This window comes from Leptopilina boulardi, unplaced genomic scaffold (genome assembly GCF_019393585.1).
Source record: "Leptopilina boulardi isolate dan_hultmark-lab unplaced genomic scaffold, ZJU_Lbou_2.1 LbouV2_46, whole genome shotgun sequence".
Taxonomy (NCBI): domain Eukaryota; kingdom Metazoa; phylum Arthropoda; class Insecta; order Hymenoptera; family Figitidae; genus Leptopilina; species Leptopilina boulardi.
Genome location: NW_026137990.1, coordinates 351970 through 424058, shown reverse-complemented (window position 1 = coordinate 424058; position 72089 = coordinate 351970). Strand labels below are relative to the sequence as shown.

General features: G+C 29.0%; 2 protein-coding genes across 4 annotated transcripts; both read right to left on the bottom strand.

Annotated features, from left to right (window-relative positions):
- Window positions 1-19435: 19435 nt before the first annotated feature.
- On the bottom strand, window positions 19436-19895 carry LOC127289554 (N-lysine methyltransferase KMT5A-like; the record flags this gene model as incomplete). Its single annotated transcript, XM_051317545.1, has 1 exon — window positions 19436-19895. A coding segment is annotated over exon 1 (460 nt), but the record flags the coding sequence as incomplete, so codon positions are not given.
- A 24540-nt stretch (window positions 19896-44435) lies between these two features.
- LOC127289550 (uncharacterized) lies at window positions 44436-57925 on the bottom strand. 3 transcript variants are annotated; one of them, XM_051317538.1, is made up of 8 exons: window positions 57803-57925; window positions 55903-56043; window positions 52496-52576; window positions 52351-52425; window positions 50100-50174; window positions 46794-47084; window positions 44715-44919; window positions 44436-44611 (listed from the first exon to the last, which is right to left on the bottom strand). In XM_051317538.1, exons 1-8 carry the CDS (start codon window positions 57881-57883, stop codon window positions 44490-44492), a joined length of 1071 nt encoding a protein of 356 aa, XP_051173495.1. In that variant the 5' UTR covers window positions 57884-57925; the 3' UTR covers window positions 44436-44489. The 3 variants fall into 3 exon arrangements, with proteins under 3 accessions (XP_051173495.1, XP_051173496.1, XP_051173497.1); XM_051317539.1 differs by having other exon boundaries at window positions 52496-52573; XM_051317540.1 differs by lacking the exon at window positions 52351-52425.
- Between the last annotated feature and the right edge of the window lie 14164 nt (window positions 57926-72089).

Sequence of the window (72089 nt, the reverse complement as noted above, 5' to 3'; positions counted from 1 at the left end):
CACGAAAAAGTGTGAAAATGCACTACTGCGCACGATTAGACGTACTTTATTCAGTTACTATATAGACAAGTTGAATTATCGTAATTTATTTAACAACACATTCTTGTATTTAAATGTAAATATGCCTTTCGATGTTTTGAAATGATACAATTACAAAAAAATCATAATACGACTTACCTGTTTTTATAGTGATTAACTTTATTCACTACGACTGAAAATAGTTTGTATTAGAGGAAGAAAATCTCAAGAACGAATTTTATCAAAAAAAAAAAATTTTTGTTTTAAAAATTTTTAAAAAAAATTTAAAAAAAAAAAATTTAAAAAAAAAAAAAAAAAAAAATTTATTGCAAAAAAATTTTTTTTGGAATTCAAAAAAAAAAAAAAAAAAAAAAATTGTGTCCAAATGACACCCACCCGTGTAACTCGCACTTATCCGATTTTTTTATTTAAAACGCAGCACAGTGGCCGATTTCCCGAAAAACCTGGCCAAAAGTCAAAAAAATTTTTTTAGAAATTTATACTTTTTATTGTTGAATATTATAAAGGAGGGTTCACTGCATAATTTTGCGAAAAAAAATTTCACTTTTTTTATCACCAATTTATTATGTGAACAAGTAAAAGTGATCTTTGCCAGAGATTTACTCAGAACGTTTCATAACTATAAATTTTCGTCACAGTTAAAATAGTGAAAATATACTAATATACAGCAGATTTTTGAATATCTTTTTTTGGGAATTATTAACAAAGGTGTATGAAATATGTTGAATGTATTTATAATCACATTTAAAACGTACAGTTTTTAAAAAATGACATTAAACATCGCTATTCATGGCGACGATTTTTGTATTGTTTTATCAACGTAAATCATGAAAATAGTTGTGAAATCCACCGATATCCGCGCTCTACCTGGTATTATCATAAACTAGAATATATTTTTAATTCATTTTAATTGAAATCAGTTGCCCCAAGCTGCCCCTGCAGTTTTGGTATCACTTTTTATTTCACTAAGCGCGGTTTACCGACAGCGCGTTGCACCGGCCGGCGGTGCAACTGAACGTGAAAGACTGACTTTTTCTTCATTCGCATTCGCTTTAAACTAAAATTTAAGCATTGCTGTCTTGAGGATTGAAAATTTTTCTTAAAGAATTTGGCTAAAAACCGATCTTTAAAAATATGTTTAAACTTATTACGTTACTTATTACGTTATTTTTTAATTTCAGAATAAATGAAAATGAAGTTTACAGATGAAAATTAACATATACAGGTATATGTTCATATTGAAATGTATCTACATAAATTTGCGGTATTCAAATTTTTAAAAATTTATTAAATATAACTTTAATAATAATTTAATTTTTAATAATGTAATATTTTAAACAATTTAAAAACAGGGTTGGCGCTCGGGAGGACAAAGACTCTCTAGTATATATGTATATATATATATGGGCGATTTCACATGAGATTTCCATCGACCCTTTAAATTCGGCCAAATAAATTTTTTTCTTTTTCTGTAGTGAAAAAAAGAGATACGTACACTGGAAACTCCCAAGAGCGTACGGCATTAGTCTTAGTCCGCTCTACTGAATAATGTCCTTGACATGGAATACTATAAACACTCAGGGCCGTATAATGAATTACCAGTGCTTTTAGCAAAATACATTCTACATAATATTATAACTGATTATAAATATAAATACATTTTGTTGTTATAGTAAAGTATTGTAAGTTGTCATTTTATAATTAATATTTTTTTTCAAAATTTAGTAATTAAGAAGCCAAAAAAACTGCTTGCAGAGTAACGGTACACTCAAAGCAGACGCTCCTGCTTTCTGTTTTTTGCTTCTGATTCCGCCCATCTCTTTCCTCCTCACTCTTTACCACCCCGCGTTGATAGTTCGTCCGCTCTCGGGAAGACCGCTCTTAGGAGTTTCCAGTGTATTTTTTTTCTGAAAAATTTTCGAGTTCTGAATTTTCAAAATTTCAGTTTTTTAAATGTAGACCTATTTTCAATGGCTGATAACTCGAATAATATGGATTTTTTCAATTTTTGCTAAGAGAAGAAAAGTTTCAGTTTTTTTTACTTTTTAATAATGTTAATAAAATTTTTTTTTTAAATTTTTTATTAAAAAATTAACAATTTTTTATCAAAAAATTAACAATTTTTTATCAACAAATTAAGTTTTTTAATTTAATTTTTTCAAAAACATACCTGGAAATACTAAGAAGATTTTGCAAAAAAATTTAGAGTGGGCCGATAATTTTTAAAGGTTTAAATAAACATTTAAACACCGCGCGCAGCATTTTGCGTATTTTTGAAAATTAAAAAAAATTGTTAAAAATTATTTTTTTTTCATTTTCCATAGTGAAATATGATTACAGGTTCCAAAAAAAATGAAAAAAATAATTTTTAACAATTTTTTGTAATTTTCAGAAATGTGCAAAGTTAGTCATTCTTGCTATTGACATTTTGAATTTTTATTATTGAGCGAAGCTCAGATCATGCCTTATTATAACGATTATCTCACCGATTATCAACTTTAAATTTATGATTACTACGGAGTCTACCCATTGACACTCCCAATACTGTTCTGCGTCGCATTCCAAAAAAAATTGTTTCAATTGAGCTACCCAGTTATACTCAAGACGTGAAATACCATAAGCTTCTAATTGTCTTAATCGATTTAAACAAATTTTTGGTAATCTGTCCTCAGGCATTTTCAATATTTTCTCCAAAAAGGAGAGTGCTATTTTATATACCGAGTATGACAGTGGTACTTTTTCCGTCTCAATCCTAACTGCGTATCCCGGGGTTGTCGTTGGGAGACCCAAAACTCTTTTACAAAACTGTACCTGAACTTTTTCTAGATCGTCACAATATCTCAATCCCCAAATACCTATCCCATAACATAACACTCCAAGAGTAGTACTCGAAAATAGTTTGTCTTTTGCAAACCAAGAATTTAATCTAGTTGCTGACAGTGTAATAAAAACAGTACTTGCGGCCATGTCACATGCCTTTAAAATTTCCTCTGAATTTTCACGAAAAATCCCCGAATTTGAAAAATAACATCCGAAATATTTGAACTTTTTAACAACTTCAATATTTCTACTTTCGTAGTTAAAAGAAGGGCCTTTTCTCGGGCCACCTTTTTCAAATATTATAATTTTAGTTTTTTCTTCATTGACAATCAGGTCGTTTTCTTTACAATATAAATGTAAAATTCGTAATTTTTGTTGTAAATCTACAGAAGATTCTGCAAAAATTACTAAATTTTGGCATATGCTAATATCATCAGTTCACATTTATGATTTATAGAGACCCCTCTAGCTCCATATCTTACAAAAAATTCTTCTATATCGGAAATGAATATGGAGAAAAGAAAAGGGCTCAATATATCGCCCTGCAATACACCTTAGGTAATATTAACAGGATTAGAAGATCCACGCGGGGTTCGTACACCCATTGACGCTTTCTCGTAAATGTTTTTAATTATTCTGATTATTTTTGCGCTCTTTGGTGATGAAGCTCACATTTGTAATAAGGATAAAATTTTTGAACAATCTGATCGTGTTTATCGTGGTCAAAGAGAAAGAAATAATCAAGATAAGTTGGAACGGGGAATTATGGGTTATTTTCAGTCGTTACAAATTACCGTGTTATTACCGAAATTCGATAAGATAAAAAAGAATCCGGTAAAGTTCATAAAGGAATTGGAAAAATATTTTAAGAAAAAAAAAATATAGCTGAATAGGTAAAATTATTAATTGTTGAAGATGCGTTGATAGGTCGCGCAAAAATGTGGTATGAAGCAAGGGCATTTCCGTTTTTTGATTATAAAAATTTCAAGGATATATTTTATTCAATTGAAGATAGGATAATGGAGAAATCGGATTAAAAGAGTTGGCGTTTTCAATCGAGTGACATTTCACTTCAGAATTATTATATAGAGCAACTTCGTGAAGCTAAATATTGCTTAACATCCGTTAAGAAATACGAAATAAATTATCTTATCGTTAAGCAATTGACTCAGCGAGCTAGGGAAGTGTTAACTACGATACATTATTTTGATACGGCAAAAATTATGCAGGTGTTAGCGCGATTGGACAAGAGAACGAGATAAGATATTGAAAGGGGTCTGCTGCAACACTTTTGAGTTTCCATTTTTGGTGATGCCAGGATTGTCAACGATTGTTCTCGTAGGAATCGACTGGTTGTCGCATTTCAATTGCATTATTGATATTGGTTCTCAAAACATTAACATAGGTCAAAAGAAATTAACGGATGAGTGTATTACATTTCGAATGCCTCGTGAAACAAAACTCTCTTGTCGCTTGATTCAGACTTGTGGATTATGGTGGTATGATGAAAAATTTTCGAATTATAGAATAGGGGACGTTACTAGGAATATAGAAGAAAGAGTGGGAGAACTGGAGGATGAAGTTAGAAATGTGTTCCAGAGCAGTGTCGGTGATGAGTCATGTGGTGATCAAGTTGATTCTATGTCGGGGGAGGTTTTTGGTCATGAGATAGATGATTATGTTGCTGGTTTAAATGCATTAAATGATTGCCAACGAGAAAAAGTAAAACAATTGTTATATAAATACCGAAAAGTGTTCTCGTATAAACATGGTTGTACAAATGTTTATAAACACTCAATCATTTTAAATAGAGCTAAGGCAATTGTGCGAAAGTCATATCATGTGGCATTGAATCAGAGGTCAACGGTATCGAAAGAGATTTCTCGATTGATGGATTTAAAGGTGTTACGAAGATCAAATAGCCAGCATTGTAATCCTTTACGTATTGTGTTAAAGAAAACGGGGGAAGTTAGGCTGTGTTTGGATGCAAGATTTGTGAATGCGCATCAAAAGTTTGAAGGGGCTAAATTTCTGTCCACAACACATCTTGTAATAAGATATTGGCAGGTACCATTGGAAAAGGATGCGTGCCAATTTACCGCTTTCTTGCATGAAGGTCATCTTTATGAATTTACTCGTGTACCGTTCGGGTTGAAAACCGCAGGTAGTGGATTTATACGTACGTTAAACCTGGCATTGTGCCAAGAGTTGGCCGAATTTGTCTCTAGCCATGTCGATGACATTCTGATTGCTTCAAAAACTTTTAAGGATCATTTGGCGAGATTGTATGAGAAACTGATTAGTGCTGGATTCACATTAGGTTTTAAAAAATCATTTTTTTTAGGGACGAAGTTTTGTTTTTAGGGTTTCAGTTGTCGGCAGATAGAATTCGTCCTGATCCGAATAAGTTGATGGAAATTGAAAATTTTCTGAATCCAAAAGACAGAAAGCAGCTGCAGGCGTTCCTAGGTGTGTGCGGATACTATAGGCGTTTTAGTGTTTGAGGTAAAGCTCTAGAACAAAGAGAGTTAAAAAAAAATACGTCGCGTAGGAATAATGTGCCGTATATTAAATTCAATAAAGAATAAATATGGGAACTTCGAAATTTGCCGGAATTGCAAAATGAAGACACTAATATATTGAGTTTGAGGGAAAATCCTGAGGATAGATATAAATTGCTAGAAGATAATGGTGTGTGGTATATAAAAAATGGTGGAGGTTAATGATTCCAAGATGCTTAATTAAATCGATTTTAAATTCTGTACACATTTGCTTTGGTCTTGTTCAAATATTTACGTCGTGATATAAGGAATTTTTTAAGAAAATGCGATACATGTCAACGCACAAAATATTTAAATTGTAGTGCAGAAGGTATATTTCAATATATTAGAGCAGATGAGCCAAATTATTTGGTAGCAGTAGATTTCAACGGGACGTTACCGAGATCAAGAGCGGGGGTAATGTATATTTTTGTTACACAGGATATATTTACAAAATTACTCACGTTGTATACCCTATAAAAAGTGCTAACACTTACAAGTAAACTTACCCAAGTGTTACACTCCGATTTGGATGAAACATAGGCACGTTTTTAGATTATTTATTATTATTTTGAAGAAGTTGGGAAACCGACGCAAATACTTTCGCATCACGGAACCCAGTTTACATCTCCGGTGTGGAAGGCGGAATTGGAACAGATGGGAGTTAAGGTAATATTTTCCTGAATTCAACACCCTTAATCCAATCCAGTTGAGCGGACCATGCGTGAACTAGGCCGATTTTTTAGTGCATATTGTGCTCATAAACATACGAGTTGGGCGAAATATGTACCTATGATTCAGGAATGCCTTAATTTGACGTTTGACCATACTACAAATGCTATACCACACGTCTTGCATTTTAGAATGAACTTGCGCGATCGCTTGGTTCAAATGTTTCCTATGTTGAAGAAAGCGTTAAATACTTGTGAGATACAATTGCAATTGGCAATTCTGAGGGTTCCACATTTGTCAGATAAAGCTGAGCAAGTCACATCAATGTTTTTTTTATTTGTTTGAAGGTCCGTATAATATGAAAAAAAATTTGAGTCATAATGCCTTTGTTTAGATAGATCCTAATAATGGAAAATTGTTAATGGGAACTTATAATTGCATCCACTTTCGACGATACTATGGTAAAGAGGATGTGTAATTGACATAAGTGTTGGAAGTGGTCCTTTTTTATTCGTCTTGGGGGTCGCTGATAATCTGAGTAATTGTGAAGGACTCTAATGAATGTGCAAGTTATAGAATTTGATGTCGTCGTTATACGCCATAAAATGGGGGATGATTGTAACGTATAGTCCTTCATAATTTTTTAATCTTGCGTAAAGAGCAATAGAAAATTATCGGCGAGATTAAATTTTATATATGCATAGATATAATAGCGATGTCGTCTGAATATCATAAATTGGCGCGAGTTAGACTTTGGGAACGAAACTACGAGAGGTGAGAGAGATATGCGAAGAATGCGTAGAAATATAGAATCAGTATAATACCGGGTCACAATCACGTTAAGGTGTTATGGGGACTGTGAAATATATATCTATCTAATAAAATATACAATATTTGCTGCAGAAAAGTATATCGCCTGCTCGATTGGGGTAAGTTGTAAAAAAATATATATGTGTGTTAATTGATTAAAGCAAATGGGATAGAAAATCGTTAATTTTAATTTTGTCAATTTATTCAAATAGCGGTTGGTGTAAAATAGACAAACACCGCGTGTTCTATATGCGGAAGTATTGAGTGAGTTTCACTATCGACATCTTGAAATTTATTATTTTGCGAAGCTCAGATCAAGCCTTATTATAACGATTATCTCACCGATTATCAAATGTAAATTTATTATTTTTACGAAGTCTTCCCATTGACTATTTTCGAAGCATAATTATTAGATAAATTTGGATTGATCAAAAAGTGGCCAAAAGTATAAAACAATTTTTTAGTACAACAAAACTAGGGTATTTTATAGTTTTTGCGGTTGCTGATTACGAATCCGATGTCAGTTTTTCAAAATTTAAAATGGCGGATCACAAATGACGGACGACAATTTAAAAAATCAATTGAATTGATCGAAACTTGTTTCTCGGTAGTTTTTGGGGTCGCTGATTATGAATCCGATGTCAGTTTTTCAAAATTCAAAATGGCGGATCCAAAATGGCGGACTACTTTTTTTAAAATTAATTAAAACTCTCCAATCTTGTTATTTGGGGTTTGATGATTACGAATTCACTATCATGTATTTTTAATATTAAATTAATGTACCTATTATTAGCCTACATATATAATTTAAAAATGTAGTTAACATAACAAAAACATAGCAATCAATCGAGAAATTTAGTTAGCTCTTGTAAAATATTTCCTTAAAGTTTTTGCTTATGTTAATCGAATTATTATTGGTTCTCGGAACCAAACGGTTTGATTGCTTAATTGCGCATGCTCTGTTCTCGTAAATGTTTCTGGTTACGGATGTCATACGTTAACAAATTATTTAGCTGTCCAAACAAAAAAATTTAGTCGACCGATCAAAACGAATAAAAAAAATTTGTACTTAAAACTATTTAAACAAATATTTTGTCAGTTTTCGGAAATTTCAAAAGTTTCGGTAATTATTGATAATTTTCAATTTTAATTATATCTTTATATTACTTGTTCAAGGGTAAGTTATTATTCAATGTATTCTGTTAAAAGTATTGAAACAAAAATAATGCAGGACTAAAATTCCCGTTTTAATTTTTTACATTGTCTAACATGTACTTAACATAAGTAAAAAAACATCGCCACAAGTTTTTAAGAATTGAAATCTAAAACTTTCACTTTTGTATAGTAATGTTTATGCAGAAATTTTTTGAGATTTTCAAGTTTTGGCGTTAGTTATTTTTGTAATATGAGTCCTTAATTCTTGGCATTTCGTATGTAGAAGCTTTAAGGTATCAGAATTGAAAAAAATGTTTTTGAACCCTTACAGAAAAATGAAAATTCCGAAATTACGGTGAGTGAGGCATTTGTCCATTTTATATTTTAGTACATAATTTACATACATAAATATTCACCCGGTATTAGAATCGAATTTGTTCTTATATGTATTTTTTCTCACACATCGATTGTAGACGAAGTTATACGAATAATTCGCATTATTCTAAATTAACCTTCCTCTTGCTTCCTCATGGAGGAAGCTTTGTAGTTCTTTCGTTTATAAAAATTTTTAAGCTGGCGGGAACAAATTTTTCTCTATATAGAAACATGTTTTATAAGATCCTGATCAATTGTCCGGATGTATGTTTGTGTGTGTGTGTGTGGATCCCTTTTTTGTTCAGACGATAACTTTAACAGGTTTTAATGGATTTAGATAAAAATTGGTAGGCTTATTTATCATATTAATATCTTAAAACTGACCAAAGGATTTTAAAAAATACCAAAAAAAAAAAATTTTATCTTTTTTTTCCAAAAATTTTTTTTAATAGAAAAATTTTTTAAATAGAAAAATTTAAGGTTATATATAATAAAATGGTATTCCTTACGTCAAGACAAATCGATTGGTATATATAAAGTATAGTTTGAATTTAAATTTAAAGAATTAATGAAAGTTAAAAAATCAAAAATTCACATTTTGGCTATAAAATTTTGTGATTATTTAAATTCAAGTTTAAATATAAAATAATTGTGTTTCTTGCATTGAAACGAACCGATATAATTGTAAATAATTATAAATTATATATTATTTTTCATTAATTTTTATAAATTTCAGCTAAAATGTTAATTTTTGATTTTTTAACTTCCATTAATTCTTTAAATTTTACTCAAATGTATACTCAAATGTGTATATTATTATATTATTTATGTATGTTTATTTCAATGTTAATGCTTTCTCCACGAGGAAGCAAATTTTTTTGCTGATCGTAAAGAGAAAGCAAAATGTTCATGTCATCTGAATTTACAACTTGTTTCTATTGTTTCCAAAAATATTATATATTGAAAATAGCGTTAAAATATATATTGTATCAAAAAATTGTATAAGAGTGTGTGTGGTATCATTTCAATCTTATAGGCAATATTGTGATTTTATATTAGTAGAAACTTGAATTTATGTGGAGTGATAATTTTATTTGGCGTATTTATTATTTTTTTGTAATTAATTATATAATGCATTTTTTTATCATTACTATATTATAAAAAGATATCGCCGATACCACTACCGCTGATTTAAGATTAAACGCTAGGCGAGAACTTCAACGCTACGCGGAAGCTCAAAGTACTCGCCTACCATTCAACTCACAAAGCATTCAGACTCGCGTACCGTTCAGAATTTGTCTCAAATGAACACTAGGCGAAAATTTCGGCACTACGCGGGAATTCGCTGTATTAGTTTACCATTCAGCTCGCGAAGCATTCAAATTCGCCTAACGTTCAGAATTTGTCTCGAAAATTTCAGAGATTGTACTATCTATATTAAAAACATAAGTTAAAAATTAAGATAACATCAATGATCAAGGTCAAACGACAAAATCATAGATTAAAACGAACATAACCTCAAAAATTAAAGTTTTTGAAGGAGTTGAGATAAAAATAACCTTGAAATTAGCATTAGAAGTCAAGAGATGTTCATATTAAAATATAAATAAATTTCTGTTATTCAAATGTAAAAATGTTTGACTAAATATAAATTTAATCAAAATAATATTTAATATTTTTAGTGAATTTAAATAAGGGGTTGGCGGATGAAACGCACAGAGAGGCGAAGCCCCCCTAATATATATATATGTTCCAAGTGGAACATTCACGAAGATTTTTAATATTGGCCTAAATGAAATCTTAAATCGTACTCTGTAAGACTTTATGCGCAAGATGAAATTTTTTGAAAAACATTGGAGTAAAGACCCTTAAAAATATTTATTTCAGAAATTTCAGTATTTTTTTCATAACCGGACGTACTAGAGACTTTTATATAGACTTAAAATCTTTTATAAAACTTGTTAACTGTAAAGTTACAAAAAATGTATTATTGTATAAGTCAATATTAGTACTACTTTTTAATTTATTCGAAAATATATATGTAATTTTCGTTTTCTTAATTCATAATGACCAAAATTCTTATACACGGAAAAAATTGTGGTCTCATTTACAATTATGTCTTTCAGTAAAGCTAATTTTAACATTTTTGGAGGTAAACATAATACTTTAAAACTAACAGAAGGTATTACTAATTGCTATTAATGTAACACTTGCAAATTAGACGAGAAATATGACTCATAAACGACAACCAGAAAATAATGGAAATATTATTTGTAATAAACATCAAGTATAATAAAATGTCAAGTGATTCAAATCCAAAATGTAAACATAATTTACACATGTAAATTTTACACTGACCTTAAAAGAAAGCTTATATCTTCAAATTTAATCTCCAAAAGCTAAAACCTGTGTGACAATATTAGATAATTGTGGGGGACAACTTTTCATCTTGTGCGCACAAGAATTTCTATGTGGAGAACGAATTTTTAAAAAATTTATGCATTTTCTTTAAATTTTGTATTTAGTGGTTTTCGAGGCAGATTGGATCCGCCATTCTGAACTTTTAAAAACTGACTTCAGATTCGTAAACTGCGGCCTCAAGAACCACTAGATACAAAATTTAAAGAAAATCCATAAATTTAAAAAAAAAATTGTTCTCCAAGTTGAAATTGCTGTACACAAAAGGCGAAATGTTATCCCCTAAAATTTTTTAATATTGCCACACAAGTTTTTTTTCCGTGAAAGTCTCTGTTTCCACTATGTTAATCAAATTTGCGAAAATTTTCACCAATGATTTTCTGCCACGAGTTGCGAGTCACCATTTGAAGTTATGTCCCTGTTTTTTATATTTTTCCTCAAACCCAATATTGTCCCATTATTATATTTGCGTGATTCACCACGAAGCGTACAATTCCATATTTCTTGTGTTTTTTTAAGAAATAAATTGTACAAATTTTTATGACTCCAGTGTGATAAAATAACTTTAGTATTTATAAACAAAAGCTACTATAATTAATAAAATTAAATATTATTTTTAAAATGCAATTAAAATTAAAAAACTAAATCTTCATGCGGAAGCCTTTTTCATTAAAACGCGTGTGCTCGCTATATTTTTCCTGTAATCTACACGCGAAAATACGCATGCATAACAAATATGAACTGGTTTGGTCAAATAGTGTAAAGCGCTAGGGAGATTAGACGCTTTTTTCGAATTTTTTTTTCCTTGACAAAACTATGTAAATGGATCCGAATCATGTTTGCTATATTTTTCCTGTAAATCTACGATAATCAATTCCAATCAGGTTCGCTATATTTTTTCTGTAATCTACACGTGAAAATACATATGTTTACTAAATTCCAGCCCTCCAGATAAATTCGTGTGGAAGCTAGGGAGGGCGGCTGATACATGCCTTTCTTCACTAGTCTCATTAATAAGGTTCCACCTTCGGATACGGAACCCTAAAAAATAGGGTTTAACATTTTATTATCGACAATTTTTTTGGCATTGTAAAGTACATCAAAAAAACCCTATTGACAAATTAATATTTATAAAGTTTTATAAAAGTTATACTGATTTTAAAATAACACTGTTACCTAAAATCTCAAAACTTTTAACCCCTCTACACGGAGAGAAAAATCTGCCTTTTATAGTATGAAATAGATTGCTGCTATTTTTCTTTAAACTTTTCATACTAATAGAGCAAAGATTTGAGAATTTTTAGGATAGTATTTGTCCGTACTAAAAAAGCATAGTATATATGCTTCTATAGTACAAAACATGTAGTTTAGTAGCAACAACGCCATGCGAAGATCGCACATAACATCATCCTACTATGTTTGCATAAGTTCTATGCTTTTTCGGGGATAGACTCTTGCAACTGGCGATTAGGCCACGCCCACCTTTACTGAATTGGAACTGCCCTAATCGCCAGTTGCAAGAGTCTATCCCCGAAAAAGCATAGAACTTATGCAAACATAGTAGGATGATGTTATGTGCGATCTTCGCATGGCGCCGTTGGATTAAAAGTATAATAAGTATGTAATAAGAGGCTATATGACAAACTTTATTAGCATAGACAAGTTTCATGCTAAAAAGACATACGATTGTACTATAATTACTCAAATTTCATGTCTATATAGCATAGAAAATTTCTGTGCATTAAATGTAAACCTTTCTATACTATAAAAGGCAGATTTTTCTCTCCGTGTACTTTTTATAATTGTTTAAAAAAAAATTATTTTGAGATCTTTTTACTATTATTGAAAGTTTCTTTAAATCTGAAAAAGTGAAATTTCACTTATTTAATATTATAATCACTCTCTTGTTTAATAAGTGTATATGCACTTATTTTAAGTGTATATACACTCATTAAAACCCTCTAAGTACAAATCAATTAAAAAATTTTATTTAACTTTTTTATTGAGAAATAAAGTATTTAATATTTATAGTTGATTTCAGTAAGTAAAGAGAAATGTCTTTGTACCGCCGGAAATCGGTATTTTATTATTTTGTAATTAAGAAAATTCGGTATCCGGACAAAAAGTCTTGGATTTTTTGTCCTGGTCAGAAAGTCCAAAAAAAATTTTATAACCAAAGCAAAAAATCTAGATATTAAAATTTAAACAGTTACGTTGAATAAGATTGTTCTTTCGTTTACTCATTTTTAAAAACTAAGAAAAAAGAAGCATACGCAAAAGTTTCGAGAATCACATTGACATTTATGCTGAATGCATTGGTATTATTGTGAAACATCTTGCATTCATCATGTCTGATTTCGAATTAGAAATCACAAATGCTATAATAAAAATTCATTTCAACGTTGACGTTGTCAATATATTTGATATATTTTACAATAGGATTATCGAAGAATTTACCCCCATTGCAAATTACCATTACCACTCCATTCTTCAGGAGTCTGCTTGTACCAATAATGCGTCGGAGGGGTGGCACAATTGCTTTCAAATTTTTGTTGTATGAAATCATCCAAGCCTTTATCAACTTTTTAAAGACTTGCAAAAGGAACAAGTCGATGTAGAGTACATGTTACGTGACCTCAACTTCAAAAAGGGAATAAAATACTTATCGCGACTAAAGCAAAAGCGTTTGTAAAAACAAATTTTGACAATTGAACCTCCCAATTCTATAACTCGTTTAGCGCTCGGCCGGACGCTCTATTAGTAGTCGGGTAGCAGCGAGCGTCAATGGCTCCCTCGCTGCTACCCGACTACCAATAGAGAGTCCGGCCGAGTGCTAAACGAGTTATAGAATTGGGAGGTTCAATTGTCAAAATTTATCTGGAATACGTCGCAAAGGAAAATCACAGGCCAACAAAATTAAAAAATTTTTTTGGTGCGGCAAATGTCAAAGCTGTTTCTGATAGTTTTTTTCATGCTGAACACGAATCAATAAACGAAAAGTTTCGTTAAGCTACAGTTTTTGAGAAAAGCGGGTTTCAAATGTCAAGAAATTGCGTTTTTGGCAAACTTTAAGTACCTCTAGCACTGAAACAAAAGGTCGTAGAACCTTCCACTTGGGCTTAAATTGGGGCTTTCTTACACCGTGATCTCAAAGTCATTTGCAATCCATTTTTGAGTTGCAAAAATTAATTTTGGAATAATTAAAGTGCGTACTTCCAGCGATAAAGTGAAAGGTCATATAACCTTTTTTTGGGATTAAACTAAAGTTTGATCATTAGACTACAATCCCTGAAAATTCATTTCCAGCACCTTAATCTCAAAGTCATTCGTAATAAATTGTTTACTTTCAACATAGAAAGCTATTTTAACAATAGTTGCTAACAATATTGAGGTTATTGTTGATTTTAGTCTAATGTTCAAACTTTAGTTTAAGCCCAAATAAAAGGTTATATGGCCTTTTGCTTTATTGTTAGAGGTACTCAAAAATGTAATACAAAATGACTTTGAGGTCATGGTGCCAGAATGGTGCTTTTGGGAATTGTTGTAAAAACATTAAGCTTTAATTTAAGCCCAAGTGGAAGGTTCTATGACCTTTTTGTTTCAGTGCTATAGGTACTCAAAGTTTGCCAATAACGCGATTTTTTGACACTTTAAATCCATTTTTCTCAAAAATTAGAGCTGATATGAAATTCTCGTTTACGGATTTGTGTTCAGCATAAAAAAACCTATCAGAAACACCTTTGAGATTTCCCGCACTTAAATCAGTGTTGACCTGTGAAATTAATGAGAATATGTAAAATTAATCGGTCACAATATTAACATGTGAAATTAACTGGATTTTTTAGTTAGAATATTTTGGATCTGATTTTTTCTCCTTTTATAATTCGTATAGTTAAGTAGAGTATTTAATTTCGATTTACTAATCTCTTATTTCTAAATAAATTCTAATATTTTTTTGTAAAATTAGAATATATATTTAAAAATAAGAATATTGGGATATTTTATAAATCACATAAAATACTCACATAAAAAAAAACATTAAACACAAACACAGTTTATATTTATTTATAAGTAAATTGAGAAACTAGTTACTTCTTGTTTTTGTATTGCTAAATAAATTTCGAGAATATAAGGAAATAGAAGGTAAAGAACCTCAATATAGAGTAAAAGACTTCATTTTAATAAAAGTTTCGTAAATAAAGTTCAATCACTTCATAAATCAATGTACATATTGAGCAACATAATTGCTCAATAAAAAGAGTGGCTCATCGAAGGTGGATCACGCCACTACCCAAATTTGCAAGGTTGCAAGAAGCGACTTAGCGACAATTAAATTCATTACATTTTTCCCACTCTTTTCGTCAATTAATAAAACCAATTGTCGATGAGAAACCAAGGTCTTTAAAGTGAAGTCTCCGAGTAAGACGAGTGGGACAACCATAGAGAATGGGGACAACCCCTTAGACCAGGGTTGTTTAGAGTGCAGTTAAGGTTTGGAGAGAGACGGGTCTCGAGTGGAGACAGTGTTACGACTCACAATTTGGGGTTGCTTAAAGTGTTTTTTTGTAAAAGAATTTTCTCAGTGGAGAAATTCTTTTAGTTTGATCAGAATATTGATTTTATCGAATTGAGTTGAATAATAGAATGGTAGTAGGAGGAATCCACTACCTTTATATTTAATTTTGTCTTAAGGGCATGTTGTTAGCCTACCGGAATTTGTAATAAGAAGTCATTTTTTGTTTTATGATTAGTTTCCATAAAAACATAAAACCTTTTCCCATCAAATTCTAACCCTAACAGTACATAGGGTCAGTTGGATTAAATGGGAACAAGAGGTGTTAGAGCTTAATTTACAGTTTTTAAATTAAGTTCAACGTCAATATTTTAACCTCAGATCACCTAAAGGAGGTTCTAAGTATTGCCAAACTTTCATCTTGACAATTGGCAGCAAGATAATTCAAGTTATCGCTCAATGCATAAAAACTTGAAAATCAAAGTGAAACTGTTTTAGTATTTTGTCTCGCATTTCAAAGAAATCAGACTTAAAAATCATATAAAATTTACTCACTTGAATTTTTAATTTTTTTCAATTTAGTTAATAATGACAAGCTGTCCCCTTTTACCCTAAGAATATGAAAATTCGGGATAAAAGGTGACAGTTTTTTATTGTTAACCAAATTGTCAAAAATCAAAAAATTCTGCAACTTTTAATGGAAGAAACTTACGCAATTTGTGAAAAATAAGGATTTTATTCCCATTTACCCCAACTGACCCAATAGAACATTATTTTTTTTTATAACACCTTGCGTCAAAAACTCGACTAAATCGATGTCTTTTACGCACAAGTGCTTAAAAAGAGGGGACATCGTACTTTTACGCATACTTTTCCCTTCCATTACAGCAATTTAGTCGAGTTTTTGACGCAAAATGTTATAAAAAATTATGTATGGGATATAGCCGCAAATAGGGGAAGCTCGACTCGCATGATTGTCAAACTCACACGAGTCTTGCTTCCCCTACTTTTGCGCCATTGACACATAAATGACTATTGTTTTATTTTATATAGGGGTTTCCAATTTTAAAGTATGGAACGTGTACTCACAACAACATTGCATAGCAAGTTTAAGGCAATATTGCAGAGCAATATTCAGAAAATTTTATACGGCAAGTCGGAGGCAATATTGCCAGTTAACATTATATTGTAACATTATGATTTTATTTTGCGATTTTTTAAGTGTTTTTCTCTTAATACTTGGAGCGAGATCACCTCCACGATATTAGTCTTTATTTAATTTTCAATTATTATTTACAAAAGATTTTATTTTACACTAAGAAAAAAATACTGTTGAATCAAATAGTTCCATACTATTGAATTTCCCGTTATTGATTCAATAACAATTTTATTGATTAAAAAGTATATTACATAAAACGAAAAAACGAAACTATTTAAATCGAAAGTATGGTACTGTAAAATTAATGCCATTGTGTAAATGGATGCTATAGTTAATTTATTTATATCAACAGAATAATTTATTGATTCTTTGACAATTATTATTATCATTATTAACAATTAATATTATTATACAATTATATTGTATATTATATATATTATATAATATATATAATATATTATTATAATACAATTATTATCATTATTATTATCATCTAAAAGGTAAATTTGAAGAAAATGTGTATAAGTTTGAATCATACAAAAAATTGTTTACTTCAAAGAAGCGAGCTCTTGGAAACGAAAGCATATGTTTTCGTTACAATGAATGGTGTTATTGCGGGCTGCCTATAGCAGATGCTATAAAAATCGTGACCCTACTCTCTTAATTTGAATCAGTGAAATTTCACTGGTGAAATAGCTAAAAGTCGGTTACTGAATCATTTAGTGAAATTTCCACTGAAAATCAGTCATATATCACTGATTTTTAGTGAAAATTTCACTTAATCAGTCAATCTGTTTTACCAATTACCGATAATACAGATTGACTGATTGATTAAGTGAAATTTTCACTGAAAATCAGTGATATATTATGACTGATTTTCAGAGGAAATTTCACTATATGATTCAGTAACCGACTTTTAGCTATTTCACCAGTGAAATTTCACTGATTCAAATTAAGAGAGTATGCATTTAAGACATTGATACCCAACTTATTGAAACATTCTTAACTATTGTCATCAAAATAATGACATAACTTATTATTTCAATTGATTAAACTTTTAATTCATTATTCGTGTGCTTTTGTTTTAAAAAATGGCGTCATTGCGGGCAATCTATAGAACAGATTTTTAAAATAAGATTTTTTTCCCTTTTTCTAATATTTTATTTATATATAATATAAAGTTTATAAATGAAAATTTATAAATTTTTTTTTGATTAAGTTAAAAATTTTAAAAACCCATATGATATGTTTAGAATTATAAAAAAATTTATTTTACTATTTTATAATTTTTCGTATTTTTTCGAAACATAAAATTTAAAAATTTTTAATTATCAATTAAATTATATTAATAATAATAATATTCTTCATATATTAATAATAATAATATTCTTTTATTTACTTAATATGAGAAAAATCTTGAGGACGATATTTGACACTGTTAAAATAGTGCTAATTTGTATTTATTTGATGTTTTTCAATGATTTTGAATTTATTTTTTTAATTTTTACTTTAAAAAAACAAGTGCTGATCTCGCCTCAATGCTTGGGGCGAGATCACCACTTACAAGAGTAGCGTAGAATGGCTGTAGCTTGAAATAATGAAGAGACCGGACTTGTGTCAATGGAGTAAAATGTAGCAAAACAGTCTGTCTTTCAAACCTTTTTTGGTTTTCGTCTTTATGGACTCGGAGACCGGAGATACAGTTCGCAAACTGAAAAAGTAGTGATCTCGCTCCACTTAACAGGGTGTCTAACAAGGATTAAGAAAAAAATTTACTGACTTCTCCCTGAAATTTTTTTGATTTTTCCCTGACTTTTTTTTAATAATCTTATTTCTGCTTTCATTGGACAAAGATATGGTTCCTGACATATTTAACAATAAATCAATTTCTAATGGTAGTAACAAATGGTAATAAAAACCATTTAAATTTTTTAATTCACAAAAAATTTTAATTTTTGTAAAAATTTACAGAAATTTCCTTAACTTTGAATGAAATTTTCTGAAATTCCCTGACTTTTCCCTGACCTGTTAAACACCCTGGTATAAGGAAACTTTCAATTTTTTTAATAGTAGAGTAAATTACTCTACTATTAACAAAAATCTAAAAATTAAAAGTTTTTTAACCTACAAAAACTCAAAATTCACTAAAATTAAAAATATCTTAAAATGTGATAAAATTATGAGAAGAATAAGATTTTTTAAAAAAAAAAATGTTTTTATCAGTGTTTTAGTAAAATTTGAATTACTTCTAAAATAACCCAAGTAGCACGTAATATTACAGTAATATTATCCGGTAACATTACTGTAATATTCTTGTAATATTAAAATGTCCGCCTCATGGTAATATTACCGGTAATATTACTGCAATATTACAGTAACATTACCGTAATATTATTGTAATATTGCAGTAATATTACTGTAATATTAAAGCAATATTAACCGGTAATATTACAGTAATATTATCCGGTAATATTACAGTCATATTACAAAAAATTTCAAAAAACACTTAAATATATTTGACTGATTAATTCTTATCTTTTTGTGTTTTATCATAAAAAACTTTGAAATTTTTATGTATTTCAAATAAACGTGTAACATAACAGTAATATTGTTGTAACATTACAGTAATATTGTTGTAATATTACAGTAATATTACTGTAATGGTACTGTAATATTACAGTAATGTTACTGTAATTTTACTGTAATATTACAGTAATATTACCGGTAATGTTACTGTAATATTACAGTAATATTAACCGGTAATATTATCATGAGGCGGACATTTTAATATTATTGTAATATTACAGTAATATTACCGGATAATATTACTGTAATATTTTTATAATATTACTGTTATATTACTATAATATTACGTGCTACTTGGGAATATACGATGAAAGCGCACAAAATTTAAAACTATAGGTGTATGAATACCTCTTTTTCTCTTTGTTGGAGTCATACCAGAAGTACTGTTCAGGGCAATTTCCTTTTTTTCTCCATAGTTCCAAACGAGTTCAGTATTTGGATTTATATCCATACCAGCTTTAAAAAATACTCGAGGTACACCGTTAATTATACGCATAAATGGCAATACATTAGGCTTATTTGAATGATTCATTAATCGAGCTTTATAAATTGTTTCTTCTGTGGCATCAATATAAGCTTTCTTTCCTTTGAAAGTGATTTCTAATACAAAACAGCCAAAGTTTTCATTGCCATAAATAATTTCACGCTTTTTCATTTCAATCCCATCCGTTATCAATTCTCCAACATATTCAATTAAAATAGTGTCTTTTTTAAAGAATTTTGTAGTGACTAATGATCGGCTTTTATTTTCTGAGAAGTGAACTTCAAAAACAGTTTCATCGATATCTTCGATAGTAGAGACAGACATTTTTGATTTTAATTAATCTAAAAACAAAGTAAAAAATTAACACTTTATTATTCATTTAATTTTTTTAGAATGATTTACATGATTTTTCAACAAACGAAATATAAAATTGAGACGTTATTAAATATAAATACATTTTATCAAAAATGGATGTGATGTAATCAAGAGATTAATTAATATCTTATTATTTTTATTTTTCTCGAAATTTACAAAAGTAGAGTTAAGTGAGTTTTAAAAGTAACCTCAAACTTAAGTAGTTTTGATCAGGAGTACGCGAGATACGTACATTCTGCACTAATTTATTTTATATTTATAATGATGGAAATTTCTAGTACTTTATAGGAACTGTATAGAATTTTTAATAAAATTCTATTTCTATTTCTTTCTAGTTCTATAAATTTCTAGAAAATTCTATAAACTTATAGGACTTTCTAGACATTTTCTAGAATTGTTTTTAGAATGCTTTTATTTAAAGTTTTATTTTTTTAGTTATACACTAAAAAAATAATAAATAAAAATAAAATTTTTTTAAAATAGAGTGCTCTTATTATTGGGTAATTTTCTTTCCTAATGGTGTCCTAAAAAGTTATGAATAATAGTAAAAAATTATAAAACTGTTTAAAAGTTTAATAAAATAAAAAACTTGAAAAAATTTATGTTTGATAAAAAAAAATTATATCATTCTAAACACTTTTTAATTTTAATCCAATCACAAAGATCCAGACAGTTCTGACCATTTTTTGAAATTGATTCTTTTTAGTTTCCAGAAAAATTAATTTGTAAAAATATATAAAGTTGAAATTTTACTATGAATAAATTCCTTCTACTTTAAATGCTTTCACAAATTAATTTTTCTTAAACCTAAAAAAATCAATTTCAAAAAATAGTCAGAACTAAAAAGATCATGATCTTTTTGATTGGATTTGAATTCAAAAATGTTTGGAATGATATAATTTTTTTTGTCAAACATAAATTCTTTTAAGTTTTTTATTTTATTAAACTTTTAAACAGTTTTACAATTTTTTCTATTATTTATTTCATTTTAGGACGCCATAATAAAAGCATTCTATTTTTTTAAAAATTTATTTTTTTACATTATATTTTTTAATTATTATAATAAAAATAAATAAGTAGAAATTAATTTTATACAAGGTGCAGAACCAGTCAAAAAGTGTTGGAATAGCTGGTGCAAGTAATATAATATGGGCAAATCTCCAGAATCTGTCGATTTCCTGTTACTTATGATGGAAAACATTTTAATAAGAGATAAGTAAATAAATATATTGTTTATAGATATTAGTGCCATTTGAGAACATATTTTATTGAGAAAATTAATTAAATCACAATAGTTATACTGATAAATTGAATTAAAAAAATTATGAGTATAATTTTTTCAGCATAAAAGAGAAATCATCTAAACTTCAGAATAAACAATAGTTTAAAACGAGGAAAACAATATGTGCTCCTTAATTAAAACTAAATGACAACTATTGAAAAAGTGTTACTCGCTTTTATTAATTCATAAAGTTTTTTTCGTTCTGCAGTTTGATAAAAAAAATAAAATAAAATAAGAAAAGAAATACATTACAGATATAATAAAACAACTGTTGAAATTAATTTTTTTTTTGTAATCAAAGAAATTTATTTTTTAAACTATTTAAATTCAAAAATTTATACACCGTCAAATAAAACTTTTTTTCTTTGAATCAAACAAGTTCTACTTAATTACAGTTAGGATTTTGTAATATTAACCCTTATAACACAGGAATGTCTAGAATACCCATGTGTTATGGGGCTAATATAATAATTCATTAAAATTAAAAATTACTTCAATTGAACCGCCGGCAACCAAAAGGGCTTACGCGAGGTTTTCATTGGCCCCCGGAATAGCTGGAGACTCGCTGAACGCAAGCCAACAAAAGTCACGCGTAAACCCTTTTGGTCGCCGGCGGTTCAATTTAATTACAATAAACTTATATTTTTTTTATTTATTGACATCAATTATCATATTTGGATCATTCCACATGAGATTTTTATTCAATTTTTTTTTGACTGGAACCTTTATTTGAGATAAATTATTGATTTTATTGATTACTGGATAACCTGATTTAACAAATGGATTACTACAACAGAACATATTGACATACATAATGAAACTCAATCCTTAAGTAAACCCTAGCGAATGGCGTTCGGTGAAAAGTTTGTTAACTCGCAGACTTTTCGCAGACTCTCACAGACTCGATAATAAAACTGTAAAAATAATATAAATGAACACATTTAATTATAGATTTCGAAAGAGGGAACGCTAATGAACATTTTCATGTGCAATAATTGTCAGATAATTGTATTTATCTAAAGAAATAAATGTAAATAAAAAGTGTGCAGTTGGCTGTTGAATAAATTTCCTTGGGGAATTTAATAAAATGAAGTAAAAAACTAATGAACTGATATTTTAATGATTGTACATTTAAAAGCTTATAATATACTGCAATTGCTGGCACAATAAAAAAGTCAATTTACACTGTTAATAATGTAAAAATAATTAAAAACGTGATTAGTGTAATGACAGAAGGAATTGTCGATAACAAATTTGCTAAATAGCAGTAGCGGTTACCTTCCGCCGTTGATGGTAAGAGCGGTGACTTATAATATCTGTAGATAATTGCTGTGTTTAAAACGAGATGTCTCCACAGTTTTTGTGAATGGACTAGTAGCAGATAATATACAAGCGAGTGACAGGACGACAACAACAACTTGTAAGTAAATTTGCTCTTAATTATTTATTCCAATCATAATTTTCCGAAAGTTAAATTATTATCATTTTATAAAAGAGTAATATTTTGTGCCCTGTTTATTTTCAAAAGAAATATACAATTAATTCTAAAACATGTAATACATATTATTATAAAAACAATTAAAGAATAAAATTAATTAAATAATAAATATAATTCAATTAAATGCTTATATATTTTTAATTTCAAATAAACAAACTCTTGTATTTTAGTTATTGCAGATAATTTCAAAACATTCATTAAAAATTTGCTATTCGAATTTATACATTTAACTATACGCATTATTAAATATTACATATATATTATTCATTATATTGTAAAATTGTACACTAATTTATTTTAATTTTTAACCGACAATCCAGTCCTGGCTAAAATATATTTTAGTGACATGTATTTTGAATATGAATTTATTTTGTATTTTATATTACAAAATTACATTTTATTGTACTTATTTCGCAATTATATTTTTCAATTATTATTACTATTATTATTATTATTATTATTATTATTATTTACTCTAGAAAATCAGGTGTAAAATAAAAACTTTATAATACTATAGACAATTAAAAATTTGTTAAATAATTTTATAAAAATGATCATGTCAACATTATAAATAATATTGTCATTTATGATTATGCATTCTGTTCTAGCTGTCACTAAATTGGATTGACATACCGTCAATCGGGGAAATTTTTCCAACAACACTACTTTCTTCCTCAACGCTTCGTTAAAATTTTGAAATAAAAAGCAAAAATTTTTCAACAATTTTGTTTTATTTTGAACGTTCTTTGGAAATGTTTTATAAATGTTATATTGTTTTTGTCGCAGTGCAATCTATTCCATATTATTAAAATTATAAGACAATTATTTGGCAATCTTTAAAATAAAAATAAATTTCAACTTTTCTAATTTTTTTATTGATTTGCATTACCGAATTTTTCCCCTTACCTTTTAAAATTCTATAAACAGTGAATCGTATGAATTTATAAATTTTTCATTCTTTTAAAAAAATTAATTATTTTGAAAAAAATTGCAAAATAGTTACCAAATGCTTTTATCAATTTTTCATACAGTAATTGTGTATTATTATTTTAGACCACTTAAGATTGATACCACTTTTTATTGGCTTAAATTTTAATAGTGCGATACCTTAAAATCTCAACTTCTTTCACATTTTTTTTATTATATTTTACTGTCGAGTTTTGCATATGCTTTTTCACAATTCTAAACAATTTTATTAAGTTTAATAATATAGAATAAATTTAAATGCTTAATAATGTCTGGAAAAAAATGATGCACCTGAACAATGTGAATATACAATTGTTGAAATTTTACCTGACCCTCCCCTTAAATACGGACTATTAATATTTCAGTCGTTATTTAAATCTATCAAAAAAAGTTTAAGATGCTTGCCTTTCTAGTTAATTAAATTTGGTGCAGACAATTTTTTAAAGCGCCATAATGTAAATTCCACAACAAATTTGAATTATTTGCAAATCTAGCGAAAAAATTCTAAAATCTTAAAATTCACTTAACTCCTTCAATTTGTATTGAAAATTATTTAAAAATAGCTCATTTTACGGAGAAATTAATAAACTTTAAAAAAATTATTATGAAAAAAATCTTTAAATTCGAATAAACAGTTTAAACATCTCGTTAAAGTTGAAAAAATGAAAAAAAATCGAAAAATCTCAAATATTTTCAACTGCGGTCTCGTGGATTTTTAATTTTTATTTTGATATAATTACCCAAAAAAAGGTTTTTTTACCCTACAATGAAATTTTAGGGTATTCGGGAAATTTCTCGTATATCATTTTTCATACTTTTATTAGACCTACAACTTGTACTAGGTTTCTATATAAGTGCAATAAATCAATAACGAAATAAATTTTTATATTTATTACTATACTAGTTGTGGTACCCGTCTTCGACGGTTTTTGGAATAAATATGTTTGAAAATAGGACAGAATATCGTGGTGAAATTATTTGGAAACAGTCTTTTGATACGCTTCACCAAATTTTCCGGTTCATGGGAATATTCTACAATGATGTTAAGGGAATATTCCCTCAATATCACTTAAAGATTTCCTCAACCACTATAATGTTCTATCAATATAAGTGGAATATTTCCTCAATGTTAACGTAAAATATTCCCATAATATTATACTATTATAATGACAGAATATTAGCCAGAAACCCAAAAAACACACCTGTACTAAGTTTCATTGCAATGATTACAATTTTTTAAGCATTCCAGTTTTTCTAACCTTCAGATCAGTCATTCATTTTTTTAATTCTTTCATTATTCATCATTTAAAATTTTTAATTTGTAACTAGCAAAATAACTCGCGCTGAAGCGCGCGTGCATATTGTGCACCGCTGGTATTACATTCATTGAGAAATTATATTATTTTAATTAAATAATTTAATTAAATAAGAAATTAGTAACTAATTTATTGTTCTTAAATTTTTCAAAATATTTTATTATTTTTAAAACTCAAAATTATGAAAAAAATTGACTACCCATAAACTACAAAAATGTAGATGATTTGAAATTTTTTTGATCTCTCTATTTGAATGTAATTTGTTTGAAATAATTATGGTTGACATAAAAATTAATTGTTCAGTTTCCCTAATATTTTCTTGCTTTAAATACCCTTCTCCTATAGACAGTGTCATACATTTTAAATTAAATTAAATAAGAAAAAATTCTCCTTTAGGGTCAGCCGGGGTAAAGTCGAACGGTAATTATTTCAGCCTAATTAAAAATTTTAAAAATAAGTCAGACATAAAAATTTTTACCTCAGTTTCCCCACAAAAGATCCTAAGTATTATCGGGACGCATGATTATGTTCTAAAAATTATTAGTCATAATTTACATTTTATCGAATTTTATTTGTCCTAATTAGTTTTGAGCCGAATTTTTATTTGTTTGAAATAGTATTTTGCATATTTTTCATCAAAGCGATTTTCTATATTACAGAATTTTTATATAACCGAAAATTCACTTCACATAATTTTTATTTCTTCGAATTTTTATTTGTAAGAATTTTTATTTGCTCGAATTTTCATTCAACATAATAGGCATTTTAAAGAATTTTTATTGGGTAGAATTTCATTGAATAGAATTTTCATTCAGATGAATTTTCATTTGTTCGAATTATTATTTGATATAATTTCCATATAATCGATTTTTCATACTATAGAATTTTTACTTAACCGAAAAATCATTTAATAGAATTTCTAATTGATAGAATTTTCATTTGTCCAAATTTTTAAATGTCCGAACAAACAATCGACAGAAAGATTTCGGCGCGATTTTTAAAATGAACCAATGACAATTTTATGGATAATTTTTGATTGGTTGATATTAAAAATCGCGCCGAAATCTTTCTGTCGATTGTTTGTTCGGCTATTTGAAAATTCGGACAAATGAAAATTCTATTAATTAGAAATTCTATTAAATGATTTTTCGGTTAAGTAAAAATTCTGTAGTATGAAAAATCGATTATACGGAAATTATATCAAATAATAATTCGAACAAATGAAAACTCATCTGAATGAAAATTATATTCAATGAAATTCTACCCAATAAAAATTCTTTAAAATGCCTATTATGTTAAATGAAAATTCGATCAAATAAAAATTCTGACAAATAAAAATTCGAAGAAATAAAAATTCTGTGAAGTGAATTTTCGGTTATATAAAAATTCTGCAATATAGAAAAACGGATTGATGAAAATTATGCAAAATACTAATTTGAACAAATCAAAATTCGGCTCAAAACTAATTAGGGCAAATAAAATTCGATAAAATGTAAATTATGACTAATGATTTTTAGAACATAATCATGCGTCCCGTATTATCCCATTTCTCATTTGTTAATATTAGCAAGAGTATAGGCAGATATCTCGTATTGCATAAAGATTGAAAATCAAGGATGACAGTCTTTTAGTATATTTTGTCTCGTACTTGTTTGAATAAAAAAACCTAAAACTTCATTTTATTATTTATAACTATTTGTTACGAATACTGTAACAGAAATTAACTTTGACTTTTGCCCTTTGCAAAATTTAATTAACAATATATCAGACTGGGAGTATTTACCACTGAAAATATGAAATCCAGAGTAAATACAAACGGTACTTTTAATACTATTTTTTATAAAGCGCGTGCGAATAGTGTATTCCACTTATAATATTCATTAACAAATATTAATTGCTCATTGAATTAAGTAAACAAAAATGATTGCCCAAAAAATTCTTTAAAACACCTGATATGTAAAAATTAATTCAAGTATAAAAATTTTAATTTCTATATGAAAGTTTTTGTCAGGAGAATTAATAATTTTATTCTTATCATTACACAGGCACAAAAAAAATTTTTTTGTCCGAGACACTGCTCTAATATATTCCCATGTATTTTTTTCGCTGAATCCGAATCCGAAGTCAGAATTGTCAGATTGGCTCTTATTTTTGAGGTATACTCCAAAAACGGCTAAAAAACACAAGAAAATCAAAAAGAAATTTTTTGCCATGACACTATAATAGGGCATTTCCATGTAATTTTTCCAACCGAGTACGATGCTAAAATTGCTAGATTAAGTCAAACTTTTAAAATAAACTTAAAAACTGTCCAAAAAACAGATTTCTGAGTTTATTTTTCAAGGTTATGCCAATCTGGAAACTCTAACTTTGAATTCAGATTCAGCGAGAAAAAATACATTGAAATACGTTATTGTAGTGTCTCGGCTAAAAAACAAATTTTTCTGTGTGCCTGTGTTATTATTTTTATTAATAAAATGGTAATAATTTAACAATTGACATTAAAAATAACAGCAACTAGTACACTACCATCCATAATTATGCGCACAACCCTTTTTTCGTAAGTGAAAAAAATGCGTTAAACGTAGAAAATAAGAAAAAATATTTTTTTAATAAACTATAAAAAAAATATTAAATAATCGTATTTCCCAATGATTAAATTAGTTTAAAAAATATAAAAGAAATTTGTATCTACTAAATGATATTGACCTCTAAAGTTGATAAAGATTGAAAATTATCTTTTAACAAAAAATATTTTTGAATTCATTTTTGAATTATTTGCTGTCCTTTAAAAGAAAAAATTCTTCCTTCACTTCAAAAAAATATAATATAGTGAAAAAGCTGGAAAAGATTAATTTTTTTAAAGAATAGTATATTATGTGGTAAGCACGTAAAGTAGTACTTTTTAGGTGAGGATGTAATTTTCAGTACGAGCTGTCGTTAGTGCGACGTAGGTGAGACGAAGGCGAGCCGAGTCGAACCGAAGTCGCACAGACAGCGAGTATTGAAATCATCCGAACCTAAAAATTACTACGTGCGAGCCACATACGCTATTTTTTTCGTCATTGTTATGAAAAAGTGAAACAATTTTAAAGAAAAAAAATAATAAAAATTGATAAATAAAATAAAAGCAAAAAAAAAATTATGCAAAAATTAACAACTGCCTAAAAAAGACTTTATAGGGCAGTTTACTGCCTAAAAAAGACTTTATAGGGCACAAAAAAGACACTTTTTCATGTCAATGGCGAAAAAATAATATTGAAATCAGAGAAAAGGGATTTTACTATACTTATTAATTTAAAACAAAAATTGATATAAGGAGAGGTAACCCTGGTAAAAAAGGCGGATAAGTTTCGTATCAAATTCGGACAAAATAGACTGGATAAGTGGGAAAAATGTACGAAATAACTACGAAAGTTATCGGCATTAGTATGAAATTAGTCTGAACAAAACGACAAATCCAAAATTAGACCGCATTAATCTGGAATATCTACGAAATCAAAACGCAATCTGTCCGAAACAATCCAAATGCGAATCCGAAAAAAAACGAATCAGCAATTAATAAGAAAAAATCCGAAAATAGTATAGGCAAAATATGAAAACAATCCGCTTCACTTCGAATTCAGTCCGAACAAAAAACTTAATCCAACATAACAGTGAAATAATCTGGAAATTGTATGCACAATATTCGCAAACAGTCCGCAATAATACGAAATTAGTTCAGTTCAAAAATATAAGTCCAAACCAAGAACGAAACATTCCGAATTTAGTATGTGAAGAATCCAGTTTCAGTCCGCATCAATCAGCAAATAGTTAGGCAGAGTCATATTTCGAAATTACATTGAATCAATACGAAATCAGTATGCAAATTGAATACGGTTTTGCTCTGAAACGATCCGATTTATATATGACTAAAACACGGCATCAAGACACAAATCCGGAATAATCTGGAACTTGTACGTAATTAAGTTGCAAGCAGTCCGCAATAGTACGAAATTAGTTGGTAAATATCTTTAATCGAATTGAGTACGAAACAAAAAGATTGAAGTATGTAGTAGATCTGGTTTTGGTCCGCTTTAATCCGATATTAGTCTGGGAAATTCTTAATTCAAAATTGTGTTGAATCAATCCGACATTAGTATGCATACCCACATAGCACAGTATTTTGCTGTAAGGCTGTGGTAAGGGTTAATCGTATAGCTTGTAAGGTTATGCGATAGAGCTGTGGTAGACTTAAGGTGAACTCACAATTTTCGCCCAGATGGTGAGGTTACCAGTAAAGGTTGAGGTAAGCTTATGAGTAGAGGCTGTGGTAAGGTTATTATTAAGTTGTAAGGTTGAGGTAAGGTTGTGGTAAGCTTACAAGGTAAGGCAAGTTATATTCAAATAATAATAATAAATAAATATTCAATAAAAAATTTTTTCTTTATACGTGCATGCAAAAACCTCGTTCGGCAACCACTTTCAGCTATCCAAAATAGTCGATTCCCTCACTGTACGCGCGGACGATGAGCAAAGTATTTTGCTCACCGTTAAGCGGTGGCCAAAACATTTTGCTCATCGTCCGCGCGCACAATGAGGGAGTCGGCCATTTTGAATAGCTGCAAGTAGCTGTCAAACGAGGTTATGCCTGCACTTATAAAGAAAAATATGGTTCGATACTCGTTGCCTCGCAAGCGTATGCCCATTACTCGTGTAATGAGCAAAACGCTCGCTTGGCCCCTTGTATCGAAATATACTATTTTTTGCCTTATTCTATTTTGGGAACCTATCATTTCGCAGTAAGTTTTGAAAACAAATTTGGGAGGAGTAGGATTCGAACCCGGGACCGACGTATATACCTAACAACCTAACCAACTGAGCTAAACTGGAACTGACAATGTGAATATTAATCTTGCTTTTAAGGAGTTGATTATCTTCTTGGTTTCACTTTAAAAGCAAGATTACTTTTCTCATTGTCAGTTACCCGTTTAGCTCAGTTGGTTAGGTTGTTAGATATATACGTCGGTCCCGGGTTCGAATCCTACTCCTCCCAAATTTGTTTACAAAACTTTCAGCGAAATGATAGGTTCCCAAAATAGAATAAGGCAAAAAAAAATTTTTTATTGAATATTTATTTATTATTAATATTATTATTTGAATATAACTTACCTTACCTTGTAAGCTTACCACAACCTTACAACTTAATAATAACCTTACCACAGCCTTTACTCATAAGCTTACCTCAACCTTTACATGTAACCTTACCACAACCTTTACATGTAAGCTTACCTCAACCTTTACTGGTAACCTCACAATCTGGGCGGAAATTGTGAGTTCACCTTAAGTCTACCACAGCTCTATCGTGTAACCTTACAAGCTATACCATTAACCTTTACCACAGCCTTACAGCAAAATACTGTGCTATGTGGGTATATAGTACGATAATGCTCTGAATCTATCCGATTTATATATGACTAAGGCACGGCAACCCCTGGTTGCCTGAAATCAGTTCGACTAAAATAACAAATCCTAAGTTAGACCGGAATAATCTGGAATGACTATGAAATCAGTCCGCTATAATCCGAATATGAATCCCGAAAAAATTAAATCAGGAAATACTACTGAACAATCCAAAACCTGTAAGCAAAGAATCTGAAAGTAATACGCATCACTTTGAAATCAGTCCGAACAAAATAGCGTGGTCCGAATTTTCACTGTGGTAATCCGAAACTTTTATGTATAAAATCTGCAAACACTCCGTAACAATCTGCATTTAACATACTTAAAAAACTTCGTTAAAATTAAGTATGAAACGATCCGAAATCCGTATGTGAAGAATCAAGAATAGGTCCGTATCAATCCAAAATTAGTCTTGCTAAACCATATTCCGTATTGAGGCCGGAACAAATCCGAAATTTGTATGCAGCAAATTCGGTAAATGTCAGAAACAATCGGAATTATATCTGATAGAAACGCGATAATTCGCAATGAGCCCAGAATAATCCGGAACTTGTACGTAGACTATCCGCAACAATCCGAATTCAGTATGTGAAAAATCCGGAATTAGTCCGTATTAATCCGAAATCAATCCGGTTTATAATTCCAGTAAATCCGGAATTAGTCCGGTATAATCCGAAATTAATCCGAATTATCATTCCAGTAAATCCGGAATTAGTCTGAAAAAAACTAGTCTGAAATTTTGAGTTTCTTTTTCTGCCGCATGGTGCGGCTTTCTTACAAATGAGAAGAGTCTGACATTCTATAAAAGCCGTGCCGTGTGGAAGACGTGTATGTCTAGACAAATTTGTAGTTCTCTTTTTCTCTCAAGGAGAGGTCTGTGGTTATTATAGTAATACAGACTGCATTAATTCCGGACTTAACCGAGAAAATTTCAGATTCTGAGAACCCGACAAATTCCGGATCTACTAGATTCATATATCCGTTTAATTTAGGATTCAACCGGACTAATTCTGGATTTTCGGGATCCATAAACCGGATTACTTTCGGATTAAACCGGACTATTTCCGGATTCACTGATTACACAAATGAGACTAATATCGTATAAGACCGGATTAATTTCAAAGTTAGTAGTTACATAAATCGCACCAATTTCGATTTGAATCGGACAAATTTCGGATGATAAAAATCTTACCATAAACCGGACTATTTCCGAATAGTTCCGGATTTACTATTAAAAGAAAACGGATTCTTTCCGTACTTGACTGGACCAATTCCACATTTACTGTTTACGGACAATCGGACTAACTCCGGATTAGACCAGACTAATATTGGATTCACTAATTAATCGCACCCCGTATTGGTTTCAGACTTAACCGAACCAATTCCGGGTGACAAAAACCTGACCAGAAACCGCATTGTTTCATACTAATTGCGGATTAGTCCGAAATCAATCCGAAATTTTAACCAGGGAAATAAACGAAGATTTTCGGACTAAATGTTGTATATTTTTTTGTATATTTTTTTATTATTTTTGGAGAAAAATATACAACATTTAGTCCGAAAGTCTTCGTTTATTTACCTTAACATAAAACAATCTCGGACGTAAAAGATTTAATTATATTGATATAAGGAGATTAAGTGCCTAAACAATTAGCGTATGATTTTTAAGTACCTACTTAAATTTTTATTAGTTGAAACGAAGAAAATTTTCAATTTTTAATTAAAATCTCAATAGCCATTATGTGAAAACTTAATTTCTCAATAATTAAATTTTTGTGCAAGTAGGTAACTGATAAAATTCCTTTTTAACATAAAATAATTACGTAGCGCATTAAATGCATTCGCAAAAAACATAATATTATTATTTTAAAATACATTAAAGCTGAAGATAAAAATTATAATAATTTCACAATTTAGCTCAAAAATTAATTGTGATTTTAATTCAAAAGAGCAAAAATGCAGAAAAGTGTTTTTATTTTAAAAAAGTTTAAGGTTAAAGAAGAGTAATAAAAAAGGTTAGTTTTAAAAAAAATTCAAAGTACATAATAAAAAAAATTGAAAGTATAATTAACTCGCGAGTTCAACGAGTCTAATTAATTTAATTTTATTGTATAAAAAATACATTGAAATCTAACCTTTATAATTGTAGATTTAAACTTGATATTGAAAATGTAAACAAATTACCCAATATATAACCACTTTACAAATTGTCAAAAGTCAAAACCTCAAAAAAAATAAAAACATACAGAAATATAACTAACTTCATACCATGGACAGACAAAAAGAATAATAGAATACGGAGATTAATATAGTTAATAATTTTATTATCCTGAACACATCTTAATTAGAGACCTCAAAAATATCCCCAAAATACCAAAATTAAGTGAGATTGACTACAATTTTCTATTTTTTGATTATTTTGACGCTAAAATATTACATTTGACATTTTGATTGTCCAATTTTTAATTTTCATATCCTCACGACAAAACTTCATCAGAAGAAAAAGTTAAAAATAATACCAAACTAAGTTTTAATTGCAATTAATTATAATTATTGATGTTTTTTGACCTTCAAGTATTTGATGTCGACAATTTGAATTAAGAATTTCATTATTCTGACGAAAAAAACTTCTAGAAGTTTAGAAATGCATACTATTTTTTAACAAAATTAATTCCAAGGTAGTTCAGAAAATCTATATTAAAAATATATGGTTTTCATAACTTTTCATTTAATCTGAATTAGTAAAAAAATTTTGTTCGGGAAATAATGAGTTTTTCCCTCAAAAATTCAAATCTTGTAATTTTGGATATCTCGACGAAAAATTTTAGCAATTTACTTTTCAGATATAAATCGTATTAAAAATATATATTACAACATACATTTAAAGTAATAAGTCAATTTCGTCAAAAAAAGACATTGTTCATTTTCAGCATCTCTCAAACATACCCTGAGATTAGGAAGACTTATCTCAAATAACTGACATAAACTTAAGTGTAAACTGTGTCGCCTAATGCAGCTACATTTTTAATTTTCGAGAATTTTATACAAGATTATAGAGTGGAAATGTTGAGTAAGGGTGTCAAACACCCAGTGTGCTTGATAGGGGTTAATATTCTGCAAATTTATGTTCAATTGTGACTAAATAACAATTAATATGGAATTTTTAATCAATCTATGAAAAAATAAATAATTTGAAAATTTTCGATTTTTTAACTTTTCCAAAAAAAAGGAAATGTTATATATCCCGTTCTAACTAATACTTTTCAAATCTAAATTTATAAACCTAATTTGGATCGATACAATTTTGAAGACAAAATCTTAAATAGGTACCCTAAAAATACTCGCGTATTAAAATGAAGTGCAATTAATAGCAATTATTTATTTTTTCAATTTTGATTCAAATGTGTAAATCAGTCATTTAAGAATTGCAGTTTATAATTTTGTTATTCTGACGTCAAAATTTTAATCAAACACCATAAAAATAACCCTGAAATTAATTTGAGAGCAATTGCTTATAATTATTATTGGAGTTATTCGATTTTATTGACCCCAAAAATTTTTTTACTGCTATTACTTGTAATCAGATAATCATTTTTCCAAAATTATGTTAAAATGTGACTAAATAATATGTGATGCCCTATTATAGAAAGTTAAGAATCAATCTATTAAGAAATGAATAATTTGAAAAATTTCGATTTTTTTTAAAAAATGGCATATCTCCGGTTGTAATTAATGTTTTTTAAATCTGTAAATTTATAAACCTAACTTGGGTCAATGCCTAACACATTGCCAAGTTTCACTCAAATCGGCTCCGTTTATGCGTGATTGCCGTACAAATTTTTATGAAACACACACATACGTACGTACATACAACATGCATGACATTTTTTATGGTCATTTTTGGAATCCTTAATGTTCAAAACAACAAATTATGTAAAAATTTTGAAATTTTAAACAATGTACAGACAGAAGTCTGCTTTTAAGAATAAAGTTTTATTTTATAAATATTATATTACATTTATATATTTAAATAGTATATTTATTTTATATTTATTTATTTATTATATTTCGTTATATATCTTTTACGATTTATTTAACATTTCATTTAAAAACATGTTTTAATTCTTTAAAAAGTTCTTGAAGAAAAAATATTTGTTTTTATAGATTTTAAATCAAATTGACGAATAATTGTTTTTTTATGTCCAATTTTAAAGTTTTTTTTACAACTTTCCTGCTAAATAAATATACGTAGTTGCACTATAACATCATTTTTCATTATAAAAATATTTTCTGCTCAGGCTTCGGCTGTGCAGATGGGATTTATGTGCTACATAATTGACCAGGATTCGAGTCTGCTGTCGGATTTAGCAACATTTGGCAATTTAGTTACGCCATGATGAAATGATCTGGTTTATAGGAATAGTTATTTGTAACTTTTACATAGAAAAGTAATATCTCATGTTTATTGAATATGTCTAATTTTGGTGGTGAAACTTTAACAATTTTTTGAGTGGCAAAAATAACGCATGCAAATCAAGCAAAATGTTTTCAACTTCTTTATAGTGTAGGTAATAAAAACAAGTTTCACTCACGCAGAACAAGTTATTATTTATAAATTTTAGTCCCATTAGAAAAAGTTATATAGATCAAATACAATATTAATAATGTTAGTATTTATAGTTAAAATAAATTTGTAATGGACGAAACATTTTAACATTTTTGTATTTAGTCAGTAGTAAAAAGTAATTTTTAAATGGCTTAAAAAACAATATGATTTTTTATAAATTATACAATTTAATTGACTTACGGAAAGATAGACTATACATTTTGAGGCCTTTTAATTATGCACTTAAAACATTAATGATTATGCGGAGTTATGCGAATAAAAATAGGTAAATTATATATTAATTATGCGTTAAAATGATAATGATTATGCAAAATTGTACACCCAAATGCTTCCAATTTTTTCGTTTTTACAATTGTTAGTTAAAGAAATTTTTTAATTTTTCAGTCAAAAATTTCAGATAAATTGTAATAGAAAATTTTTTGTTGTTGTTCAGTCGTTGATCATAAACGTTTAGGACTTAAACTTCGTAAAAAATTAAAGGTAGTTTGGAAACTTTGAACCAATTATGCGTCATTATATGTAAAAAAAACTTAAATTATGCAGTGACACATAAATTATGCAATATTATGCGGTTGAAGAACACGTTGTAAAAGGTTTAATATACAAATTAGCACAATATTATTATTCTTTCATTTGATTTAAAAAAATTATGCAATCGCATAATCTACCTTTCCCTATAACAATTGATTACATAATTTTCAATTACAATTTCTTGATTAAGATAAAATTATATACATTACAGACTTCAATAAAATATTATAAATATTTTTTATGTTTGACTGCTATGTGCAGGGTCAGCCGAAAACTCAAATTTTTATTAGTAATTTGCAGAAATTTCAATCAAAAAATTGTTTCAAAAATTTTAACTGTACATTTTCAAAAACTTCATTATTTTCTTACCATTTTTCTTAATAAATCTTGAAGATTTGCATTTGTGTTGGTCGAGTGTTTTAAAGTTAAGCAAAAAAAATTTATTTCAAACGGTTCTCAAATATTTCAATAAAACAACAAAGTAACAAAATCAAAAACAATAAGAATTTTTACGAAAACTTTGTGCACTTTAATCTATACTTGATGTATTAGACACTGGAATAGCAACATTTCTGTTGTTCATGTGAAAGAAAATTGCAGGAGCAATTACATCTTTGTACGATACAAAACATACTTCCTTCTTTTTAGGAAGAACTTCAGTGATGTAGCGCGTACCATAGAGAAGGCCTATTTCTTCCAGAGGTTGCCCAAAGATTCCAGCTACAAAGTTTCCTTCATTCCTATACGATAGGAATTGTTGGATGAAGTAAAATCCATACTGCGTGTATACCACAGAATTGCAGAATCCTCTGGTATCATTGTCTCGCCTTTGTTCATAATTTACGCCATGAATTTCGGCTTTTGCATGCACATCAATCAATGTTCTGTTGTCAATGATTTCTTCTGCTGCCCTTAGCGCCTCAATTTCAATAGCTTGAGGAAGTCTCCGAACCGAATATCCAACACCAACAAAATAGTGCCCTGGCGGAAAACCTTCAGGAACATTTGAAGAGTTTACCTTGAGCAACAGTTTAATTTCATTTTTTGTTCTTTCAGAAACGCCGTCCATTTCTAAAGCTGATTCAACATATCTGCGCATGAAAAAGCGAGTCACTATTTGTTCTGCTCGTCCATTTGGGCTTGTAACGCTGTCCTTCAATTTTGCACAAAAACTCTCAAAGGGGAAAGTGGAATAGACCCACGACGGTCCCCAATTGTTTGCTGAGATGGGGGAATGCCCCGCAATGTGCATGTTGAATGACTCGAATTTTTCTCCAAACATAATTAAATGAGATGCAAACTGATGCAGATAATCTCTGGATAAAGTTAAGTCTACTTGGGAGATTGAGGCATTGTTCAAGATAAAGACCGCCTGGCAATATAGCGCCAAATGATCGAAGTACTGCGGTTTCAAAATACCGTCAAGGCATGGAAGGCAACAATACAGCAACCAATTACGCCATTCAGTTGCCTTCCACTTAGCATAATTTTTAATACTTCGAGCATGTCTTGAAATTACTGACGGAAATTTAATTTTAGCAAGTCGCTGATCAATTAACGCAATGTTTGTTGGTGTACCAATGTACCAATCAGTTGAGCTATCTTCCATGTACGCTTTCGTTAATTGTTTTGCACCTCCCTCGAAATGTCCATGGCAATCATCGTGGACAACGGATTCAAACAAGTCCAAGCCTGGTATTAAACCTAAGGCACTGAAACCCAAAACGCCATTTTGAGAGATGCCCAATGTTGCAGAGATCATGTCCCTGAAGAGGTTGTCATGTGTGCGTAGTTCGTAATTTCCGAAAGGGAAAACCACTCGTCCATCCACATGCTCTCCTCTTATGCAGCACCACATACAGCTGTAAAATCCGGTACATTGTTTTATTCTCAGTACTTCAGCCCTTTCCACGGAGTCAGCAGAATATATTGCTGTAATAAATTTACTTATCACTTCCGGTCCACCATTTGGTCGCCATGGTATACCACGAACATAGAGGTACATTAATTCTTGGGCGACCGGAAACATGATAGTATTAATATCTGGTTTGTGATTCCCAACAAAAATTCCCGCCAGAATCAAATGTTTACTCCGAGCATGAGGAGGCAATTCAGCTATCTCTAGAAGAATGACATAAGCAGAAGTATTCGATGATTTCGCTAGAGCTACTCCATCCACCCAAAGAATTAAGGACAAATTATGTGGAAACGATAAAAAATTTCCCTCTTGACGCAATTTTTTATACGTTTCACCATCATAGATGTCCTCAATGTTGTCATTTTCGATTTTTACGCGCTCGTCTCTGTACCGCAAGGATCCGGCAACACTCGGGATTTTCAAAATGTCTTGCAATTGAGGGATAATTTTAGCAAGTATAAATGTCCCCAAATTTTCATTTTTCAAACCAGGTCCACATGAACCACATGAGCAAACTCTTGTGGCATGCTTTCCAGTGCCAACTTTTTCTTTGCACAACGTGCAATATACTGCATAAATCAGATTAGATTGATCACGGCCCAATGTTCTCCATAGTTCTTTTTTTGTTGTAGGTACACCGCACTCTATATTGGACTCGTTTATCCATCTAAGTTTGCTAATTAAACTTTCATATGTCTCTCTATGTGCTACGTTTTGTGCCAGAGCTATTAAAAAATGATCAATCAGCAAAAACTCGGCATCATTTTGAAGAACACGGTGCATTCGCAAATTATTAATTCCTTGGAAAAGTGGCCTTTCTGCACCTTCCATTAGGTTGATTTCTTCATTTATCTCTGCGTCCGATAGTTCTTCTGAATCTGAAGAATACACTTCATTTTCTACTTCCATTTCCTCATCCTGCAATGGTATACGTTCTTCATTTCTATTTCTTTCAAAATGTGGCTCTTCGACACTTTCATCTGCACTTGATTCAGATTCTGAAGATATTTCCATCGCTTCAGGAGGAGCTACTTCTCTTTCTTCTTCAGCTCTATCTTCTGGAATCTCGTCGTTGGAGATGTCCATTTGTTCATTCGAAAATGTATCCTCTTCGGATGAATTTCTCGCCTGTAAAGTAATTATTTTTCTTACACTGAGAAAAATGCTTTTGAACTATGGAAATATGGAGTTTGATTTTTTAAGGGGTTAGACCACTGTAGAATTTTCAAGAAATCACTTTTTCTTTTATTGACCAAAAATATTTTTCTGCACTCTTAAAGTAAGTAAAAAAATGTTTGGTTCCTGTAACATATGTTTTATTTGAAATTAAGCATTTTTTTCTCAGCGCCTCGCATTAATCACGCTTCGAGCGACTATTACCTGTACTGACATTTTGCAATATTTATCAAAAAGTAACATTTTCTTTTTACTTTAAGAAGACATGTCTAATAAATAGCCTATAATATTATTTTCTCAATAATCCACCCACCCAAAATATACCTATAGCTTTCTTCAAAATATGATTGTAAAAATTTCAATTCGATTTTCTTAAAACTTAATGCTTCAAACTGGTCTGTGATTTTTTTTCAAACCTTTTTTACCAAATTAGTTAAAAATTGGTTCACATCTTCAAGTTAACATTCTCTGTGAAACTGCGTAGGGGATTCTGTTTATTAATAAAAAAAATTTTTTGTCAAATATTTTCTTCCACTGCACTGACAATTTCCTTACAATGTAATAAATATTTACTTGCAATTTTTAGAATATTTAATTGCAAAGTTTAGTGAAAACTTTAAATATTAAATAAATGTTTGGCGCAAAAGTTTCGCTAAGTACTTAAATTAAATTGTCGTCTAAATCAATGCTTACACGAAAATTTCATTTAAAAGTTAAAATTTAGTTTAAAGGAAACTTTTACACCGAACATGTATTTAATAAGAACATTTAAACCTCATTAAACAATTTTCCCTAAACTTTGAAGGTAAATACTCCAAAAATTACAAGTACATATTTAATAACATTTCAGGAAATTTTCGGTGCTGGGGAATTGTATCGATTTTTACCAAAAAAACTCCAAATTTTATTAAAACACCTACCATTTCCACAAGAACAAATATTTTTAAATCCCCTACGTACTTACATAGATTTTAAGTTATAAATTCAGAAAAAATTCGTTTCTGTTTGAAGTCGAACACTGAAAAAGATTTTGATTGTCAGCGCTGACATTTCAATTTTTTTATAGTTATGAAAATAATTTTCTTGCAGTTCAATATATACTTAACAATGATATGTAATTGAATTTTCAATGGATCTCATTTGTAATCTTCATAGTGGTCAAACCCCTTAAATAGTTTCATTTCGGGCTAACAAACGTATATAGGTATATTACACTGCCCCACCATCGAGACAGAACCAGGTACTTTGCATTTTTTTAAACAACCTGGTATGAGTTGCTCCAAAATATTTTTTCAAGAATCATCCTCAATTTGTCATTCTTCAATGTTGAAGGAAGGATTTTAAGCCTGAATTGAACTTACTTGTTTGATACATTCTTTGTAAACTGCAAATTCCAAAAAAGAACTCGGTTTTGACATACTCTCGCATCTACCTACATATTTTATCCCTTTAAAACACGATTTTTAAAGTTAGATAAATGCCTGGGACTGATTGCATTGTCTTTTTATATAATATATAAATTACTAATATAATTAATTATATATAAATTATATAATCTTTTAAATATAAAAACCGCCCTAAACGAAAATCGATTTTTTGGTCATAAATACCCTTCTCTCAAAAAGCGTACACATATATGTTATAAATTAAAATTTGATCACTTTTTTAAAATTCACATTCATGAGCTAAATTATTCTCTTCAATTATATCAAAGATGATTTTGTAAATTATTTATATATTATATTATAAACGTACAACGGTCGCATCGTATTGAACAATAACAGTAAAGTGGCATACTTTACATAAGAAAAAAAATTTTACAACTAAGAATTTATTTGTTGTGACTTAAATTCAGACTACTTTTTAACATTAAATTAAACTGAAGCACAGTATTTACATGGTTTATATTATGTGTAAAAAAAGAACCATTTTTGTATGCATGATTTAGGTATTACTCTCTCATTTGCAGAAAATGTTCTTTTATATAAGCCTTCTACCTGGTAAAAATTTTAGAATTATTTACAAATCCAAAAATGTCAATAATTTGGAATATAATATCACTAGAGTGATTGCTAATAGATAAATTGATGCGTTTTTAATTACTCTATAAGATAATATTGATATTTCAAAGGTTAAATAAAAATGTTCATTTACAAATTTTTTTCAAAATTTTTTAGTTTTAAATTGTCAATAACTCTGGATGGAATAATCTTAAAATGTTCGCTAATAAGTCAAAATATGCGCCTTAAAAAACTCTACAAAATCAAATAAAAATATCTATAGATGTTAATACATTTGTTTACACTTTTGGCCAAAAAAACTTTTTTTTCTTAAATTTTTTAACACAAAAAAAAATTAGTTAAATCTAGTTAATCTTACTACTACTAATTTATACAAAAATCCGTAAAAGGATATCGTTACTAAAAAAAATATCCAAATAAGCCCGAAAATTAACTCTGACAATTTTCACTAATACAATACTTTCTCTATGAGGAAGGAATTGAGATATTTTGATTCAAGTTTAGAATTTTACATATGGTTTTGTTTATCAAGTTTCACAAAATTTGAACTAGAGTGACTATTCTAGGTCGTCCTAATACGTCCTTACGACGTATTTTGGGTCTCTGAATCAGAATGTGTGGTCAACATTTAAAAATTGGCTCTTATTTTTGAGATAACCTCAAAAAAGTGCTGAGAGAGCAAAATTAAATCAAAAAATGAAAAAAATGTTGTATTATTTGTATCTATGTATGTATGACTTGCATATATGACTTGTGTGACTAAGACGGCTCAAAGGCCAGAAATAAAATAAAAAAATTAGAATTTTTTTCTTTGACACTGCAATAAAGTGTTTTCATGTATTTTTTTTCCTGCTGAATCCGAATTCGAAGTCAGAATTAACAGATTGTCTCAAATGTTCAAAATAACTCTAAAAAACTTATCTTGAGTTTTTTTACAATTATCTCAAAAATTTAAGCAAATCTAAAAATTCTGACTTCGGACTCGGATTCAGCAGCAAAAAATACATGGAATTACACTATCGCAGTGTCATACAAAAATTTTTTCACTTTCTGATTTTATTTTGCTGTTTGAGCAGTTTTTTGAATTTATCTCAAAAATAAGAACCAATTTTTAAATTCTGACCCCGGATTCGGATTCAGTGACCCTAAATACGTACGGAATGACTAGTCTAGTTCGCCGGACAATTTTGTTTTATTTTGTGGGGCTGTGTTATTTGTCCGCCGGCGAGACCTACAATTTTAAAAAAATTTAGCCCTTTAGCTCTTGTAGTATTCGATATATTTATCCCCTTCACTGTCAGCGACACACTTGGGGGACGTGAACATTTTAACGCTAAATAAATGAAATTTGTTCTATAAATTGTCAAATAAATTCTTTGATATCATTTTTCGCACACTACAGGTATCAATAATATACTAAGTTAAGTATTAATTAACTAATTATTTATTATATTTATAAAACAAGACAAAGAAGACAACAAAGCAAACACAATACAAACAAAAAAAACAATTAAAAAATCAAGTCAAAATCACGAAAAAAAAATTTTTTTATGTCACATTTGAATTCAGCGACCCAAAAAACTCTTATATACTAAGTTTCATAAAAATTTATTGACCAGCAATTGCTGGACATTTTAGGACCACAGTCTGAATTTTTTCTCTGACAGTGAAGGGGTTATGAAATTGCAGTCTATGTACACACCCAAACCCGCGGAATGCCATCCTTTAAAAAATGTCATTTTTGGACTCCTGAAGTAGAAAAACATAAAGATACATCAAAAAATGGAACTTGAAAAATATTGGTATTACAATGTTTCTTATGAGGAAACAATAGGGTAAGAATTCCTAATGTGGGCCCCTAATTTTTTTTGGGAACTAGGGACTTTTTTCATTCTTATATATTTCGATAGTTTATGATGGTATAATAAAAACCTGTAAATCGAATATTTACAAAAGCTATTAAGGATCAAAATTCTTTGCAGAGTTTTCTAAAATAATAAATTACTCGTGTTCGGATGAACCGATTTAAATAAAAATTGGAGGATAGCTTAATGAGGAGTCATACTTAAGATGAAACATTAAAATTTAATCAAAGCACATAATTTGTTTAAATAAACGAATTTATTTTTAGCAACGTACATATTGCGTTCAAACATGTTTTGAAAGCGAATTCATTTGTTTTTTCTCAATTTCTATTACTTTTTTGAAACTTTGCGAACCTAAAAATATTATATTTCTTGAAATATTAGAGAATCCCACTTTTTTATTGTTTTTTTTTATTTGTAACAAAATATCGAACCCGTAGTCGAAAGACCATTTATGAGTAATACATATTGGCTATATAAGTATAAAATATGCATAATATTCAATTGATTTTATACAATGGAAGGAGAAAAAGTAAAAAATAGTAGTTTTAAATGAAAATTAAGCAATAAAATCTTTTGAATGGCAATAAATTTTGAGGTAAATTAATAAATTCTTAAAAGCTTATTCTATTTGAATCTTTAAAACAAAATCGTGAAAAGGATTAACATAACTTTTTTAACCTGAAAAATTAAATTCGTTTATTTAAACAAATTATGTTCTTTGATTGAATTTTAATCATTCATGTCAAGTATGACTCCTCATTAAGTAGTCCTCCGATTTTTATTAAAATCGGTTCATCGCCGTTCGGGAGTAATTGACTATTTTCCAAAACGATGCAAAAAACTTTGACCCTTACTAGTTTTTGTAAATATTCGAATTTCGGAAAACTGTTTATAAGTTTTTATTATATTATCATACTCTCTAAATTTGAACCAGCAAAAAGTCGCTGATTCGCAGCGATAAGTATACAACTGATTCAAAAAGCGTATATACACTGATAAAGGGGGTATATACGCTGTTTGAATCAGTTGTATACTTATCGCTGCGAGTCAGCGACTTTTCGCTGGTTCAAATTTAGAGAGTAGACTATCAAAATTTATAGGAATGAAAAAAAATCCCTGAACTCAAGAAAAATTAAGGGCCCACTTCAGGAATTCTTACCCAACAGTGAAAGAAATTTTATAAAATAAAATTATTACATTAATACATTGTGAAATAATTTTTAATGAATATTTCACTCAAAAATACGCAAAACGTAAAAGTTGCGTAATATTATTAAAGCATTTGCAAACATCTTTTATTTTATGCTCTTAAAAAGTGGCTCTTTTCGATTATAGGAAGAAATGAAATGTTTGTTGAGTTTGTTTTTTGTAATTACGAATATCTTCCTAGATAATTTGCCATTAAGAAGAGAAAAAAACTTTTTTTGCACTCTGGGATTTAATATTAAATATAGTTTAATCAAATTAATATCAATATTAACGTACTGTGGGTAACCACATCCATAGAATAACATTCTTCTTACGCTGTGCTTAAACGACTGCATCTCATGCTCTACTGATGCCAGGTAGTTTTAGTAGACCAATTGATGTAACAGCACTCATATAAAATTGCTAGGTAATTCAAAACCACTGTGGGTTATGCTAACCCACAGCTTGATTACAAGCTTGATATATTAGTCCCTATGATTAAGAAATATTAAACTGATAAAATTTGTCGATTTAACGAAAAATTTAAAGATATAAATAAAAAAATTTAGAAAAAGCTGAAAATGGTTGACTAGATTGCAGTCTGTGATTCTGTATTAATATATTTTTATTAAATGATTAATTAATACAAACAGCAAGTTTAATTTAATTTAAAAAAGTGATAGCTGGGTAAGCTTTTTTTCGCCTTATTACTATTCTCTGCGAAGATAACTAAGGCTGTTTATAATGCGCCTTTTAATCGCAGTGAACTGAAGATCTTCAGGAGTGATATCAGGAATTCTATCCACTCCTTCCTGAAGACTATTGAGAATTCCTAAAAAGAAGAATCAAATTTATTGTAATTTGATTATTGAGGTATACTCCTTAAAACAATATGTTGCTTATATTCTTTTATATTGCTCATATTGCACACTTACTCTGAATGTTTAAGACGTCATTATCATTGATTTTAATGAAATCTCTCTGATCAACATTATGTGGCGGTCTTGTAGCTGCCACGAAAGGAATCTGTTCCTCCAGCCAGTAACCACTCACAAGGTGGTTTATTCGAGTTGAATATGTTCTACTGTTTTTTGCTTTTTGAAGATCCCCATTAGTTATTTCAACACCGGCATGCATAACCTTCAAAATAAATATTAAATATGCAAATAAATACACGAAGAACAGAAATTAACTGGTAATAGAAATGTACTAATGCATTTATAGTAAGATTATTATGTACAAAATAATAACTGTACTAAATTCAGATAGGGTAAATGCACGTAATATCATCCGGTACTGGTAGTTGGAAAAAAAAAATAAAAAAAAAATAACGCGTTATAATGATTAACTGGAAGAATATTGTACAAGAATGTGTAAAGTTATTTTTTTTAATGGTGTCCCACACAGCACCGAAAGTTTCCTAAACCTGTATTAAAGATGTGCGTGCCAAGTTGGAAAAATTTACCGTAAAGCTTAGCACAGGTTGTGTAAATATGTAAATGTCCGCAATTGAGTAAATGCTTAGCGTAAAACTGTACTGAATCTTTAAATTACATATTTAGTACAGGTTTAGCGTAAAACTGTACTGAATCTTTAAATTACGTATTTAGTACAGGTTTAGCGTAAAACTGTACTGAATCTTTAAATTACATATTTAGTACAGGTTTAGCGCAAAACTGTACTGAATCTTTAAATTACATATTTGGTACCCCTATCGAAAATTCCGATATCGAAACCTATATAGGAAACTATATGGGAAACTATATTGTTTCCCATATAGTTTCCTATATAGGAAGCTATATATAGCTATATATAGCGTCAATAATATAAAAAAAAAATTCTTCCGACGTGTTGACTCTGAGACGCGAACCCTCGACCATCATAGCTCTCAACCGCACTGGGAGCGCCTTAACGGGCTCGACCAGGGGAGGCTATGAAATATCTTGAGAAAATGTCTCTTATAACGAAAATACTTTAAACAGATACTTATATTATTTTGTAAAGTCATCAAACAGTTTTTCAGATGTTTATTATTACAAAGAGTATATTATTGTATACATATATTTTTTTCCAATGGTATATGCGTTTTAATACCCAATTTTATATTCGGAGTTTATTAACTTCAACATTTTAATTTAGAATGACATGAATTTAAATTTTAATCAAGTGAAGTCTGCATAAATTTCAATTTTTTTGGAAATAAATTAAGTAACAATGTTCGTATAGCAAATTTTTTTTAATAAACTAATGTAAATTCATGTCATTCTAAATTAAAATGTTGAAGTTAATAAACTCCGAATATAAAATTGGGTATTAAAACGCATATACCATTGGAAAAAAATATATGTATACAATAATATACTCTTTGTAATAATAAACATCTGAAAAACTGTTTGATGACTTTACAAAATAATATAAGTATCTGTTTAAAGTATTTTCGTTATAAGAGACATTTTCTCAAGATATTTCATAGCCTCCCCTGGTCGAGCCCGTTAAGGCGCTCCCAGTGCGGTTGAGGGCTATGATGGTCGAGGGTTCGCGTCTCAGAGTCAACACGTCGGAAGAATTTTTTTTTTATATTATTGACGCTATATATAGCTATATATAGCTTCCTATATAGGTTTCGATATCGGAATTTTCGATAGGGGTACCAAATATGTAATTTAAAGATTCAGTACAGTTTTGCGCTAAACCTGTACTAAATATGTAATTTAAAGATTCAGTACAGTTTTACGCTAAACCTGTACTAAATACGTAATTTAAAGATTCAGTACAGTTTTACGCTAAACCTGTACTAAATATGTAATTTAAAGATTCAGTACAGTTTTACGCTAAGCATTTACTCAATTGCGGACATTTACATATTTACACAACCTGTGCTAAGCTTTACGGTAAGTTTTTCCAACTTGGCACGCACAGCTTTAATACAGGTTTAGGAAACTTTCGGTGCTGTGTGGGGTTATTTTATAATATAATATGACAGGAAATATTTTATTCTTGCTTCAAATACTTACCCTACTTCTTCTATTTCCTAAATGCTGCCTTAAAACATTTTCGTCGGGAAGCTGTTGTTGTCTGTCTGGTGCCATTTCTTCTCTGACTACATTTCGGATATCGTCCAAATTAAAATTATTTTGTGGATTTGCTGCATTTGGCAACACATTTCCTAACAAAGTGTTAAGAACTCTTATTTCCGCATCCTTGGCAGCTGATTGTCTTTTTAAATCGTCAATTTCTGCACGCAAAGAATTTTCGACCTCAACTTGATCATGAGAAGAAGGTATCACATTTTCAAATTGTATAGTCTGTGGAAAAATATTAAGTTAAATTTTAACATTACCTTTATTTTTTTTAATCACATTTGTCTCAACAGCATACTGAATATTATAGTAATATAAAGGTTATTTCAAAATTTTAGACTCATTATAATATTACTTGGCGATATTGAGATAATATTGATTAATACTCTATCCTGTATGGAAAAGAAGTGGAAAATGATATTTTGACGCATAAAGGTCCTCTTTAATAAAACAGATCACATATTAACAATTTCCTATAGACTTTTATTAAAAAAACTTAAAATTATTTGATTCAAATATGTGGCTTTTCTTACAAAAAACGTTTTTCCCCAACACTTGCTCTGATAGTACCACCCGAGGCGAGAAAGTAAATTTTAACATGTTGAAAATATCCTGGTAAAAGTGAACCTTTATGACGTCTTTCACCTTTTTCAGATCTTTTACTCCTATAATTTGTCATACCTTTCCCCCCGCCCAGAGGGTCCGCTCGTTTTCAATTAAACATAATTACACATAATTAATTAAAATTATGTAAAAGGTGCTGCTCGCAAGGTGTTGAGGAAAACGTTATGTACAATACGTGGTGAAAGAATGATTTTTCTCTAGTGATTCTCGACTTAACTCTCGACTTATCTCTCGAAAATCACCCACTTTCACCACTAGTTGTACAATATACTATTTTACCCAAATAGCACAACTATTTACAGCAATTTTGCAGCAAGTTTACAATGCCAAGTTTGCAAAATTGCACTGCAAATTTGTGGCAAATAGCGATATGTCCTCCCTTTTCCAACTTTGCATTATAAGTTTGCAGGAAAATTTTTCAGAAAGTTTGCAGAAAAATTTCTTTGGTAGTTTGCAGAAAAATTTTTAGGAAGTTTGCTGAAAAATTTCTTAGGAAGTTTGCAGAAAACTTTATGTCAAACTTGAAGAAAACTTGCAGAAATTTTTAGAACAAAATTTTTAAATTTTTGAGTTGTAAATATGATAATATTTTGTTAATGGATAACTTTCCTGTGGAAAAGGCCACTAAAATCTATTGCGCAGCCCTAGGTGCCATAGATAACTACTGCGCATGACATGAACTTGAGCAAATAATTAGCAAGTTTTCTTCAAGTTTGACATAAAAATTTTCTGCAAACTTCCTAAGAAATTTTTCTGCAAAACTTCCTAAAAATTTTACTGCAAACTTTCTGAAAAATTTTCCTGCAAACTTATAATGCAAAGTTGGAAAAGGGAGGACATATCGCTATTTGCCCCAAATTTGCAGCAATTTTGCAGTGCAATTTTGCAAACTTGGCATTGTTAACTTGCTGCAAAATTGCTGTAAATAGTTGTGCTATTTGGGTTATAAATTCCCTACTCATTTCTTTGGCTATTAAGTTCAGGATGGCCACCGGACCTTGAAACCTTGAATCCTGCTATGGGATTCCTTTTAGCAACGGCGCTAAGTAGCGCATAGCATTAATTAGCACTACAAAATTAATTTTTTTTACAGACTTATTGTATATGATAATCAAGATCAACTCCCGTTTGAATTTTGTTAAAAAAATTAATTAGTGGCGTGTAAGATAAAAAACAAAGTCAATCGGCGCTACGAGTTAGCGAATTGGTCAAGCTTTTGTTACAAATCGCTAGGGTGTAATCGCTTCGGAGCGTAGCACAAAGTCACTAGCTATTACACAAATTCAAATTCACTTAAGAGGAGAATACACTGAGTTTTTTTCAAAAAATCAAATTTTTTTTAGTTTTCGTTACCATAATTATTTAAGATGGCGGTAAAAATTGTTTACAATGTTTCCAAGGGTTATAGTTTTTGAAGTATAATTATAAAGGGTACATAAATAAATTTATTTGAGTAAACAATCAATTGATTTAATAATAATAAATTTATTTTTGATTCAAATTTTTGAAGAATAATAATAAAGGATACATAAATAAATTTATTTGAGTAAACAATCAATTGATCTAATAATAATAATCATTTAGTTAATATTTAAAAATAAGTTAAGTTAAACTACTAGACTCATAATCTAAGAATAGATAAAATCATTTTTAAATAAAATGTAAAAAAATGGAACTTTTATTAAAAATTTACAAGAATTAAATTAATAGAATTAGAATAAATCTTTATTTATAAGGGGGGTAAGGGGGGTTGAGTTTCTAATTTATTTGTTAAATAAATTAATTTAGTTTTATAATTTTTTATTATACGAATTATATGATTATTCTTATTATGTTGGATAATGAAAACTTTGTTTCCCATATTAATATAAAAATTTTAATTTGTATAGGCAAAAGAAAGGATTTTTAATAATTAAGTAAATATTAAATTTAGATTTAATTAATTAATAAATTTTTAATATAAGAAGGAATAAAGTTTATGTTAGTGGAAAGGTAAGTTAAATAAATATTAATAAAATATAATTAAATTTTAACAAGGGTCTAATAAAAGAGTTGGAAACTTAAAAATGTAAAAAAATGTACAGTACAGTACAGTACAGTACTGTGTTGTACTACCCTGTTTTTGAGTTGTTTTTTAATTAGAAGAATCCGTAGCGTAGCGCTACTGAGCGCCGTTGCTAAACGGAATCCCATAGCTGGAAGTTTAAATTTCAGAAAAATTTTGGTTTTTTGTTCCTGTTCATAAATTGTAGAACATTTGGGTACGATCAAAGACCTCTGCACAAAAAAGGTTAATACACATTGGTTTTTTAACGTCGACATTTCGATTTTTATATAAAAACAATTTTTTTGTACTTAATATTGTAAAATTATTATATTTACTGGAAAAATTTTCTTTACTTTGTGATAATTTTAAAATATAATTAAATTCATTATTAAAAAAAAGTATACCACACATCATCTTTAAAACGATCTCTTTTGATGGTTTTAAATATATTTTTGCAAAAATATTTTTATTTAAATTGGAGATAAAATGTAGTCAACTCTAATAATTATCTATAATAATTATAATGTTATAATAATCTATCTAAAAATTAATGTTGCTTTTCAACTTACTTGCGTTGCCATTGGTCTTGTTACAACTCTCTTAAAAACCCGTTCTTTGACTTTAATGTCTGCAGTTTTGTATTGCTGCAATTTAAAAGTAATCAATAATATAGTATTATTTAATAAAATAATTTTCAATTAAGTAGTACGTATATTAAAAAATAGTATATTAAGCAACAAGGGGGTAAACGCAGCCATTGTTTTAAGTTGATTTTGATATTTTGATACATTTTGATACATCAAAAGTTATGAGGTTTAAAACACAAACTTTGCAGGTGTCTAGTAAACAGAGTTTTGAATATTTTTTAATGAAAATTGTTGGAAAATGTTTATAATAATGTAGACCACGTCTGTTATGTGCGGGTTTATTGAAATTCTGTGTTAAAAAGACTTTATAAACAAATTTTGAGATTCCCATGAAGAGCTCTTCATATCTTCACAGACTTTTAAACATCTGTTAAATAGATATTTTAACGCTAAATTTCAATCAACCTGCACATAACCGAAGTTGTCTGTTATAATAATGTATTATTGTAAACATTTTCCAACAACTTTCATTAAGATACCTGCAAAATTTAGCATATTATTCTTGATGTCACGATGTTTCAAAAGGCCTTAAGGGGTTAGGCCACTGTAGATTTTATAAACAATGAAAATTTATTTTTTCTCAACTTTAAGATATGTCTAATAATAACTTATAATATCATTCTCTCCGTTTTTCAAGTACCCAAAATATATCACTTAAGGTCATAACATATGTAAAACTTTAAACGCATTTTTCTGAAGAACACATTTTTCTAAATATCCGGTAACTTTTCTCGCACAATGTTTGCCCAAATTGGCTAAAAATTAATTTACAGCTTTAAGATAACATTGTCTATCGAATTACGTACGGGTTTTTTGTTCAGTCAAAACATTTTTTTTATTAACAATTTTGTATCGAGTTTTCACATCAGAAATTGAAATTTTAATTCAAACAGGTGCCATATTTACAAAAATTGGTATTTTTCAATTCCCCTGAGTACTTTCATACACTGAAAAAAAATAGTATTGAACCAAGAAAATTTTACATGGTTCGAGAAAATCGTGGAATTAAATACGTTCAAATCAATTATGATATTTTTTCAAGAAAACCATTCAAGTGATATAGTATATTTGAAACAAGAACATAAGTTCTTGATGCAAGAAAATATGGAATTCAACAAAAAAGTTCATCGACTTGTATGATGTATAAAATGTATAAAATGAATAAAAAAATTTCTTGTTCTAAGAATATATGTAGTCAAATCAATTACTACATTTGATGCATTTAAATCTTTGTAAAGTTGCTTCAAGTAAATAAAGTTTAAAATCAAAATATTATTCATATTGTGACAAGAAAATATATTCTTGATCCAAGAAAATATATGGAATTCGTCCAAAAAGTTAACTGACTTGAACGAAATGTACGACATATTAAATGAATAAAAAAATTTTTTTGTTCCAAGAATATTTGCAGTCAAATTAATTTTTACATTTAGTTCAATCAAATCTACAACAATATTAGTTCAAATAATAATTTACTCGTTCTAAATGTAAAATTCATTTGAGTCAAAAAAAAATGTTTTTGACTGAAATAAATATAAATTTGAATCAAATAAAAAAATACTTAATTCAAGTAGAACATTTTCACATTTTTGCAAACAAAAAATTAAATAAATTATAATTTTCATATTTGGCACTGATTTCTCTTGAGGACTGAATTCTTAAATGTCTTAACATTAAATTTTGATGATTAAATTTTTGAAACCTACGGGGATCGAACCCAGACGCACCTACCTAATCTAAGACCTAACTGAAGATCACTTACGACCGCGGCCGGGAACCGACTTGAGAAGTTCTATTCGATATGTCTATATAAAGTGCAACTGTAAAAATATTGGTTGAATTCTATATATTTTCTTGGATCAAGGATATATTTTTTTCACAATATAAATAATATTTTGATTTAAATCTTTACTTACTTGAACCAACATTACAAAGATTTAAATGCAATAATTGATTTGACTACATATATTCTTAGAACAAGAAAATATTTTATTTATTTGATACATTTTATACTTCATACAAGTCGATAAAGTTTTTGGTTGAATTCTATATTTTCTTGCATCAAGAACATATGCTCTTCTTTCAAATATACTACACCAAGTAAATGGTTTTCTTGAAACAATATTGCTGCTTCAGAAAATATTTACTTATTTTTATTATTATATGTACATACATAATTTAAAGCACTCTCCAAACATAGAATGTCCATCTGGAGACTAACATTCTTTTTTCCTTCCTTTACTTTTTTCTAAAAGACATAATTTAGAAGAATTTTTAAATTTATTTTGAGATAATTTGAATAGATTATAAAAACTTACATTAAAAGCTTTCGCTTCCTTACGTCTCTCATCAAGAGCTCTCTGCTTGGCAATCTCTTCTGCAGTAGCATGACATTGCTGCTATACAAGAATGGACGATTATATTTAACTTTGGGCACATAACATAATTTTCTATTCTCTAAATCTAAGCAAGTGAAATATTTTTATATTATACTTTTGTCTTAATGGCCTTTGTGCACCCATTGAGTTTTCTTGATAGAAGATGGTGCTGTTTATGTTGTGATTTGGAAGTTTTTTTAAAAGTTATTGTTTTGTCATAAATTTGTTGAGAAGGGGGGAGCGAAAACATCAACCTAATTTTCAGAAAATTAAAAAAAAATTTTTTTATTACTTTAAATTATTTTTCCCGGTTAAATTTTTTGAATTTCCTAATCCAAACCATATGCAAAACTTTGAATTAAAAAAAATTTTTTATAAAAGTTTCTGCCCACACAATATACATAAATGGGCAATTCCGCGTCAGATTTCAGTCCACATTTTAAATTTGGGCAAACAATTTTTTTTCATTCCATAGAGAAATAAAAAGTATACGGGTGATTCCACGTCAGATTTTAGTTCAAATTTTAAATTCGTCCAAAACTATTTTTTTTTCATTCTTCATAGTAAAAAAACGTATACGTATTTTTTTTTTTGGTGCCCAAATTTTTGAGTTAAGAATTTTCAAAATTTTGGTTTTTGAAAAGTAGACCTATTTTCAACGACCTACAACTTGAAAACTATTGAATTTAGAAAAATTTCATTAAGAGAAAAAAGTTTCGATTTTTTGTCGACTTTTTAATAATGTCAAAAAAAAATTATTTTTGAATTTTTATTAAAAAAATAATAATTTTTTATAAACAAATTCATTTTTTTTCAATTTGGACATTTTTTTTTTAATTTTTTTTTTCATTAGATACCTGAAAATAATAAAAAACGTTTCACAAAGTTTTGGAGTGGGCCTGATGAGTTTAATGGGTGAAAATGAATTTTTAAACTCTGCGTGCAAGTTGAGCGCGCGACGTTAATAATTATATTATCAGTATTATTATTTTAAAGTATTAATTGTAATAGATATGTTATAAAATAAAAAAAAAACAAATTAAAAACTAACTTTAAAAAAACACTCCTACTTAAACTAGCAAAATTCGGATTGTACGTCGCGCGCTCAACTTGCATGCAGAGTTTAAAAATTCATTTTCACCCATTAAACTCATCAGGCCCACTCCAAAACTTTGTGAAACGTTTTTTATTATTTTTAGGTATCTAATGAAAAAAAAATTAAAAAAAAAAATGTCCAAATTGAAAAAAAATGAATTTGTTTATAAAAAATTATTATTTTTTTGATAAAAATTCAAAAATAATTTTTTTTTAACATTATTAAAAAGTCGACAAAAAATCAAAACTTTTTTCTCTTAATGAAATTTTTCTAAGTTCAATAGTTTTCAAGTTGTAGGTCGTTGAAAATAGGTCTACTTTTCAACAACTCGAAAGTTATTGATTTTAGAAAAAATCTCACTTAGACAAAAAAAGTTTTGTTTTTTTTCGACTTTTAAATAAAATTAATGAAATTTTTTTTTCAATTTTTATTTTAAATAAACAAATTAATTTTTTTTTCCATTTGAGCATTAAAAAAAATTTTTTGCTTTATTTCTTAGCTGGAAATGATAAGAATAGTTTGCATATAATTTTAGTCTCGTTTATATAATTTGTTTATAAAAAAAATGTTTTTTCTTTCGTTTGTAGTTTGATTTTTTATAAGGAAAATGAAGAGTTCTAGTGATAAAGAACGATATTTTTCAAAAAATGAAAAGAAAAATAAAATGAGTTTTTTAAAAATTAATAATAAAAAAATTTAATATTTTATAAACAATTGAATTTCCCAATTCTATAACTCGTTATGTTACTGTGTGCAACTGGAGTCTGGCTCACGTAGGGGACTTCGAATGGAGCGTTAAACGAGTTATAAAATTGGGAGGTTCAATTGCATTTTTAAAGTGTGAACGTTTATTAAAAAATTTTTATTTTTGCTTTATTTTTTGTCTGGGAATGGTAAAAATAGTTTGCAAGCAATTTTGCAGTGGGCTTAATTTTTTACAATAGTGAAAAAATGTTAATAGTAATAACTATTAATATTTTTTTACTATTATTATACTATTATTTACTACTTATTATTTACTATTATTACTATTACTATTTTAATGAGTTTTTAATGAAAATACACGATTTGGTGGAAATCATATTTGCTTACAACTTACATTGCTTTGCTTACATCGGATTTGCTTGTTCTCACCCTCCAAAGCACAGAGGTTTTAATGAAATTTTCTAAAACTTAGTTCTGGTATTGTATTTTCACCTAAAGATTACAAAAAATTATATTCAACCAGATTAAAATTAATTAAAATAATGTTATTGTGTAAAAATTGAAATTTTCGAAAAAGGCGGTCTTCCCTTTTAACTTTGCAATTTTCAACCAAACGGGATAGAATTTGATATTCTGATGTATTTTTACGAGTCATAATATAAAATATTATAAAATTATAGCGACCTTGATTAAAAATTATACAATTATGTACAGAACTGTAGGTTTTGATGCTAGAGTAACTCGCACTTGTCTGATTTTTTCCATTATTTAGAACAAAAATTTTTTTTATTACTAAAACTCTCTTCATTTCCCACATAAATAATTAGAATAAAATATATTTTGTTCAAAAATTTTTATTTTACTCAAACAGTTATTTAAACAAGAATTATCATCAGGACCACTCTAAAACTATTTGTAAACTATTTTCATTATTCTCAACTAAGAAATAAAGCTAAAAACATTTTTGTTAAACATTATTTCAAAAAAAATATTTAAACCTATTATATAAATAAAAAAAAATTACTGATCTTAGTAAGTCCTATGTGAACTGAAAATAGTGAATTTCTTGAGGTAATTTTAAATATTTTTAAAGTGTAAGGAGCAGAAAAACGTTTCTGTTTTTTTTATATTAATAAACATAAAAATGAAGAATAACTCAGCACAGTTGCACAATTTCTTAAATTATAATTTTAAAGTCATTAAGTGGAGAAGGGAAAGTTCCCTGCTTCTGGAGAATCACCCATATATATGAAAATAAATTAAATTTTTATACAGAACTTTATAAAATATTTAGAAGATCCAAGATATTCTCGGTTTTCCAGTGAATTTCACATCATTTCCCACTCAATTTTAAAAATTCCTATCACATTTCAGGATTTCTAGACATATTATAATAAATTATAGTAAACTAACATGTATTTAGAAAAAAAAATATAATTAATTAAGGAATGAAATATTGTCTAAAAAAAGAAATTAAAATTTTCACATTTTCATATATATACACAATAACAATATAAATTAAAAGTAACTAGAAATAAGAACTTACATCAACTTGTCTGCTTTGCATCTGAGTAGCCTGATTTTGATTAATATTGCTTTGTAATTCCTCGGAGGTAGGTGTGTACCTAATTCGAGGTTTTATAATTCGTTTTCCTCTTCCAACATCGTTTGGGGTTTCCTCCTCCAGCTACATATACAAGTGATATAATATCTTTATAAATATGAAAGAAACAAGGACGAAAAACCTTTTTTATAAAAGAAGAAAATTGCTTCTTTATGAGAGAAGTATATTTTTTGGTCATTCCATGAATATTTTGTATACAAAATCATCGACGAGTCACGTTTTTCAAAATTTTTTATTTTTGAAATATTAATAAGTCCATTATATTTTCCAGTAGATTTATCAAAATTAAAAATATTAAAATTTTAAAATGTCAATAACTATACTCTGTATAAAGTGTCAGTAGAATAAAAAAAAATCAAAAATGAATATAATTTTTTTAAGTAAAAAAATAAAAAAATGATTTTTTCTGATTTTTAGAACATTAATAACTCTGGATAGAAAAATCGTAAAATGTGTGCTAATAACTCGAAAGATGTGCCTTAAAAGACTGTCTAAAATAATAAAGATATATATATGTACTTGTAAATACATTTTTTGCAACACTAACCTCTAAAGTTGAATTTTACGCACGGAAAAGTGTGTGTAAAGTATCACTTTTCATATGGCCGTGCGTAAAGTAAATTAGCGTGCGCAAAGTTATACTTTACGCACGGTTAGGCCCTTTCAGGCCTTTCTCCAATAGGAACCTAAACTTTTGCGTTTCGTGACTGACGCGTTGATTTTAGCATTGGTTGCCAATAGCAACCGACGCAATGCATACGCAACGCAAGAGTTTAGGATCCTATTGGAGAAAGGCCTTTCCAGAATGGAGCCAAACGCAACGCAGACGCGACGCATCGCAATGCTAAGCAAATGGGGATGCGTCGCGTCTGCTTTGCGTTTAGCTCCATTCTGGAGAGGGCCTTATTTACTTTACGCACAGTTATGACATATTTTAATAAGTTTTTGAAAAAGAAGTTGAGTTAGGTCTAGGGAAAGAAACAAAAAGAGTAAAAATTATGAGATTCATAAAAATTTTAAAGCACATATTTTCCAAATTCAAGTTCCTCGGTCATTGCTCTTAAGAGTTGAGAGTTGCAAAAAACGTTGTATGATACACGTGCGTAAAGTTTATTATATTCGTCCGATTTGCAACACTCACCTTCGGCTCGTGCTGCAAACATCGCACTCATAATCACCTACTTTACGCACTTGTATCAGAAATAACTATTATAAAGTTCTAGAAAGAAAGGTATTGTAAAAAATTTTAATGATTAAAAACAATTACTTAATCTTTATAAATTTGTCTACAAATACATTAATTTTCTTCACAGCACCGGAAATTTCCTGAAAATTTATTAAACATTTACTTGCAACTTTTGGAATATTTAATTGCAAAGTTTGATCAAAATTGTTTAAAAAGTTAAATATCCCGATTGAAGAAATTTTTAACCCAAAAATTTCCTGAACAGGTAAATGAAGTTTTCGCCTAAGTTGATTTATAGGCGACAATTTAATGGAAATGTTCAGTAAACTTTTGTGCCAAATTATTTGTTAATCAGGACACTTGAATTTTTACACAATTTTTACTAAAGTTTGCAATTAAATATTCCTAAAATTACAATTAAATATTTAATAAATTTTCAGGATATTTTTGGTGCCGTGAGGGTTATTCTTTTTTCACTTGTGTGACCTAGGATTTAATAAAAAATTTAGCCCTACTGGTTTGATAGTACATATTTGAGCTATTTATAAAAAAGTGACGTTTATTAGACACTCACATGCGCGCGCGCATGCATATGATGCACAATAATAAGTTTATAATTTTTTTTTAATAACTTACATTTGGTGGTTCCATTTCTACTACAGCAAGCGTATGACTTTCATGATAGGAATCATCCAGATTATTTTGTGGCAGAGTCATGATATTTTTTTCCTTTTCGGCATCTTGAGCTTTATAGTTACTTTCGATCTGCAGCGAATAAAGAATATTTTTGTACCAAATATAAGATACTATTTGAAGATTAGTATAAACTTTAAGAATGCGCCAAGAATACTTTTTTATATGTAAGGTGAAACGCACAGTAGTTGTTCACTATTTTTTGAATGATTTTTAAAAAAATAACTTGCAACCTTTAAATTCGTAATGTGCAAATCAATTCAAACTCAACTATTAATTTTTAAAAAAAGTATTTAAAGATAAGTGCTTTAGACCCATAAGTTGATCACCGTATTTTACAAGTAGTCGATCAATTTTTATAGGTTTAATTGAGTATAATTAATTAATAATTTGATTGAACATGTATAAAGAGAGATTGTAATACTAGCTAATAATACTTGCAATATTTTTTAAAAAGTATGATCTTTATACCTTTATTTCTTTATGATCTTTATCTCTTTATACCAATTTAATCAATGACACAGCCCTACAAAATAAAAACAAATTGTTCGGCGAAGTAGACTAGTCATTTTGTACGTATTTTGGGTCGCTGAATCCGAATCCGGGGTTAGAATTTAACAGTTGGCTTTTATTTTGGAGATGAATTCAAAAAACTGTTCAAAAAGCAAAATAACATCAGAAAGTTGAAAAATTTTTGTATGACACTGCGATAGTGTGCTTCCATGTATTTGATGCTGCTGAATCCGAATTCAAAGTCAGAATTGTTAGATTCGTTTAAATTTTTGAGATAATTGCAAAGAATTGTAAAGAATTGCAAAAACTCAAAATCAGTTTTTTGGAATTATCTTTAACACTTAAGCCAATCTGGCAATTCTGACTACGAATTCAGATTCAGCGGGAAAAAATACATGGAAATACATTATACCAGTATTTCAATAAAAAAATATCTTTTCCCCTAATTCAGGGATTTGATCAGTTTTTTGCGATTATCTCAAAGAAAATTTGGTTTTGCCGAAACATTACAATAGTTTATTTCCATGTATTACCCAAAATACGTACAGAATGACTAGTCTAGTTCACCGGACAATTTTTTTATTGTGTAATAATTGCTTTTATCCAATTAGTCGATTTACCTTGCTATAAGGTTGATTCTCTTGAATAAAGAATTTAAGTTCTAAAAACTGTAGGATATTAGAAAAAAAATTTGTTTTTATAAGTTCACCTAATGAATATTTTAGAAATTATATAAATCTCCAAAAATTACACAAGGTGAATTTAAGTTCTAAAAACTGTAGGATATTAGAAAAAAAATTTGTTTTTATAAGTTCACCTAATGAATATTTTAGAAATTATATAAATCTCCAAAAATTACACAAGGTGAATTTTCGATATTTTTAAAATGTTGAAATACATAATTTTGATTTATAAAAAACTATATATATATATATATATTTTTTTTTTTTACCGTCAAAACCCGAATTTAGTAAAAACTAGTTTTAACTAGTCAAAACTAGTTTTACCAAACCTTCCTAGTAAAAAACTAGTTTTAAATGAATTTAAATGAAATAAGCCTTATATATATATATATATATATATATATATATATATATATGTATATATATATATAATATAACATATAACAATAAATAATATTATAAAAATATACGCATACATTCACATACACACACATTGACATAACACTATAAATAATAATAATAAACATAAATAAAAAAACATAATAATGTTATGTATAACATACACACATTTACACTATCATATATTATATTAAAAGATACATTTAATATAAGTACAAAACATTAGGTTAATAATTGATAACAAAAATTGTCCCGAGCGAGCGTTAGCGAGCGAGGATACATCGCTAGTTATTATTAACTTATTTGTACAAAATAATTGCCTGTACTTACCAATATTAGTCTATTTTTATTGTTAAGCATAAAAATATACCCAAGTAGCATGATATATCAACCATATGTCACGGTGATATCATCGGGGAATGTCACCGTGACATCAGGAAAATGTCAAAATGTCCGCCTTACGGTGATATCACACGGTGACATCGAGGTGATATCAAGGTGATATCACAGTCATATCACGGTGATATCATGGTGATATAATGGTGATATCACCGTGATATCATGTTGATGTTTTACAGGGACTTAAAATTTTTAAAAAATTATTATTATTATTATTTTTTTATTATTTTTATTATTTTTTTTATTTATTATTATTTTTTAAATTATTAAAAATTTTAAGTCCCTGTAAAATATCAACATGATATCACGGTGATATCACCATGATATCACCGTGATATCACCATGATATCACCGTGATATGACTGTGATATCACCTTGATGTCACCATGATATCACCTCGATGTCACCGTGTGATATCACCGTAAGGCGGACATTTTGACATTTTCCTGATGTCACGGTGACATTACCCGGTGATATCACCGTGACATCTGGTTGATATATCGTGCTACTTGGGTACCTAAATTCAGGTTATGTTTTTCAAAATAATATTACAGCTAACAGATCAAAACAGATATTTCTTGACATGCGTACGTTGATGGTATCTATCTGTTTTTTTCGCCACCTATGGGCAAGCTGAGTACTTGTCTTAGCTTACGACGAATCTTGGCACCATTTTAGTGAATTAAGTGCATGGGAGATTGGTCTCCTGAAGTCTATTCTCCATGGTGTTTGCATTTACGATTCCGGTTACGTTTCTATTCTGCTCAAGCCTTAATGCTGACTCTACATTGGCTGCGCAAAAGCGAACGTGAAGTGTGACGTCACCCATTTTGAATAACATTGTGACGTCAGCACGTTCACGTACTGGTTTGCGCAGCCAATGTAGACTCAGTATGAGGTTGAGTCCAGAATAGACCAAAAACATGAACGTATACGTAACGTCACAATGTATTTTAGGCGCTCTCCAGAATGGAGCTAAACGCAACGCAGACGCGACGCATCCCCATTTTCATTGGTCTATTCTGGACGGGCCCTGAATAACATTGTGACGTCAGCACATTCAAGTACACGTTTACACAGCGAATGTAGTCTCAGCATACAGGCATTTCTCCAATATAGTGAGTCTCCAATGGGACCCTAAGAACAAGCGTTGCGTATACGCCGCGTTGGTTCCCATTTAGTTTAGCATTAGTGTGGTCATGGTGCGTCTCCAATGGGACCCTAGGAACAAGCGTTGCGGATACGTCGCATTGGTTCCCATGTAGTTTAGCGTTGGAGACGTCATATGTCTACGTTTACGAATGCTCTTAGGTTCCTATTGGAGACGCACCATAAGAGCATTTAAAAAAAGCAGACGTATGATGGTGCGTCTCCAATAGGAACCTAAGAGCATTCGTAAACGTATGACGTCACCAACGCTAAACTACATGGGAACCAATGCGACGTGTACGCAACGCTTGTTCCTAGGGTCCCATTGGAGACGCACCATAATGGTGCGTCTCCAATAGGAGCATAAGAGCATTTATATAATACTTGCATAAAAAGTCTCACTTTTGACGCATGAAAAACCTGACAAAAAATGCGTTTTTTAGTGGAGCATGTTTTAATTACCGCCGAGCATGCACAGATCACTTCTGGTACTTTTATTCCACGATAGTTACTTTTTATCACACTTTTTTAACACACTAGTTTCTTTTTGTTACGATTATTTGACTTACGTAGTGCACAATGTACCCGACGCGCCATCTATCGAGAGGAAACTACTGTAAGTGACAGAAATCTCTGAATGTTACATTGTCTCTCCGACATCCAGTGTCGTCTGTTTTTTGATAATATTTATCAAACGCGAATTTCACAAAAATTGAATCTTCCAATTTCAATTAATGTGATGTGTGATAAAGAAGAAACAGCACCACACATACTCGAAGCAGCGCAAAAGGTTCGGGAAAACCTGCTACCTGACAAATCAGCGGAGCTATACAAAGCGGCATATAATCATTTCGTCACATGGCAAAAGCAGCAAAATACCAACTCTTTTTCGGAAGAAACATTTCTAGTTTATTTTAAAGATTTGACTACAACTTATAAACCTTCAACTCTTTGGTCGAAATACTCGATGTTGAAAAGTACCGTTTTAAATTTGCATCATGTCAATATGTCTAATTATAAAGAGTTATCCGCTTTTTTATCCAAAAATGGTAAAAACTTTAAAAGTAAAAAATCTAAAATTTTGGAACCAGAACATGTGGACCAGTTGTAAGAGAAGTACCAGATAAAGAATATTTGGCTATCAAGGTATGTACACATAACCTATAAATCATATTTAGACGTTTTTAGAAAAGAAATAGAAATATTTTGGAATAAATTAAAATAACTGTAGATAAAACTAAAAAAATAACTATATAAAAAAATAATAAATAAATAATAATAACAGTAATAAATAATAATAGTAATAATAACAATAAATAGTAAATAATAATAACAGTAATAAATAATAATAGTAATAATAACAATAAATAAATAGTAAATAATAATAACAGTAATAAATAATAATAGTAATAATAACAATAAATAAATAGTAAATAATAATAACAGTAATAAATAATAATAGTAATAATAACAATAAATAAATAGTAAATAATAATAACAGTAATAAATAAAAATTATAATAAAGTTTAAGTAGATAATAATAGTAAATAAATTAAATTAAAAATATTAATTACAGGTAGCACTTATTCTTGGTACAACTGGAGCCTGCAGGAGACAGGAGCTAAAAAATATCTCGATGAAAGATATTAAGCACCACGATGACATGGCTGTCATTTCGATTCCTGATACCAAGAACGATGTACCACGAAAATTCATTATAGATGGCGAGTTTTATCAGACTTTTAAGAAGTACGAAGCCCTTCGTCCAGAAAATGCTCTTTCGGACAGATTTTTTTTATGTCTACGAAATGGAAAATATTTGCGACAATATTTGCGGATGCGGGAGCAGATGTCATCACTTTGAAGCGCCATGGAGGTTGGAAATCGGACCAGGTTGCTATGGGCTATGTTGAGGATTCAGTCTCCAGTAAAAAAAAAATTTGTGACAAGATAAGCGGTTCAATTCACCAAAGTCGATCTAAAGAAAGCTTTGCAGACAGTGAAAATTCTAGTGCATCTACTTCTCGAGATTCAGATACTAATAGAGCAAAGGAAAATTCATCAGATATTACAAACTTGTTAAAAAACGAAAAATTTGCTCTAAACTTAAATAATTGTCAAGTGACATTTAACTTTAATAAACAATGATGTCAAAAAATTAAAGTTATATAAATATATTTGTATTGGCCGTGACAGTATATTCTAAAAGTTAAAAAAATCCAAAGATTTAAAGTTTAATTTTATGTTAGTAAATTTGTTGTGAAACATATTTTTTAGGTCACTTTAAACTATATTTATAATATGAACATATTGACAGTTTAACTAAAATACAAAGTATTATATTTCTTTTAAAGTTGAGAACACTTTATTAAATGTATTAAATACTTATACTTTTATAAATAAACGTTTGAAACAATTTACAATTATTTCCTATATATATACCATAATATATTTTATAACCTCTTGAGTTACCGACTTTATTTTGGGGGGCGAAGCCTTCAATGCCTTTGCTAGTGGTTTTTTTTTGGTAAATGACGCAATATTTTTTTCATTTAATACAGATAATATGATTTTAATATCTTTTGAGTTGGTTTTTTCGCAGTTGGGGGGCTTCGCCCCTTGAAACCCTCTGACCGTGCTGACGTCACAATGTTATTCAAATGTTTGACGTCAGCATGTCCACGTCCAACGCCCTTATTGTAAAACCAACTTTAGGGTCGCATTGGAGACACACCATTATGCAAACATTGAAAAAAGAAAGTTGTTGAAGCAGCTTAAGATCTATAGTTGGTGTTATTGTGACTTAACAAAATAGAGGACATATTAATTTTTCACAAAAAAAAATTATTGTCGTCAAGTGTACACCTATTTATTTATTAGTGTTATACGTTTTCAAAGGTTTTAAATATATTTAAATCTATTGGAATGATGTTTTCCTTATAATCCTCTTACTTGTTGCTCAGAGGTTATTCGTTTATTTTGTAATTACTATTTCCTTTTATTCTTGATAAAGGTAAGATTTTTCAATTTATTAATATGAGGCCTGCGTCCCTCTGACTATTATGTCATCTTTTTAAAATCCAAATCATTGCAATCATGATTCTGATGATTACCCTCACGATTAAATCATGATTGACTAATCTTTAAAAAATTTAAATAAAGAAAATTAAATCTTGTCTAATTCTCAAAATCAAATTACTTTGAAGTTTAATAAACGTAATTCTTTGCAGTTAAAAAAAATAATCATAATTTGGGAAAGAGATATTAAAAAATAAACGTTTTAAAAATTACGGTCATTATAAAGTAACTGTTGAAACTAAAAATAATTCTGCTTTACATCCTTTCAAATGTGGTAAAATCTTATATAATAGTTTTAAATGTTCTATTAAAAATATTAAATAGTGAAAAGTTAATGTAATTAGTGAAAGTGCCAATAAAATTGTGAACAATAATGATTTTCTTTCAACTGGCAATTTATCTGATTTTATTTAAAACTTTAATAGTTTGAGAGAAGAAATTGTTCGACTAGTTTGATATTAAAAAAAATTATATTATTAAAGATTCTACAAATGATTTAAATCTTTTAATTCTTGAAGCACGTAGAATTTTTAATTAAAAATGATAAAAGTGAATTAATTACATGTTCAACTTAAATTTGAAAGTAAAAATTACAAAATTTTCTCTTTCCTCATGGTTCAAGATCAGCTATTCATCCTCAAATTCAACAACCTAAAGTGTGCTTTTCTTGTTTTATGTTTGGTCATGTTTCAAATATATATATATATATGGGACGTTTCACGTCAACCGGCCCAAAGTTATGTCCAAAATTCTATGCAATAAAAATAAACATGTAATACATGAAAATACTCGTAAACTCATCCCCTTTCAATTGCAAAGTGGCAGAATTGAAAATTCAAAATGGCGCCCTTACTATGTCAAGTAGAAGCGGCTAACTTCAGAAATAAGTAAATATATTTATTAATTTCTTTTAGAAAATTATGCAAAAATTTTAGGTCAACACATATTTTAATGTTTTCGAGGTCGCTGATTACGAATCTGAAGTCAGTTCTTCAAAATTCAAAATGGCGGATCCAATATGGCGGCTTATTTTTTTAAAATAATTGAATTTGCTTGAAACTTGTTACTTGGCGGTTTTCGAGGTGGCTGATTACGAATCTGAAGTCAGTTTTTCAAAATTCAAAATGGCGGATCCAATATGGCGGATTATTTTTTAAAAATTAATTGAATTTGTTTGAAACTTGTTACTCGGGGATTTTCGAGGTCACTGATTACGAATCTGAAGTCAGTTTTTCAAAATTGAAAATGGCGGATCCAATATGGCGGATTATTTTTTAAAAATGCATTGAATTTGATTGAAACTTGTTACTCGGGGGTTTCCGAGGTCGCTGATGTCGGATCCAATATGGCGGATTTTTTTTTTAATTCATTCAATTTGATTGAAACTTGTTACTCGGGGGTTTCCGAGGTCGCTGATTACGAATCTGAAGTCAGTTTTTCAAAATTCAAAATGGCAAATCCAATATAATTACTTTGTGGCCTTTAAAAAGGACGATTGTTATAATTATGAACTGTAAGAATGTGGTAGCCTTGAAAAAGGCTGATTGTTGTAATTTTTAAACCATAATTTTTTGGTGGCCTTAAAAAAGGCCGTTTGAATTAAATTTACAAAATACATCCAAACCAATGTAATTATATTTTAATATTGCATAACTGCAATAGGATGAGGTGCATTTGAATATTTGAATATTTTTAATTGTTTTTCTGATGTTACAATAAAAGAATGAGCAGATTGAATTTTTGTAACACTAGGTGCTCTAGAAAATTTACTAGCAAGTTTTCGTTTCACTCTCTCGTGTTGTTGCTTGTTGTAAAAGAAAATCTGCGAAGTCTTGATATTTTGCTTAGCCCATTGGTAAAGAGTCTCTGCATTTAAAATGGCTTTGTCTGGTGAGGATTGCAAGCTAGCACGAGTGGCTTCTCTCTTTAAAATAGCTCCTATGCCATCACATGATCCTTTACAGTTGACACACTGAGGGTTTAATAAAAACATTTGAACATCGTGAAAAAAATGACAATCGCTAAAACATATCTTACGAAGTCTGAATAAGCTCTTTTATAATTTAGATATCGTCCATGTTTTTACGATGCTCAAATGTTGTTACTACTTACATGAACATTCATGAAAATAAATTATTATTACAGCCGCATTTAAAAAGTTACTAAAACTCAGTTAATCAGTTAATAATGAAATGTACTGAATCAGCCACATTATTTGATTATTCGTTTTCTTCTTTTCGATTTATACAGTTTCTTTGACTCGCAACAAGGTGAATAATTTTATCTACAAATATTGTACCTAATATCCTTCTAAATCATAGCAGAGAGTAAAGAAAAATTAAGGAAAAGTTGTGTTTGAGGAAGACCTCAGGCATCTCAGAACGCTAGGACTTCAGATTCATAATCAGCGACCTCCAAAACCCCCAAGTAAAAAGTTTCAAGCAAATTCAATCAATTTTTAAAAATTAGTCCCTCATATTAAATCCGCCATTCTGAATTTTGAAAAACTGACTTCAGATTCGTAATCAGCGACCTCGAAAACCCCCGAGTAGCAAGTTTCAAGCAGATTCAATTAATTTTTAAAAAATAATCCGCCATATTGGATCCGCCATTTTGAATGTTGAAAAACTGACTTCAGATTCGTAATCAGCGACCCCAAAAACATTAAAATATGTGGTGACCTAAAATTTTTGCATAATTTTTTAAAAGAAATTAATAAACATAATTACTTATTTCTGAAGTTAGCCGCTTCCACTTGATATAGTAAGGACGCCATTTTAAATTTTCTATTTTGCCACTTTGCAATTGAAAGAGGATGAGTTTACGAGTATTTTCATGTATTACATGTTAATTTTTATTGCATAGAATTTTGGACATAGCTTTGGGCCGGTTGACGTGAAACGTCCCATATATAAACCCTCGATGCTACTTGTTCAGATTTTGGAAAAGCACTAGAGGTATGCCGAAAAGTCGAGTCGAGCCGACTACAACGCTCGGCATGAACTCGACTCGAAAAACGAGAAGTTCGAAATTACTCCATCAAGTTTCGAACTTTTTGCGCTCACCTATACAAAGAACCAGTTTGTTTAAATTATTTTGGATCTCATCTCTGAACGCATAAATTGTGTCTAACAAATAAACCTACCTAATTGTGACACGCCGATTTAAGTGAAACTTGGCACACTTTTAGAAGTCGGAAAAGTAAGAGATAGATATTTTTTTATATCGGCAAAGACGAATGTTTAAAGGGTTAAACACCCCTCCCCACAAGGTCCAAGAAACCCCTAAAAACGCTTAATAATATACAGGCGCATATTAAGTAAAAAATTCTAAATAAAATGGTATCTAGGGGTTTTCGATGTTGCTGATTTCGAATCTGAGGTCAGATTTGCAAAATTCAAAATGGCAAATCCAATATAGCGGATTGAATTTTTTAAAAAATTGATAGATTTTAATGGAACCTGATATCGGGGGAGGTGCGTTTCACCCCTTAAATCTTCGTCTTTGCCGACAAAAAATAGGTATTTCTAATTTTTACAAGTTCAAAAAGTGTGCTAAGTTTCATCCAAATTGGCGTGTCACACTTGGGTAGGTTTACTTGGAAGTTGAAGTTATCTCCATTTATATATCAAATTGTTTAGAGATGTTTAATAATTTTGATAACGCTCCAAATATTTCTCTTGCATCATACATTACCTCCAACGATCATTTTTTAAGTTCTTCCATAAACTCAATTTGTGGTAATTCTCATTTCTTCTTCTTTAATTCCTCCTTTTCTTTTAAATAATTAGAGTTGGTTCTCAAAAAATTAGGGGAAGGTGGGGGAATTGGAGCCCCTTAAGGACTATGATTAAAAAAACCAACTTATTATTATAATAAAATATTGTTTTCGTCATTTTTTACTTCTTTTGTTATTTATCTTTAATTATAATTAATTAGAAATTAAGAACAAAAAAGTAAGTAAAAAAAATGTTTTCCAAAAAAATGCATTTTCTCCCTTTACCCCACCTGTGGGGTATTGGGATCTCTCACTTGAAATTGCAATAAAATGATATAATTTTTATTTTCTTTAGATATATTTTTTATTTTGTCAATAGTTCTCGACAGATGAACATTTTACAAAATATTTAAGACATAAAATAAGACCCACAGCTTCTTTACTATATTATAAGAATATCTAATAATAACACATTTTAGACAATAAAACACAAATATTGATTCTTAGCAATTAAACATGCAACAATATCAAATTCTATAAATGAATCTTGTTTAATTTTTAAAAAAATAAGAAAAGCCATATCGAGGTAACGAAGCTCTGCTGGCTGGCACAATTTTCCCATTACGCCAAAGAATTTTCACAGGCCACAATTTGAAAAAAAGAAGAAAAACATAAACAAATTTAATTATTACCTCTACTAGCAACATTGTCGTCCGCAAGAGGCCGACTACGTTGCTAGTGTGCATTAACCATATTTTTTATTCATTTTTTTTTCAAAAAAATTTAATATTAGAAATGTAAAAAAAAATTTCTTTATATTGGATCTACCACCCAAGTAGCACGGAATATTGCTTGAATGTCAAGCTGATATCAACCGGGAATATTTTTGTGACATTCAGGCGATATCATAATGTCCTTTTCACGGGGACATTCCTCCGTGATGTATCTATGTTACGGTGTTTCACACAAAAAATGTAACGCGTTACAAAACTTACATTCTACATTTATTAAACCTAAATAATTCTGTGGTACTTTACTTTCATCTAAATCTTCAAAAGACATTATTGCAACTCCTGCACTTTTTTTATTCCGATTATCGTTTTTACATGTCAAATTCTTTTCTTCACACATTCTTTTCATCTTCCGTTGCCGTAGAAAATTTTTTCTTCTTACATGACAAATTATTTTCTTGACGCACTTTCTTTTCATCTTGAGTCTCCATTGGTATTTTTCTTTTCCTACATGCCAAATTTTTATCCTTGCGTATTTTCTTTCCATCTTCAGTTTTTATAGATAATTTCTTTTTTTTGCATGTCAAATTTTTTTTGCGCTCTTTCTTTTTTATTTCTGTTTTATTACGATTACGTTTTCTCAATCTCTCATTCTCCTGTCTTATTATTTACTGCTCATATGTAACTTCGCGCCTTGCCTTCCTTTTTCTTCCCTTCTCTTTAATTGCTCGATTTATCTTTTTATCATTTTCTTTACTCAGAAAATTTTTCATTGTTAAATATTCATGTGGTGAAATTTTGTTCACAGTATTATCAGTTGTACGAATTATTTTCTTTTCACTAGTGTCATTTAGAGAATGTTTAATTTTTAAATTATGTGTTAATAGAACTCTGTTAATATTATTACTGTGCAAAGTATTAAAAACAGAACAAGAGTTTAAAATATAATTTTTATGTTCCTGAGTTCAATTTATGAAAAGACGGTTCTAATCATTCTCTATTATCGAATTCCTATTGTGAGACGTTCTTATTGTCGGAAAATGATTTAAGCAATTATTTTCAAACATTGACTCAAAATGGTTTCTCATTTTGTTATTATCAGTTTCATAATTTACACGGTTTGGCATTACGTTAAATAATATAGATGTTGCAAATGCTATTGCATGTACTCCACACTCAACACTACCAAAAGGTTGTTGATCAACAGCTTCAAAAACTACTGTTGGTTTAAAAGGGAACAATCTAATTAAATATTTTATTTGCTGCACATTTAAACACCCCTTATTAAGGCTATCAAAAATATAAAGCCTTACTCTATAGTAATAGACATAAATTCAGTGACCATAATTGTTATTACCGCTAAAAAGTATTTAAATATGTTTATCACCGTCTCTAATTGGGACAATAAAATCAAGCATTTGTTCATACAAAGCACTTTGCATATTAAAAAAAGAATTGGAATCTTTTCTTAATAAATCTTCAAATTTGTACATATGCATGTAATTTAACAATTTATTTCTATTTTCAATAATTTTTAAATCTTTATCACTTAAAATAATATACTCTTTTATGTTGGCCATATTATACTTCGTTTAATTTTATTTTTGATTCATGAAAATCTAAATATCTTTAACCGTTTTGCTCACTTTCTCTAATATAACCAATTTTGCCTTTTATTAAATATAACCAATTTTTTCTTTAATTCAATACAACTAATTTTACCTTTTACTAAATATAACTAATTTTTCCTTTAATTCAATATAACCAATTTTTACTTTAATCCAATATAATTAATTTTGCCTTTTATCCAATAAAACTACCAAATATCCAAAAGAATGAGAGAACTATGAGTAACTATGAATTAGTAACTACTGATCAGCCAATAAGTGCAAAAAGGACACTCTTATATGAGTAATCAGTAGTTCATTATAAATAACATATATACGTATTTATACCTGTATTAAAACCCCGGAACAAATACCACAAAAGAACCTACCATTGGACAATAGAACCTTTGTTAATAAGGATTAACTCTGAGGACACAGGTAATAATTTCTTTTTTCACATTTATTATATAGAAAAATAAAGATGTACCAACCCTTGGCCAATAGAACCTTTGTTAATGAAGATTAACTCGGAGTACATAATGAAATGTAATAAAAAATTATAAAAATTTAAAATATTATTAAATTATGAGTGTTTTGAAACATTTGTTAACGTTATTTAATGCAAAACATATATATTTACAAAGTATAAAGCAGAATATTATTAATGAAACAATTATTCATTATTTAATAATTAATAATAGGTGTCCCACTGTTTAACACAAACCTTAAAAACAAGAAAAATGTATCAAGTTCCAAAAACTTGAAATTTTATGGTAGTACCAAAAAGTGTCCAAAAATATATAAAATTGACATATTAATATCTGTTTGAAAAAAAGTGTCCCACTGTTTGTCACTCTCCCCTACATACATATATACATATAAATGAATTTTTTTTTTTATTTTTAAAACAAAAATGGAAGAAGATTAAGATTTTAGACGATGATGTTCTTATGACATTTTCAATCGTCTAGATAGAGAAACGCAATGTTAAACAAAGAAGTACTTATGTTATATTTCTTGGTGTAAGAAAGAAAGGTATGCGTAACCTATTCAGTTTTACACTTTCTTTATAGCTTTTTTACGTGATAAAGGGAGAAAGAAATAATTACCTGGGTCCTCAGAGTTATTAATTAATCCTTCTTAACAGATTGCAGGTGAAGCGAACCCTCATTTGCAAAATAAAGATATATCTTTCTCTCTCCATAACTTGTTCTTTTCTCTGTCACCGAAAACCCAGCAGGGGTCCGGACGGAATGAATGAATGAATGAATACCAAGATTATTATAGTTAACTAGCAACTTTGTCGTCCGCAAGCGGCCGACTACGTTGCTAGTGTGCATTAACCATATTTTTTATTCATTTTTTTTCAAAAAAATTTAATATTAGAAATGTAAAAAAAAATTTCTCTATATTGGATCTACCACCCAAGTAGCACGGAATATTGCTTGAATGTCAGGCTGATATCAACAGGGAATATTTTTGTGACATTCAGGCGATATCATAATGTCCTTTTCACGGGGACATTCCTCCGTGATGTATCTATGTTACGGTCTTTCACACAAAAAATGTAACGCGTTACAAAACTTACATTCTAAATTTATTAAACCTAAATAATTCTGTGGTACTTTACTTTCATCTAAATCTTGAAAAGACATTATTGCAACTCCTGCACTTTTTTTATTCCGATTATCGTTTTTACATGTCAAATTCTTTTCTTCACACATTCTTTTCATCTTCCGTTGCCGTAGAAAATTTTTTCTTCTTACATGACAAATTATTTTCTTGACGCACTTTCTTTTCATCTTGAGTCTCCATTGATATTTTTCTTTTCCTACATGCCAAATTTTTATCCTTGCGTATTTTCTTTCCATCTTCAGTTTTTATAGATAATTTCTTTTTTTTGCATGTCAAATTTTTTTTGCGCTCTTTCTTTTTTATTTCTGTTTTATTACG

What these genes read in the sequence shown, in the direction of transcription:
- LOC127289550 (XM_051317538.1), bottom strand. Translation starts at nt 57,883, where the DNA reads ATGACTCTGCCACAAAATAATCTGGATGATTCCTATCATGAAAGTCAT. An exon ending in AGGAAGCGAAAGCTTTTAAT is followed by an intron (nt 52,426 to 52,495) that starts GTAAGTTTTTAT and finishes TATGTCTTTTAG; the next exon opens with AAAAAAGTAAAGGAAGGAAA. An exon ending in CAAGACCAATGGCAACGCAA is followed by an intron (nt 47,085 to 50,099) that starts GTAAGTTGAAAA and finishes ATTTTTCCACAG; the next exon opens with ACTATACAATTTGAAAATGT.